Below are 72089 nucleotides of genomic sequence, written 5' to 3'. Positions count from 1 at the left end.
AATGTAGGCAGTTAGTGTTGTGAAATCTGATGACAGACCAACGTTAATGGGTTAAGTTTAAGAAAATAGCTTTATAAATGCATTTGAAAGCTTTTATTTCTTCCTTAGCGGTATACGTGAATGAAGGTCAGGTCTCACGTGAACATTTGACTTATCCAGTAATACTATTAAATGTTTATTATTGGAGGGCAATTTCGGACACTGCGTCATGATGCATAAATGTGAAGCGCCACCCACCGTGACGTTCAATTTCCTAACATTTGGTTTTTACATTTGTGTGTCTGTTGGGCATCACGTAGGGCAATTTTTTGGCACCATCAACATCTACAATCACCCTGATAAAGGATAAATATTGGTAGCCAGTCAATCCAAGTAAACACTTTGACTTCTTTAGATGTGGAAAGCCAGTATTCTGAAGTGGTATTCTCGCTCATCAGATATCATAGGTGCAGAGCTGTTGCCTTTTGCAATGAGATCCTTAGAAATAATGCAAAATATTGCAGCGTGGCCCCATGTGCTCAATACCTTGCACTGTTGCTAAACTAAACATGGCGCACACAAATGGGAATCGAGCCTGCGACTCAAGAGGCCGCGGTGCCCACAGAACATTTAGGCTGTAGGGTAAGCATTGGCCATCAAATAACAAAAGAAAAAAAACAGGATAACTCCCTTAAACTATGCCAAGCAGACACAAGATAGAAAGGTGCTATGTAATCTTTGTGGTTACACAGGACAACCGAGGTCTCACTAATGAACACTGTGTTCTCTAGAAGTTGCGAGCGGTTGCAATTTCCTGTTTTATTCTTTGATCAAAGTGAGATCCCATAACTCATGCTGTTTGGGAACTGGATAGTACTTCATAAGGCATTCAGTGTTATTTTTTTTTCAAAAAGGTCTTCTAAGGAAAGGGTTGCACAATGATCTGCGGAGTGTTCTTAACTGGCTGTGCAAACAGGAACGGAAGTATTTGCAGTAGAGAGAAGGCACACAATTTCGACTTTCTATGAAAGGCACATGGAACGTTTTCAGAAGCATTACACAATGAATTGGGCAGTTCACATACATAATTATGCCGCGCTTAGACACAATTGTTGGTGTACAAATAAGAATATAATAAAATATTATTTACATGTTTTACAGTGTATGAATGAGGCCAATATCTACATCATCATAACCTACTGTCAATTTTTTCTGTATGTTGCACCAGTATCTAGAAACCAAAACCAAGAGTGGATCCTACATAATGGAGGAAATATCACTACTAATTCTCTTTGCAGCTTTGATTTAAAAATCTGTAGTGGTCAGATTTCTAAAATTGCTAAGTGTTTAACCCCTTCAAGACATTTGATGTATGTATAAGTCCAGGGGTGCACATAAAAATCATGGGACCCAATAGTAAAAGTCCAAATTGGGCCCCTCCCCCCAAAAAAGTAATCATAAACATATACAGGTCTGCTACCTCCTTAGTACACATACAGCTCTGCTACCGCCATAGTAGACATATACAGCTTTTCTGCCTCCAAAGTACACATATACAGCTCTGCTACCTCCATAGTACACATATACAGCTCTTCTATCTCCATAGTACACATATACAGCTCTTCTACCTCCATAGTACAAATATACAGCTCTTCTATCTACATAGTACACATATACAGTATGGCTACCTTCAAAGTACACATATACAGCTCCTTCTACCTACATAGTACACATATACAGCTCATCTACCTCCATAGTACACATATACAGCTCATCTACCTCCATAGTACACATATACAGCTCTGCTACCTCCATAGTGCACATATACAGCTCTTCTATCTCCATAGTACACATATACAGCTCTGCTACCTCCATAGTACACAAATACAGCTTGGCTACCTCTATTGTACACATATACAGCTCCTTCTACCTACATAGTACACATATACAGCTCATCTACCTCCATAGTACACATATACAGCTCTTCTACCTCCACAGTATACATATACAGCTCTTCTACCTCCATAGTATACATATACAGCTCATTTACCTTCTTAGTACACATATACAGCTCATCTACCTCCATAGTACACATATACAGCTCCTTCTACCTCCACAGTATACATATACAGCATGGCTACCTCCATAGTACACATATACAGCTCTTCTACCTCCACAGTATACATATACAGCTCTTCTACCTCCATAGTATACATATACAGCTCATTTACCTCCATAGTACACATATACAGCTCATCTACCTCCATAGTACACATATACAGCTCCTTCTACCTACATAGTACACATATACAGCATGGCTACCTCCATAGTACACATATACAGCTCCTTCTACCTACATAGTACACATATACACCTCTTCTACATCAATAGTACACATATACAGCTCTTCTACCTCCATAGTACACATATACAGCATGGCTACCTCCATAGTACACATATACAGCTCCTTCTACCTACATAGTACACATATACACCTCTTCTACATCAATAGTACACATATACAGCTCTTCTACCTCCATAGTACACATATACAGCTCATCTACCTCCATAGTACACATATACAACTGTCTAACTCTGGTGAAGTGATGGAAGAGAGATACGTGTAATTGCGCATGATGGTGTCAGTGATGTAAAACCAGTGTAGTTTCCTCCAGCACACTACGTGTTGAAAGGATGAAATGAGAGTTATGTTATGGGCTGGTTTTAGTGGACCTCCATAGAGCAGGTGGGAGGAACCCTGCTCACAGAAGGACTGTGTTTGTTCTGCCACCATTTTGTTTTGTTTTCCTATTTTGCCCAGAGGGCTGAACTTTCTTTACTACACCTTGGTTTATGCTGCCTACAATAAACCAAAGGAAGTTCTTAAAGCCGCAGTGTATCCGGGTCTACCTCCATGTGCAACCTAGTGAGCCGATCTACCACAGGTGGTTTTAGAAGTGTCGGCACTGTTTCCAGTGGACACTTGGCCACAAGCCAGCGCACAATGTCAGGCAAGAAAGAGGACCTGAAGAAACATCTGCTACAAGCACAGCAACAGCAACTACAGCACCAATTACAGCAGCAACAGATGGTGGAACAAGACAAGTAAGCTACTTATGCAGCAGATGCAGCAGCAGATACAGCAATACCAGAAGCAGATTGACTTGCTTACAGAGGCAGTTCGTGGAAGGCCAGCAGCCCCTCCCCCAAGTACAGGTGACGACACGTACATCCGGAAGACGGTAAGACGAGCGATGTGAAAAAATGACCCCAGGTGATGATGTGGAGTCATTTTTTATTGTATTCGAGTGGGTAGAGGAGCATGGGAAGCTACCACCAGTGCAGTGGGCAGAGGGGCTGGCCCCCTATTTGACTGGTGAGCCCCAGAAGGCCTATTATGACTTGGAATTAAAGGATGCACAAGAATATACCAAGTTAAAACCTGAAATTTTGGAATGCATGGGTGTGACTATGTCAGTGAGAGCACAAAAGGTTCACCACTGGGCATATTATGGGGATAAACCGTCTTGGTCTAAAATGTTTGACCTACTGCATCTGGTGCAAAAATGGCTGCAGCCAGAATACTCTACTCCAGCTCCGATGGTCGAGCGGGTTGTCATGGACAGATTTGTGCACTCCCTTCCTAAGCCGGTGCAGACCTGGGTTGCCCAGGGAGATCCCTGAAATGCAGACGAACTGGTGGGCCTAATGGAACGGTTCCAGGTGGTCAAGAGGTCCCTAAGGAAACCAGGTGGTAGTGCATCCCCATACTGGGGTATCCAGTGGAAACCTGAGCCCCAAAAGAGGGGTAGTAGAGCCACCACTGGGGGTAGTCCTAGATTCCAAGGGTTCGTTGACGGGTTATCAAAGGTCGAGGGGAGACTTGCTTTGATGACGATGTTGCGGTCCAGATCATATAGTCTCCCATTGTCCCTTGTCCCCCGAAGAGGACTGCAGCCTAGTATGCATATCCCGCATGTAGTGTGGACTATCAGCCTGGAGAGAGGCTGCAATCATGTCCTGTGACCATAAATGGAGTGCTGGTGTCATGACTGTTAGACTGAGGGAGCTTGGTGTCCCTGATATGGGCCACACTCCCCCACCAGTTGGTCCCAGGGAAATACGTGGGCGTCCACTGTATCCACAGGGATGCCAAGGACTATCCCGTGGCCAGAGTGACTATAAAAACTAACTGAGGGGTTGAGTCCCATGAAGTCAGAGTGGTTAAGGACTTGCTACACCAGGTAATAATAGGGCATGACTTTAGACTGTTCTGGGACTTGTGAGGGAAATCAAGGATACCAACTGTCCCAGATAGAAGCCAGCTCAACCCTGAGAAAACCCCATCACAGTTGGAGGTAGATGAGTTCTCCTTGTATGTCCTGGCTGATGACAAAGACAAGATGGTAACCAGTGATGCCAAGATTCCTGAACTGGGGGGGTTCTGGTAAAAATTATGGGACTGCTCAAATAAGGGATCTTACCTGCATTTGTTCATGTCTTTGTCAGTGAGAAAATTTACAAAATCAGCAAAGGATCAAATACTTATTTTCCCCACTGTAGATGTTGCAAAGGAGACCTGGGAGGCAGAAATTACACCCCACCATAGCGGTATTGAGCATGTGGCCCAAATGCAGTACAGGATCACAAGGGTGATGCCGATTGTGAAGGAGATCCTCCTTCAAGCACAAGAAGCCCAGGCGAGGAACTACAACCGAGCTGCAAGGCTGAGAAAGTTTAGCCCTGGAGACTGGGTGTCGGTGTTGATTCCCATCATGGAAAGTAAATTCCTGGACAAGTGACAAGGGTCATACGAGGTGGTCGAAAAGTTGAGTTACATCAACTACAAGGTTCACCAACCAGGGAGAGGAAAGCAATACCAATTGTACCACATCAACCTGCTCAAACTGTGGCAAGACTGGGAACGGGGGAAGCTGCGTGCCTTGGAGGCAGTCCTGAAGCCAAGGTCGAGGAATTCACAGTGGCAGAGACACTGTCACCGGCCCAGAAACAACAGTGCCATGATCTGCTTCAAAGGACCCGGGACCTGTGTACGGAGCTACCAGGTTGTACGCATGTTGTGGAGCCCAAGATCCTGACTGAACCACATGTGAGGGCGAATCGGATTCCCAAAGCCCGCCGCGAGGTGATCTCCAAGGAGGTGAGGAGAATGTTGAGCCTGGGCATCATCGAGGAATCAAAGAGTGGTTGGACCAGCCCTATTGTCTTTGTGCCGAAGCCCAATGGAGAGAGATGCTTCTGTAACAAAAAAAATTATGTTTCAAAAATGGTGCTAAAGTAGACACCTGGGAAATGTTATATAGCAACTATTTTGTGCAACATAACGCTCAGGTTTAAGGGATAAAAGTGAAAAGTTGAAAATTTTACAAATAAAACGCAAGTCTGAACAAATTTTACCACTATCATAAAGTACAATATATCACGAAAAAACTCTTTCAGAATTACTGGGATTGTTTGAAATGTTGCAGTTATTACCGCATAAAGTGACCTTTGTCAGAATTGTAAAAATTGGCCTGGTCATGAAGGTGATCGGATCGCCGATAGATGCTACTATGTAGGTGCGGCCAGCGCCATTTTAGTGGTAACAATTTTTTTTTTCTCTAGCAAGATAGGATTGCCAATAGCTGCTATTGCACAGGCGTGGCAGCGCCATTTTCAGACTGATCTTTTTTTTTTTTTATTTATTCTTTACCATCAAAAAAAATAAATCCATATTATAGAAACGATTTGGCTGCTGCTTTTATCACTCAGGTTCCTATTGGGATATAACATACAGTCATAGTAAAAGAGAAAAATGTAGTAAAAAAAAAACAAAAAAACAATAGCGCTATTGAATAGATCACATGATCGATGATGGGCCATTTTATTTCTATAGCGCCAGCATATTCCGCAGCACTTTACATTTCAGAGGGGACATGTACAGATGATAGACATTACAGCATAGCAATAAACACATAGATCATAACAGATACCAAGAGGAATGAGAGCCCTGCTTGCAAGCTTACAATCTATGAGGAAAAAGGTAGACACGAAAGGTGGGTGGTAACAGTTGCCTTCATTGTTCGGACCAGCCATAATATTAAGTGTGTAACAGTACAGACACAGAGGGCTAATGGATGCATAAAGCATGTGGGAACATGATGCGGGGAACCTGGTTATGGTAAAACTTTTGACTGTGCCACACAGGGATAGATTAGGTTAATGTGTTGAGGCGATAGGCCTGTCTGAATAAATGCGTTTTCAGGGCACACTTAAAATTGTGGGGATTGGGGACTAATCGTATTGACCTGGGAAGTGCATTCCAAAGAATTGGCGCAGCACGTGTTATAGTCTTGGGGACGGGAGTGGGAGGTTCTGATTATTGAGGATGCTAACCTCAGGTCATCAGCAGAACGGAGGGTGCGGGTAGGGTGGTATACTGAAACAAGGGAGGAGATGTAGGGTGGTGCTGAGCCATGGAGAGCTTTGTGGGTGAGGGTAATAAGTTTGTACTGAATTCTGGAGTGGATGGGTAGCCAGTGTAATGACTTGCACAAGATAGAGGCATCGGTGTAACGATTGGCGAGGAATATGATCCTGGCTGCAGCATTCAAGACAGATTGGAGGGGGGAGAGTTTGGTAAGAGGGAGACCGATTAGAAGAGAGTTACAATAATCAAGATGAGAATTAATAAGAGAAGCAGAGTTTTTGCGGAGTCAAAAGTAAGAAAAGGTCGAATTCTAGGAATGTTTTTGAGGTGCAGATAATGCAGAATGTGGGGGGCAAAGGAAAGTTCGGAGTCAAGTATGACTTGCAAAAGAGAAGACTGAGAGGAGACTTAATAGCTGTCTACAAATATCTAAAGGGCTGTCACATTGTAGAAGGATCAACTTTATTCTCATTTGCACAAGGAAAGACTAGAAGCAATGGGATGAAACTGAATGGGAGGAGACACAGATTAGATATTAGAAAAAACTTTTTGACAGTTAGAGTGATCAATGAGTGGAACAGGCTGCCACGAGAAGTGGTGAGTTCTCCTTCAATGGAAGTCTTCAAACAGAGGCTGGACAGACATCTGACTGGGATGATTTAGCGAATCCTGCTTTGAGCAGGGGGTTGGACCAGATGGCCCAGGAGGTCCCTTCCAACTCTACGATTCTATGATTCTATGATTCAAGAGAGCAGGCATGATGCTGGTGAGTAATAGTGGAACCACACATGGAAATGGCAATGTTGGGTATAGGTACATTAGTAGCGGGAGGAAACACAAGGAGTTCTGTCTTTGACAGGTTCAGTTTCAGATATAGTGAGGACATGATGTTAGACACAGCGTTTAGACAATCGCTGGTGTTTTCTAGAAAGGCAGGCGTGATGTCAGGAGAAGCATATAATTGGGTGTCATCAGCATAGAGATGGTACTGGAAACCAAATCTACTGATTGTTTGACCAATAGGGGCAGTATACAAAGAGAAGAGGAGGGGGCCTAGGACTGATCCTTGAGGAACCCCAACAGTAAGAGGAAGATGAGAGGATGAACCAGCAAAAGATACAGTAAAGGAGCGGTCAGATAGGACAACCGGGAGAGAATAGTGTCCTTGAGGCCAATGGAACGGAGCATAGTGAGGAGGAGCTGATGATCCACAGTGTCAAATGCTGCAGAGAGATCCAAGAGAATTAGCATGGAGTAATGACCATTTAGCTGTTAGTAGATCATTAGAGACTTTAGTAAGGGCAGTTTCAGTAGAGTGTAAAGAGCGGAAACCGGATTGAAGAGGGTCGAGAAGAGAGTTATCAACGAGATAGCGGATAAGACGGGAGTGGACCAGGAGTTCCAGGAGTTTAGAGATGAAGGGAAAATTAGAGACAGGTCTAGTTAGCGGCACAGTTTTGGTCGAGGGATGGTTTTTTTAAGTAGTGGATGTATGATGGCATGCGTAAATGAGGGAAAGATCCCAGAAGAGAGAGGTTAAATATTTTAGTTAGGTGAGGAGTGACAGCAGGGGAAAGGGACTGGAGAAGATGTGACGGAAATGGGTCACTGGTGCAAGTGGTTGGGCGAGAAGATGCAAGGAGTCTGCTTACTTCTTCTGTGACTGGTTCAAAATCAGAGAGTGAGCTAGATGCAGTGGGGGAGGGAGGACAGTGCATGGTATGAGGTGATTTGGAGATAATTTCCTGTCGGATGTGGTCAATTTTTTCTTTGACGTAATTGGCCAGATCGTCAGCTCAAAGCTCCGTGGTTGGGGCCTGTACTTTTGGGTTGAGTAGAGAATGAAAAGTGTCAGAGACGTTTCGGGTTATTGGACAGTGAGGTGATGAGGGTGTTGAAATAGGTTTGTTTTGAGAGGTGAAGGAGAGTGTTGTATGTTCTAAGCATAAACTTATGATGGATGAAATCTTCGTGTAGATTGGATTTTCTCCACAGATGTTCGGCGCACCTGGAGCACCGCTGCAGGAAATGTGTTTGCAGGGTGTGCCAGGGTTGTCGCCATCCGCACTGTGGTGCTCTATTTATAGGAGGTGCAAATTCATCCAGGGCACTTTAAATTGTTTCATTGCAATGCTTCAATGCAGAATCAGGACAAGAGAGGGAGGAAATAGGGGCCAATGATGGCTCCAAGTTCTTCATAAGTTTCTGGGTGTTAATGGCCTGTATGTTTCTATAAGTATGGACAGTGGGGGTGACCTGAGTGGCCTGGCAGTTCTGGATAGAGAATGAAAGAAGGTTGTGGTCAGAGAGAGGGAAAGGGGAGTTTGCAAAATCATCCACTGCACAAAGCCGAGAGAAGACCAAGTCGAGGGAGTTTCCGTCTTCATGCGTTGGAGAATTAGTAATGTGCGAAAGGCCAAACGAGGAGCTTATATAAAAGGTGAGTAGCAGATGGGGAGAGGGGAAGAGCAATGGGGATGTTGAAATCACCCATGATGAGGGTAGGGATGTCACAGGAGAGAAAATGTGGAAGCCAAGTGGCAAAATGATCCAGGAATTGATGGGAGGGGCCGGGAGAACCATACACCACCGCCACTCGCATGGAGAAGGGGGTGTAGAGCTTGACAGCATGGACCTCAAAAGGAGGGAAGACAAGTGAGGGTAGTTGAGGGATAACCTGAAAGGTATTTTGGTGATAGGAGCAGACCAACGCCTCCACCTGCTCTATTGTCTGATCTTGGAGTATGAGAGAAGTGTAGTACACCATATGAAAGAGCAGCAGCAGCGGTAGTGTCTGACTGCTGGATCCAGATTTCAGTAAGAGCCAGGAGGTTAAGAGAATTAGAAAGGAAAAAGTCATAAATGAGGGAAGGTTTGTTAGACACTCAGCGAGAATTCCAAAGGGCACAATAAAGAGAGACAGATGGCATGCAGGGAATATTAATAAGATTAGAGGGGTTTCTGAGTGTAGCAGTTGGGGGGTTTGACTTTCTATAACATGGGGGACCAGGGTTGGGAGCAATGTCTCCTGCAACTAGGAGGAGGATAGAAAGAGTGAGCAGATGGTTAAGTGATTTGAGAGCGTCTCTGATGTTGAATGGTGGGACTGAATGGATCTGTGCAATTTAGCAATGTGAAAAGAGCGTGAGTGCTATACATCACATGCCGATGATCATATAAAAGAAATGCAAAGTAATCACTGGTAGTTCAGGGGTCATGTCACTGTCACATGACAACGGCAAGTATGGAGCGTCACCTGGTTGGAGAGGACATGTGACCAGGTAGTCACATGGACAACTGCCTCACAGCCACATGACCACAAGAAAACTAGTTCCTGAATGGGGTGGCATGGGTAAAATGATGTGACGGCCATGCGAGAGGCCACGTCACTGTCACATGACCGTGTGTGTGAATTAAGAGTTGGCCAATGACATGGTCAAAAAAACAATGTCACGGTCACATGACAACAAATGTGTGATGCCATGCCAGAGCCATGCAACAAATGACACGCAGCGTCTTAGTCACGTAAACAATTACAAAAAGAAAAAAAATAGGACGATCACAACAGATTTTCTTTGATATGACTTGCGTTTATTTGTGAAAAAAACGGAAATTTGGTGAAAATTTCGCAATTTTCCAAATTTGAATTTTCATGCCCATAAATCACAGAAATGTGTCATACAAAATTCTTAATAAATAACATTTCCCACATCTCTACTTTACATCAGCATAATTTTGGAACAAACATTTTTTTTGTTAGGAAGTTATAAGGGTTAATAGTTGACCAGCGATTTCTCAATTTTACAACACCATTTTTTTTTAGGGACCACATCACATTTGAAGTCACATTAAGGGATCTATATGATAAAAAATACCCAAAAGTGATATCATTCTAAAAACGGCATCCCTCAAGGTGACCAAAACCACAATCAAGAAGTTTATTAACCCTTCAGGTGCTTCACAGGAATTTTTGGAATGTTTAAAAATAATGAACATTTAACTTTTTTTAACAAAAAATTTACTTCAGAACCATTTTTTTAAAATTTTACCAAGGGTAACAGGAGAAATTGGACCTCAAAAGTTGTTGTACAATTTGTCCTGAGTACGCTGATACCCCATATATGCACTGTTAGGGAGCATGGCAGAGCTCAGAAGGGAAGGAGCACCGTTTAACTTTTCAATGCAAAATTGGGTGGAATTGAGATTAGACGCCATGTCATGTTCGGAGAGCCACTGATGTGCCTAAACAGCAGAAACCCCCCCAATTCTAACTCCAACCCTAACCATAATCCCTATCCTTACCCTAATCCAAATGCTAACTCCAACCTTAGCCCCAATCCTAGCCCTAACACTAATGGGAAAATTGAAATACTTTTTTTTATTTTCTTATAATTTCCCTAACTAAGGAGGTGATAAAGGGGGGCTTGATTTTCTATTTATAGCAGGTTTTTATGTTTGGCGGCTGTCACACACTAGAAGACGCTTTTTATTGCAAAAAATAGTTTTTGCATCACCACATTTTGAGAGCTATAATTTTTCCATATTTTGGCCCACAGAGTCATGTGAGGTCTTGTTTTTTGCAAGATGAGTTGACGTTTTTCTTGGTACCGCTTTCGGGAACATGACATTTTTTGATCACTTTTTATTCCAATTTTTGGGAGACAGAATGAGCAAAAACCAGCAATTCATTAATTTCTTTTGAGGGTGGGGGGGGGGCGTTTACACCATTCCGAATGTGGTAAAATTGATAAGGCAGTTTTATTCTTCAGGTCAGTACGATCACAGCGATACCTCATTTATATTTTTATACTTTTTGACGCTTTTATATAATAAAAACTATTTTATAGAAAAAATAATTGTTTTTGCATCGCTTTATTCTGACAGCTATAACGTTTTAATTTTTTCTCTGATGACGATGTATGGCAGCTCGTTTTTTGCGGGACAAGTTAACGTTTTCAGCGGTACCATGTTTATTTACAGTTTTGGCCAAAAGTATTGACACCCCTGCAATTCTGTCAGATAATACTCAGTTTCTTCCTGAAAATTATTGCAAACAAATTCTTTGGTATTATTATCTTCATTTAATTTGTCTTAAATGAAAAAACAAAAAAGAGAATGAAGCAAAAAACAAAACATTGATCATTTCACACAAAACTCCAAAAATGGGCCAGACAAAAGTATTGGCACCCTCAGCCTAATACTTGGTTGCACAACCTTTAGCCAAAATAACTGCGACCGCTTCCGGTAACCATAAATGAGTTTCTTACAATGCTCTGCTGGAATTTTAGACCATTCTTCTTTGGCAAACTGCTCCAGGTCCCTGATATTTGAAGGGTGCCTTCTCCAAACTGCCATTTTTAGATCTCTCCACAGGTGTTCTATGGGATTCATGTCTGGACTCATTGCTGGCCACCTTAGAAGTCTCCAGTGCTTTCTCTCAAACCATTTTCTAGTGCTTTTTGAAGTGTGTTTTGGGTCATTGTCCTGCTGGAAGACCCATGACCTCTGAGGGAGACCCAGCTTTCTCACACTGGGCCCTACATTATGCTGCAAAATTTGTTGGTAGTATTCTGACTTCATAATGCCATGCACACAGTCAAGCAGTCCAGTGCCAGAGGCAGCAAAGCAACCCCAAAACATCAGGGAACCTCCGCCATGTTTGACTGTAGGGACCGTGTTCTTTTCTTTGAATGCCTCTTTTTTTTCTCCTGTAAATTCTATGTTGATGACTTTGCCCAAAAAGCTCTACTTTTGTCTCGTCTGACCAGAGAACATTCTTCCAAAACGTTTTAGGCTTTTTCAGGTAAGTTTTGGCAAACTCCAGCCTGGCTTTTTTATGTCTAGGGGTAAGAAGTGGGGTCTTCCTGGGTCTCCTACCACACAGTCCCTTTTCATTCAGACGCCGACGGATAGTACAGGTTGACACTGTTGTACCCTCGGACTGCAGGGCAGCGTGAACTTGTTGGATGTTAGTCGAGGTTCTTTATCCAACATCCTCACAATCTTGCGTTGAAATCTCTTGTCAATTTTTCTTTTCCATCCACATCTAGGGAGGTTAGCCACAGTGCCATGGGCTTTAAACTTCTTGATGACACTGCGCACGGTAGACACAGGAACATTCAGGTCTTTGGAGATGGACTTGTAGCCTTGAGATTGCTCATGCTTCCTCACAATTTGGTTTCTCAAGTCCTCAGACAGTTCTTTGGTCTTCTTTCTTTTCTCCATGCTCAATGTGGTACACACAAGGACACAGGACAGAGGTTGAGTCAACTTTAATCCATGTCAACTGGCTGCAAGTGTGATTTAGTTATTAACACCTGTTCGGTGCCACAGGTAAGTTACAGGTGCTGTTAATTACACAAATTAGAGAAGCATCACATGATTTTTCGAACAGTGCCAATACTTTTGTCCACCCTCTTTTTTATGTTTGGTGTGGAATTATATCCAATTTGGCTTTAGGACAATTCTTTTTGTGTTTTTTCATTTAAGACAAATTAAATGAAGATGATACCAAAGAATTTGTGCTTGCAATCATTTTCAGGAAGAAACTGAGTATTATCTGACAGAATTGCAGGTGTGTCAATACTTTTGGCCACAACTGTATATCCGTCTATTTGATTGCGCATTATTCCACTTTTTGCTCAGCGGTATGAAGATAAAGCATTGTTTTTTGCTTTTTTTATGGGGCTCACTAAAGGGGTTAACTAGTGAGACAGTTTTATAGGTTGGGTCGTTACAGACGCGGCGATACCAAATATGTGTACTTTTGTTTAGATTTTTTTATTCAAATATTTATTTGATAGAATAAACATATTTTGACATTTAAAAATTATTTTTTATTTAATTTTTACTTTTACACTTTGTCCCACTATGAGACTCATTTTATGCAGACTGATTGCTTCTATAGCATGCAGAGACCACTACGTCATCAGAGGTCTTTTGCGCAAAGCATCCCTGGGAACGGAAGATGCCGCCAGCACCGCTAAGGGCAGGAAGGACTCCAGGGACCGCCAGAAGGTGAGTATATCCATATTTTTTATTTAAATTCTATTTGTTACAGGGATGTGGTACCCAGGGCCTGGAGGAGAGTCTCCTCTCCTCCAGACCCTGGGTACCATCCGCACATGAAGCGTTCACTTCACGCATGGTGAGCATAGCCACATGCGTAAAGTGAGCGTTTCAATGCAATCCTATGGTGGCAGAATCGCCGCGATTCCGCATTAAGAATGGACATGCTGCAGATTTTACCGCTATGCGATTCCTCAGCGGTAAAATCCGCAGCATGGGCACAGCAACTGCTGAATCCCTTACGATTGCATGGGAATGCGTTTTTAAAGCATTTTCGCAGCCACATAAAAAACGCAACGTGGGCACACAGCCTAAGGCTATGTGCGCAAACTGCAGATTTGCCTGGGGAAATTTCTGCACAGATTCTGCTTCTCTTTGTAGAAACGCATTGGAAATTCCACGCGTTTTTGGTCCGGAATTCATGTAGTTTTAAAGCGGATTTGTTATTTGTGATTTGAAACCAGCAAACATTTTTACACCTGCGGATTTGTTGCAGATTTGAGTGCCTCAATGGAAGTCAATGGGAGAAAAACGCTGCAGATCCGCAAAAAGAATTGGAAGGAATTTTCCTCAGCATGTGCACACCAATTCTTGATTCCCATTGATTAACCTTGCTTGTGCAATCATTTGCAGATGTGTTGCAATTCGGATCAGAAAAACCGAATGCGGATCCACAACAAATCCACGTGTGCACATAGCCTAACGTGTTCACTTTATTACACTTGCATGTTTCACTTATTTTAAATCTGTGTGTATGTATATACAACTATGGCAGATGTGGTGGTGTGGTCATCAGTGGCTGCAGCGCTGTACACAATATGATCTGATTTTTGCACTATAGTTTACATTTTTATTCTTAAGGTGTATTTTTTCACTATTTTTTAATCCTTATATTCATGTTGTTTTCAGCACTATGGCCCTCGGTGATTGCATGGCCATGCTCTCACATTTAGGGTTGTATGTGTTTCATATCACTCATATTTATATAGTAGTCAGTTTTGTGGTGTTCACCATATTTATTCTTACATATATATGTCCTCTACATGTGTTTGTTTTAATGTATACTTATTAGGGATGAGCAAATGTGCTTGGTGATACTCGGTTATCACTCGATTTTAACGGTGCTCGGATGTGCTCACTACTCGGCAAGAGACGGGTGGTGCTTGAGTTAAAACTTGAAGCCTTGCCCCAAATCTTTGGCGCCTGTTATGCAGCCATGTGGAGATTGCCTGTGAGCCACTATAATGCCGTAGCCATTTTGGTTATGGCAATACTGTGATTGGATGGCAGTCTGACATTAGGGATAAAAGGGCAGGCGCTGCGCGGCACGACACACTGACGCCATTGCACAGCTCTGTGACACTTTGTATTGGAGGGAGAGAGTGTTTTCTAAGCCTGTGTGTGCACAGTATAACCAATCAGAGTAATGTAGTGTTGATACTGGTGCTGAAGTTGAGCCATCACACTTATAGGCCTTCTAAGGGCTAATTAGAGCTGAGTGACTTTGGTCGGATCGGGTTCCATGAAACAAAATTTGTTTCAGATGAAACTGGTCCGACTTGGGCAAAAAAAGTCGGATTTTCGTCCAAAACCCGACCCCAATGCAAGTCAATGGGAAATAAAAGTCGGCATTGAGCGGATGACACATTCATCCACTCAATGCCGACTTTTATTCCCCATTGACTTGCATTGGGGTCGGGTTTCGCACGAAACTCCCACTTTTTTTAGCCCTAGTCGGACCAGTTTCATCTGAAACAAATTTTGTTTCATGCAACCCGATCCGACCAAAGTCACTCAAGTCTAGGGCTAATTGTTTGCTTTGCTGTTTGTATCACATACAATTTGCATTTAACCTAGGGGGAGAGAGAGAGTCACCTGAGCAGGCAGTGACAGAATCGAGTCTGTAGACAGCTTTTGTGGGGGCTGAAAAAATTGAATATTTTGATTCATGACGTACTACGTCCTTTGAGGTCCCTTTTGTGTTATACAACACACACAAAAATCATTGAAATATTTTCCTGGGTTACATTTCTCAGCCACCTATTCCGTAGCGTGAAGTACATTTCTATGATCTCTAAAACTGAAAAAAAGATTTTAAAAATTTTGTACACTTCCGTTTCTCAGCCATACAGTGTTACGTGGTCTGTGAACATTTGTGATCTTTAAAACTGAGAAAACGCTTTTAAAAATTTTGTAGGCTTCCATTTCTCAGCCATACAGTGTTACATGGTCTGTGAACATTTCTGTGATCTCGAAGACAGAGAAAGTTTTTTAAATTTGTAGGGTTACATTTCTCAAGCATACAGTATTAAGTGGGTCAGGTACATTTATGTGATCTATAAAAGCTGAAAAACATTTTTCTGGATTTAATTTGTCATCCATACACTTTTGTGCTCTGTTATATTACAGTGGAGCAAACTCTCAAAAGCCTCTGATTGCTGCAGGTTACCAATTTTTATCTTTTATTGAAAAATAGAGGTGTGCATTAAGGGACGGGGGAGTGCTGATGATGGTGCATGCAGATGCCGATGATATGGGTCAGGTGTGCAGACGACTGGTGCTGGAGCACAAGAAACATGCCCATCCATGACACATAGGTTCCTGTCCAACTTTTCAGGGCGGCACGGTGCACCAGTTCTGAAGCCAGGGCAGTGCGAACAGGTGGTCGGTTGGATAGCAGATAATGATGCTTCCAGCAAGCTTGACAGCACCACCCAATCTTCTAAACAGGTACAGTCTCACCAGCTTAAAGTTTGGATCACTTAATCCTCACCCTGATCCTCCTTCCTCCCACCATGTTGAGTACCAGGAGACTAGTGATCCCACACTAGGACACTCCAAGGAGCTCTTTACAACATCATTTTTTGATTGTGGCTTCTCAACCTGCATACTCCAAGAGGGACAGTAAAACATGCTGCTTAGTGATGCACAAACCTTGGAGCAGCTACAAGAACATGACAATTGGTAATGGCAAGGTTGAAATAAGGAGGAAGGTAAGTCATAGCGGTAACTGTGTCTTAAGTCGCAAAGTCAGAGTGCAGTGGTGGAATAAGAGCTGGTTAATGACATATTCACTGAGCCAAACTGGGAAGCTGGCATGCAGAGCAAGGCCAGCAGCACTGACAGGGAGAGATCGGCAGCACCAAAATAGAGAGGAATAGGCAGTGGTGCGACCAGAGGGACAAGGCAGGAAACTGTTCAGCAGAGTACTGACACTTGTGCATTTTTCTGTTAAAGAGTTAGGTGTTCCCCAGTTTGGGACTTTTTAAAAAGAGTTCTGAGACAAACAAAATTGCCATTTGCAACCTTTGCCATGCCAAGATCAGCAGGGGCATGACCACCAAGAACCTAACCACCACCAGGATGGTCAGGCACATATCATCTAAGCACCCGACTTGGTGGGCTGAACGCCTGGGTCCACAATTGGTGCCATCTAGTGACACCACTCTGCCACTTCCCCTGTGCTAGGTGCTTCCCAATCCCCTGTCCAAAACACTGGCGTGGATGCCTCCTGCCTTGCTCCTATCCTTGCCCATTCTGACTTGCTATCATCATGCAAATCCTTGACCCAGCACAGCATTCAGCTGTCCCTACCTCAGGCCTTGGAATTAAATAGAAAGTTCTCAGCCACCCACCCCCAGGCCCAAATGCTAAACGGGCACATTTCCAAGCCGCTTGCCGTGGAAATGTTGCCATTTTGTGTGGCAGAGGACTTTCGCCTTCTCATGGCGGCAGCTGTCCCTCTGTGCTCGGTTCCCAGCCGCCATTACTGCCGATGTGACGTTACCAGCATATGTCCAGGAACATCACCCATTCCCTTACCAACGCACTTACTCGCTTTGTATACTTAATGACTGACACGTGGACAAGCATTTGGGGCCAGGGACGCTACATTTCCCTGACAGCACACTGATGAACATTGTGGAGGCTGGGGCCAAGTCACACCCTGGCATGGCACATGTCCTTCCAACACAGAGGATTGCTGGCCCTACTTCGATCAGGGTTTCCTCTACCTCCTACAGCAGTTGCTGCATCCCTCCTGCTCTTCCTCATCCTCCCATCTCCGATGTGGTATCTCAGAACGTGTTGTCCGCAGCACTGTCTCAGTGAAGCAGCAACAGGCTCTGCTGAAGCTAATGTGCCTAGGAGACAAACTGCACACCGCAGCAGTTACTTAAAGGAATAACATACAAGACAGATCCGTGGTTTTTGCCACTGAACCTCCAACCAGGCATGGTCGTGTGTGATAATGGGCATAACCTGGTGGTGGTTGTGAAGCTTGGCAAGATCCCACAAGTACCATGCTTGGCACTTGTGCTCATCTTGGTAGTTTATCGGTTTCTGAAAACATACCCACATTTTGTCAGAGCTTCTGGTCAAGGTACGCTGCGCCACTGCCCATTTCGGCAAGTCGGCTACAGCCTTTCTGGCAGTGCAGCAGCAGCAGCGCATGCACGTGCTAGTTCACCAATTGGTGTATGATGGTGTAGACTGCACATGTTGGCAAGGCTTTGTGAGCAGAAGTGGCCAGTTGTTGATTACCAGCTCCAACACGCCCGTCGGTACTATGGTCAGCTTCTGCAGATAACAACTGAAGAGTGGGCATGGATGTCTGACATTCATGCAGTTCTCCAAGATTGAGGCCTCCACAAAGATAAGCTGCGATGAAGCAATAGTCAGCGCACCTATCCCACTTCTGTGCCTGCTTAAACAGTCGCTGCTCTCAATTAAACATGAAGCTTTGCATACAGACCGGGTGGGGATGGGAGAAGACTTAATAGAGAGATTGTAACCAGCCCAGGCTCATCGCATCTGCTCGGGGAAGATTGGGTATCAATGAGGAGGTGGATGCTGAAGAGCAGGAAGAGGAAGACCAGAAACTGCTGGCTAGCACAAAAGTAGCCACACATTCTTCGTCCCATCTCTCAAACGTGGATGGGTGAAAGATGGCAATGAGGAGGAAGAGATGGAGAGTCATCGTCATGGTGGAAACAGGGAAGTATTGGCTGTACAGAGCTTGGCACATATGGCCGACTATATGTACCACTGCCTTTACCATTACCCTTGCATTACACATTCATATTTGTATCTCTTCTTCCTGAGGTGGAGAGGTCTTCTAATATGATGCAAAACTAGAAGGCCAGTGAAGAAAATATGTTGAAAAAAATTTTCAGACAACACTAGCGGGCAGGGGGGCAAACTTTCTTGCCCAATTAAGGAGAGGCCAAGGCGACAGACAGCAGAGGCAGGGGTACACTGTGAAGGTGTGGGCCAATTTCATGACACCAGCCCAGCGCCTGATGACCAGGTATTTTTGACAAGGAGGGAAAAGTTATTAAAGTTGGTCAAGCAATACCTGCCCGATCAAATCAGTGTATTCCTTATGGAACTGTGTACTCCTTAATTCCTTAAGGAATCTTTAACCACCACAATGTTTTGGTTTCTTCTCACTTTCACCCCCATACTTCTCTATTTTGTTCGATCTCCTGTAATCCCCCCACACCTAGTAAGGTGCCATCACTGAAACCTGGCTCACTCGCTCTGACACAGCCTCTCCAGCTGCGCTTTCCTATGGCGGATTCCATCTCTCTCACACCCCTCGACCCAGCACCAAACGTGGTGGAGGAGTTGGCCTGCTCCTGTCTGATACCTGCTCCTTTACCCCAATTCAACTTCCACCCTCCGCTACTCTTCCCTCGTTTGAGGTGCACTCCGTTCACATCTGTTCCCCCTCCAACTGGCTGTCATCTACCTCCCCCAAGAACTAGCCATCTCCACCTTTCTCGACCACTTCACCACCTGGCTACTCCCTTTCCTCTGCTGACATCCCCACCATCATCATGAGCGATTTCAACATCCCCATTGACACTTCCACCTCAGCTGACTCTAAACTTTTATCACTGACTGCTTCCTTTGGTTTTACTCAATGGTTCTCTGCGGCCACTCACAAAGATGGTCACACGCTGAACCTTATCTTCGCACGTCTGTTCCCTCACTAACTCACCCCTCCCCCTGTCCGACCACAACCTACTGACATTCTCTTCCCTCTCCTCTCCGACGGCACAACCCCCACTCCACAAACTTGCTCACCCTCGCAGAAATCTCAAACACCTCAATTTACAATCATTCTGAGTCCCTTCTCCCTCTCACAGACATAGCTTCCATTCAAGACAAAGATGCTGCTGCCACCTTTTATAACACCACAATAAAAGCAACACTTGATTCAGCCGCCCCCCTCACGCAGAGCAAAACTCGTACAATCAACAGGCAGCCCTGGCTGACCAGCCAGACCAAAGAACTGAGACAGGTTTCCAGGGCCGCTGAGCGGAATGGAAGAGAACCCATTCTACTGAGCACTTAAACGCATACAAGCAGTCCCTCGCCAGCTTCAAGTACACGCTCTCTGCCGCAAAACAAACTTACTTTGCAACCCTCATATCCTCACAACCCTAAACCCTTTTCAACACTTTGAATTCTCTCTGTCCCACAGCACCTCTTCAATCTCCTCATTTCTGCTGAAGACTTTGCCTCCTTCTTTAAGCAGATCGATACGATCAGAGAAAGCTTAGGCCCGCAGCCCCCAATGCCCCTTTTAGCCCTTTTCTTCCAAAACCAGCTTCTCCACCATGACAGAAGATCAGCTCTCCACCCTCCTGTCAAGGTCACACCTCACCACTTGTGCGTTTGACCCGCTCCCATCCCACCTCATCCCTAACTTTGCCACAGTCTTCATCCCAACTCTAACACACCTCTTCAACCTTTCTCTTAGAAATGGTCTTTCCCTCATCCTTCAAACATGCCTCAATCACACCCATCCTCAAAAAGCCCTCCTTCGACCCATCCTCTGTGTCTAACTATAGCCCGATATCTCTTCTCCCTTACGCCTCAAAAGTCCTGGAACAGCATGTATATCTTGAACTGTACTCCCACCTCTCCTCCTGTTCCCTCTTTGACCAGTTACAATTTGGCTTCCGACCGCATCACTCAACTGAAACTGCCCTAACTGAAGTCACTAACATCCTACTAACCGCCAAGAGCAAGCGACACTACTCTGTCCTCCTGGACCTGTCTTCTGCCTTTGACACCGTGGACCATTCCCTCCTGCTACAGATCCTCTCATCTCTTGGCATCACAGAATTGGCCCTATTCAGGATCTCATCATACCTAACATTTAGCGTCTCCCTCTCACACCACCTCCTCACCTCGCCCCGTCTGCCGGTGTTCCTCAAGGCTCAGTCCTCAGACCCCTACTCTTCTCCATCTACTCCTTCTGCCTGGGACAGTTCATAGAATCCCACGGTTGCTGTACCACCTCTACGCCGATGACATGCAGATCTACTTATCTGGACCTGATCTCACCTCCTTACTGACCAAAATCCCACAATGTCTGTCTGCTATTTCAGCCTTCTTTTCTGCTCGCTTTCTCAAACTGAATATGGCCAAAACAGAATTCATCATCTTTCCCCCATCTCACTCTACCCCTCCACCAAACCTATCCATCAATGTCAATGGCTGCTCGCTTTCCCCAGTCCCGCACGCTCGGTGCCTTGGGGTGATCCTCGACTCAGCCCTCTCTTTCAAACCACATATCCAAGCCCTTGCCTCCTCCTGCCGCCAAAAACTCACAAAATATTTCCCAGATCCGTGCATTCCTCAACCATGAAACCACAAAAACACTAGTGCATGCCCTTATCTCCCGCCTCGACTACTGCAACCTCCTACTCTCTGGCCTCCCCTCCAGCACTCTGGCACCACTCCAGTCCATCCTACACTCTGCTGCCCGACTAATCCACCTGTCTCCTCCCTATTCCCCAGCCTCCCCCCTATGCAAGGCCCTTCTCTGGCTTCCTATTGTTCAGAGGCTCCAGTTCAAAATCCTAACCATGACATACAAAGCCATCCACAACCCGTCTCCTCCATACATCTGTGACATGGTCTCCCGGTACCTACCCACACACAACCTTCGATCCTCTCAAGATCTCCTTCTCTACTCCCCACTCATCCACATACAAGACTTCTCCCATGCTTCCCCCATACTCTGGAACTCTCTGCTGCAACACATCAGACTCTCACCAACAACGGAAACTTTCAAGTAGAACCTGAAGACCCACCTGTTCCGACAAGCCTACAGCCTGCAATGATCTTTGGTCTACTGAATCACCACACAACCAGCTCTACTCTCTCCTAGTGTATCCTCACCTATCCCTGTAGACTGTGAGCCATCGCGGGCAGGGTCCTCTCTCCTTCTGTACGTGTGTGTCCCTTGTCTTGCACATGTTTATTGTACTTGTCTATATTTCCCCTTTTCCCATGTAAAGCGCCATGGAATAAATGGTGCTATATAAACGTATAATAATAATTCCTCTGCGACTTTCAATTATTGGGTCTCAAAGCTGGATATCTGGCATGAGCTGTTCCTCTATGCTTTGGAGGTGCTGTGATGCCCTGTCACTGGCATCTTGTCTAAATGTCTTTAGTGCTGCCGCAGGGGTGGGAGGGTAATAACAGACAGGCGCTTTCACCTGTTAACAGTAAAAGCAGACAGGCTCACTGCTTAAAACGAACAAAGAATGGATTAGCCCACAATTTTCCACACCACCAGATGACAGCAGCACATGAAGTGTAATATTCAATATTTTAATGAGGCCTGCCAGTTGTTACGTTTCAGGGATGACCATTCTCATATCTGTCTGGCTTTGCACTTTCTGCAAAGCCTTTGACTGTATATCTACTTCAACTATATTTTCAAAATAATTTTGTAAAAACATTTTTTTCTGTATTCAAATTACTCATCCATACAGTTTAACACTGTTATTGTTGCAATTCAGTGGTATGTAAAACTTAGAAAATGCACAGAAAAATATTTTAAGATTACATTACTCATCCATAGTGTGTAGGTTACTGACTATTACTGGTGAGTAACAACTACCACTGCGTGTTTACACACAGTGACAGTTTAAATGCATGACAGACACAGTCTGTCCTGGTGTGTGAACTGACACAACCATGACGGACTATGTCCGTCATTGGACGTTAAGGGATTAAGCAACCAATAGAGAACCTTAAACATTTGCTCTTTTTATGGAATATATCACATTTTGATCATCTTACAAAAACTATACATTTAACCTCTTTATTCAGGTCACCAGCGTTACAAAAATAACAATTTAACCAGAAACATATGATTTTAACTAAACTACATATGCCTGAACAGCAATCTAGCTGCATGAAATTCTAGTGCGTGAATTTTCAATGAAGCATGTGAACACATTCAGTTTTTAACATCTTTATAAAAAAAAAAAAATTGAAGAACACTGCTGTACTTGGCAACCAGGAACTTACAGAACTTTTACACATGTTCCTTTAAAGGATAAAAATTACATTTTCTTACAGAGGAAAAAAAAATAATGATTAGCTCCAACTGTTGCCATGACTACGCCAAAATATTTGAGCACGTAGCCAATGCAATTGAAGAACTGAAACCCTTATTTGTTTAGGACATTCCTAACTAGAAGCAAGTGGAGAAATGTGCTTTGCATGTTCTTGGTGGGGGAATCTATTCAGTGAACTGGAACTCTCCTGGGGGATGGATTTATGAACGTCAATGTTTTACTTTTGGTACAAACTGCCAGTGCCAATCAGTGAAATAAGACCTTGTTTCCTTCAGTACAGAGGATTGTGTTACACTATGAGGTCATCTGGGAAATTAACTTTCAGAACTGGCAGGTTTTTTAAATTCTCACATTTGCATTTAAAGGGGTTGTACCACAAATAAAGTACATTTTAAATCGATAGAATAATAATAAGTTCCACAGTTGGATGTGTTTAAATAAAATGTCTCTGTGCTTAGATAATCTTATAAATGTGCCCCTGATGTGTACTGTGTAATGTGTCTGACCGTGCAGGGACATGATCTGATCATACCACAGCTCCTAGGCAAGGGAGGAAGCAAAACAAAGTACACAATATGCTGTAATGTCTGTATACTCTCTTATGTGTCCTCCTCTGCCCAGGAGCTGTGGTATGATCAGACCATGTTCCTGCATAGACACAGTCATTACACAGTAGGGGCACATTTATTATCTCAGCAAAGGAACATTTTTTATTTAAACACATCCAATTATGAAACTTATTTTTATTCCTAAACCTATTAACTAAAATGTACTTTGTTCATGGGAAAACCCTTTAAAAGAATCTCAGCTCTAGTTGAACACGAGTGATAGGGTTATAAAAAAAAAAAAACAAAAAACAAAAACAAAATAAAAAAACAAAAAAAAAACAAAACAGTACTTACCTCTTCTTTGCTGATCCAGAGACTCCCAGGTGGTCCTGCTGATCTTTAGTTATAAGGGGATAATCAATAGCTACATGTCAAAATTGCTCACAGCTTAGCTATAATGGCAATTAAGTAGGGCATGTGTCTGCAGTAGTCATGTGCTAGCTGCATGTTGGAAAAAAAAAAAAAAAAACCTTGAAAAGTTCCACCTGGGCGTCAGCGATGGATTGGCAAAGAATAGAAGTACAGGATTTTTTTTTTAGGTTTTGCTGCAGTTTTATTTTTTAGAAGATGGACAACCCACCCTTTTAACTGTGATCAGCGCAACTCACCATGGAATTAGTGAGCACCACCAGCTTTGCTGAAATTTGGTTGTGACTCAGATGGTCTTTAGATGGCCAAGGTCCAACTGTCAAGCTCTAAATGTTACCACGGTGCAGCCCTTGCAGATCGTTCTTTTAAGCTTGACATATGCTCGTTCTGTTGTCATGTGCAGGTTATTAATACTAAATAAGCTTACACAGTTATTACAAGTGATGAGCGAATGTGCTCGGATAAGGTATTATCTGAGCATGCTCGAGTGTCTTTGGCTTGAAAACTATGTTTTGTTCTATGCCTTTCTGTTTTTGAACACGCAGCAGTCACTGTTAGCACGCAAGCATGATCAGATAACACCTTATCCTACATGTTGGCTCAAAACTAATGTGTACCCCATTTCAGATTCTCTCAGATATCGTACAATTCTTTCCAAATCCGTTTTAAGAAACATCACTTAGTAAATTCATTAGCTTCAGAGGATCATCAGTGCTATAAAGGAGAGCCACAGATAGGTGGGTACCTACGGTATATCAAAGACCGAAACTGGAAAAGCTGATGAAGAATCAAAATTCTGGGCGGAGATCAGGGGATTATTAGCAAACTAGGAACATTTGACACTTCACACTTTTCAATGTAAGGTTTGTCCAAACAGATGTTATGTATATTTTTTTGGGGAAACAAAAACAAATAAAAAAAACAAACTTTTAAACACCCAATAAAGGTTCACTGTTTTCCTGCTTGTCGTCCTGGTTTTTTATCTTGACCCCCTCGCCCTCCACCTGGCATGCCTCTACCTCGTCCCCCAAAGACACCTGTGGCAAAAAGACAAGAAAAAAATTAAGTAAAAAGGGATTGAGAAAATAATGAAAGTGGAGTCTTTAGCCCAAAGTGTGATGAGAAGAGGCATCATTATAGATGGAGTGCAAATTATTTACCCAGAGTATAATTTTCTTGGTACAGATGCTGTAATCCAAAAGGGAACACTGAATGTATCCGGCATCTGTCTAATGTGTGTAAAATACTGCCATCTAGTGGTTTAACATTTTGGAATAGGGTACAATTTACATTAACAAATACCTGTAATTATGAGACTGAAAAAAACAAAACAGGTCCATTCTAGAAAACTCACACAATTCAAGCTGTCATTTGTTAATATGTGTTTTCTGGGTCCTGCTTTATTTTCCACTTACAAAGGCCTACAAGTGCTGCTATGCAATATACCAAAAAATGTACCTCTCCCAGATCCACCAGCCCCTCTGCCTTTCATCTGCTTTTGCTGCTGCATCCCACCACGACCTCTGCCCTTTGACATCACTTCTTCTTTCACCATATCAATAATTTCATCTGGGATTCGCAGGTATTTAATGGTGCTGCCACGTATATAGCATTCAGGAATTCTCCAAAATTTGTCACCATCCTGTTAAAAGAAGACAGAGACCATGTTAAGCTTTGTTCTTCATGGCGGCTTGTATATAAAACAAAAGCTACATCGGCAACATTAACCACTTAAAAGGAATCGGTCAGCAGGTTTTTCCTAGCTCATCTGGGAGCAGCATAATGTAGTGGCAGAGATCCTGATTCCAGCAATGCATCACTTAGATTACTGGGTGCATCCGTGGAAACACAAACAGAGCTTTTAGATTTTACATGTAGCAGAGCTGAGAAAGCCAGCCCCCCCCCCCCAACAGCTATCTGTGTAAATTGTCTATTCACTATGGGTTGCTTATTATAGTGGGGGGGGCTTGGTCAGACCAGGGCTCATGTGCACAGTGGTCTTGGCAGTGATAATCTCCTGGTGATAAAACATTCATTCTATGGAAAACCACAGCACACAGCCTAATAAGTGACAAATACCTGAATTCCATGTCTCAGACCCAAGCTCATGCTGTACTCCAGTTACAGAGCAAAAACTTGCTGACAGATTCTCTTTTGAGGACCAGACGATTTTCATTTTTTCTTTCACTCCTTCCAAAAGTTATAACTTTGTGCCGTATAGAAGAGCTTGTTTTTTGCAGGACGAGCAGGGCTGTGAAGTCTGACTTCTCAATTTCCCGGACTCCAACTCCACAGCACTGCCCCCTACTGAACATGGACATAAACTGCAGTATAGATTCATCTCCACTAAAAGCCGAGATCCTTAGATAAGGAACAGAACAGACATTTATAGGACATCTCATAACATTCACAAATTCTTACGAAAACATTTACAGCCCATCCTGCACTGAACTACAACACGCAATTTATTACATATATTTTAGTTGCAGTCTATTTTATACTGACTCCACAGTCCTGAGGATGAGTTGTACTTTTTGAGTACCACCATTTTACTACGACCCCAAGAACGGAGGAAAAAAAAAAAAAAAAAAAAGGACTGCAAAATTTAAACGAAATTCCGCATGTTTTTCTGGTGTTCACTAGCAGAATACCCGCGGCTTCGCTCGCGGAAAATACGTTAAATTGACCAGGGCGTATCTTATCCTTTAGCCATATCAGTGAATGAGCATGTGGAAGACCTCTTTTTTGCCACTCAATTGAATGCATCCAACACTGACTTTCACCAAAAATGTAACACTTTGTAATTACGTCCAAGAGCTTGATCAGTTTTTGTTTAAAAACTCTTGCTGTTAAATCATGTCGATCAGAGGGCCGTGACCATTCAAAAGCTCTTCCATTACCTCTGGCCAATTTGGATTACATGTAACTGCAATAAACAAATCAGGACGCCCATATATCCGAACATATGTCATGGCGTCCTAAGCATATTCATGCATATGTCTGGGACTTCCAGTAAATGTAGACGGTAAAATAAACATACGCCCAATGTCAGCCACGTTGCCATCATAAGCAACAGCATGCCTTAAATGAATGTATTCATCCACTTTCCACCTTGTCATATATACACTGTGTTCCAAATTATTAAGCAAATGATATTTTTCTATGATTTTCCTAAATAGTCGGTACAAATGACAGTCAGTCTAATAAAAGTCATCACCCGTTAGAGTATACATCAAATTTTATTGAAGAAACCTCCCAGTGATAATATAATCTCCAAAATGAATAAAAACTCAAATTGCACTGTTCCAAATTATTAGGCACAGTAGAATTTTTAAACATTTGATATGTTTAAGAACTGAAAATGCTCATTTGTGGAATTTGCAGCATTAGGAGGTCATATTCACTGAACAAAAAGCTATTTAACTCCAAAACATCCTAACAGGCCAAGTTACACGTTAACATAGGAACCCTTCTTTGATATCACCTTCACAATTCTTGCATCCATTGAAATTGTGAGTTTTTGGAGAGTTTCTGCTTGTATTTCTTTGCATGAAGTCAGAATAGCCTCCCAGAGTTGCTATCTTGATGTGAACTGCCTCCCACCCTCATAGATCTTTTGCTTGATGATACTCCAAAGGTTCTCCATAGGGTTGAGGTCAGGGGAAGATGGCGGCCACACCATGAGTTTATCTCCTTTTATGCCCATAGCAGTCAATGACTCAGAGGTATTCTTTGCAGCATGAGATGGTGCATGGTCATGCATGAAGAGGATTTTGCTCCTGAAGGCACGGTTCTGCTTTTTATACCATGGAAGACAGCTGTCAGTCAGAAACTCTATATACTTTGCAGATGTCATTTTCACACCTTCAGGAACCTTAAAGAGCCCTACCAGCTGTTTCCCCATGATTCCGGCCGAAAACATGACTCCCTCCACCTCCTTGCTGACATCGCAGCCTTGTTGGGACATAGTGGCCATCCATCAACCATCCACTACTCCATCCATCTGGACCATCCAGGGTTGCTCGACACTCATCAATAAACAAGACTGTTTGAAAATTAGTCTTCATGTATGTCTGGGCCCACTGCAACCATTTCTGCTTGTGAACACTGTTTAGGGGTGGCCGAATAGTAGGTTTATGCACCACAGCAAGCCTTTGAAGGATCCTACACCTTGAGGCTCGAGGGACTCCAGAGGCACCAGCAGCTTTAAATATCTGTTTGATGGTTTGTAATGGCTTTTTAGCAGCCACTCTCTTAATCCAATGAACTTGTCTGGCAGAAACCTTCCTCATTCTGCCTTTATCCGCACAAACATGTCTGTGCTCAGAATCAACCACAAATCTCTTAACAGTACGATGATCACATTTAAGTTTTTGGGAAATATCTAATGTTTTCATCTCTTGACCAAGGCATTGCACTATTTGATGCTTTTCAGCAGCAGAGATATCCTTTTTCTTTCCTAAATTCCTTGAAACCTCTGCCCTGCTTAATAATGTGGAACATCATTCTTAAGTAGTTTTGCTTTAATTGAGCTCATCTTGTAAACTAATTATCACAGGCGTTTGAGATTGATTTCAGTGATCCAAAGAGCCCTGATACACAATACCATCTGAGTTTATTTGAAAAACAAAAAATTACATCTTTTGGACACTTAAATCCAATTTGCATAACAATTTGGAACACAGTGTATATCAACTATAAATTGATTAAAAAGTTGCCTACATTGTAAGATGTGGTTAGAAGAGCCATGCCTGATCATTATTTGGTAGGCATAAAAGTCCATAGCTGATTTTTTTTTATTGGTTGGCCTAGCAGTCTTGGGATCAGTCTGTGTTAGATTAAAGTGATAATATTTTGGAATGGCCAAGATGGCTATCGGATATTGCAGAGCATCATATGATCTGTCTGTTTCTGCAATACGTTGAAGATTGTCACTTCGTCGCTGAATAATTATATCTTGGATTAGAAAGTCCTCTCCAACCATTACAATTGCTACTTCGTTAACAGTGGGAGAATAAAATCGCCTTTCATGCTCGCCAACCGGTGTCTTGCCTGCTCTTATTACAACTTGATATTCATCACTTGGCTTCCTTACTAAGGCTAATTTTGAAAAGGTTTACTAACAGATTGTGCTGATGGAAAAACCTTTGCAAATTCAACACAATCTCTTTTTTGTCTCAAGTATAGCTTCACAACATCAGCTTAGTCTCCCAAAAAATACATTTGTAAAAACTTTGGATCTTCATTTGCTACAGGAAGCATTGAACCGATTTTAGGATATATTTGGCCCTGGACTTTAAAAGTTGGCATAAACCTGCTTCCTGGAGTCCAGCTGTCTTACCAAAGGATGTCAACTGGAAAGATGAATTGTATCTCCTAATATTTTGCAAAAAATGCTTGGACTCAGGAGTTGTTCCTGACATGTATGAAAGAAGTGGTCCAGGAGGTAGATCTAAAAGGTGGAAAACTGACTTTGCCATTTGAGCAGCACATACCAGGCGATTCCAAGTTAGGCTATGTGCCCACATTGCAGAAATGCTGCGGAATTGTCCGCATTTCCGCAACTCCCCGCCGCGGGTAAAACGCATGTGGAATTTGCATGCGCTTTTCCCACAAAACACAAGCGATCTGCAAGCGTTTTTAGCTTGCAGAATGCTTGCGCTTTTCCAAGCGATTTGAAACATCACTTGGAAAAGTGATTGACAGGTTGGTCACACTCGTCAAGCATAGCGCTTGACAAGTGTGACCACTTTTTACTATTGATACTGCCTATGCAGCATCAATAGTAAAGGATAGAATGTTAAAAAAAACAAAAAAAATAGAGATATACTTACCCCTCTGTCCCGGCCCTCATCGGCGCTGCTGGCAAATTCCGTTCCCAGATGACGTCACGCTTGCGAGACTGCTACGTAATCAAAAGTCATTCGCGCAATGCATCCCCTGGGAACGGAAATTGCCGGCAGCGCCGCTGAGAGCCGGGAGGACTCCGGGGGCCGACAGAGGGCAAGTATATCTCTATTATTAATTTTAATTCTATTTTTTTACAGGAATATGGTACCCAGGGCATGGAGGACAGTCTCCTCTCCTCCAGACCCTGGGTACCATCTGCACATGAAGCGGTCACTTTACACATGGAGGGCATAGCCACATGCATAAAGTGAGCGTTTCAATGCAATCCTACGGCGGTGGAATCGCTGCGATTCCGCAGAATTAACGGACATGCTGCGGATTTTACCGCTATGCGATTCCGCAGCGGAAAAATCTGCAGCATTGGCACAGCAACTGCAGAATCTCATAGGATTGCATGGGAATGCGTTTTGTTTGCGTTTAAGCGTTTCCGCAGTAGGAAAAATGCAGCGGAAACGCTTAAAAACGTGGGCACACAGCCTTAAACTTCTTTGCTTGACAATGTTTGCATATTATGTCGATTTTGCGAATTATGACTTTCTGATGTGACCTATAGTCTTGAATTGGGTTGTAGTGAAAGGCTTCCAAACTCAAATCAGATTGATGTTTTTATTGGTACAATTTTTGGGCACATGACATTTTTTGATCGCTTTCTATTCCAATTTTTGGGAGACAGAATGAGCAAAAACCAGCAATTCAGGAATTTCTTTTTTGTGGGGGGGGGGGGGGGGGGGCTTAAACCGTTCCGTGTGTGATAAAATTGATGAGGCAGTTTTATTCTTTCGGTCAGTACGATTACAGAGATACCTCATTTATATTTTTTTGTGTTTTGGCGCTTTTATGTAATAAAATCTATTTTATAGAAAAAAATTATTTTTGAATCGCTTTATTCTGAGAGCTACAGCTCTGGCAAAAATTAAGAGACCACTGCACAGTTTTATAAAAATCAGCTTCTCTACATGTCTGGCAGCCATTCCATTCCAGTGCGAGTTGAATTCCAACCAGAGTACATCTCATTCTACTTAATGTGCTTCTGATTAGGTGATCACCTGACCCAAATCTTATTTAACAAAGGAAAGTATAAAAAAAAACCCCTGCTGTGGTGTTCATAATCCTCTTGCAATAGGACAAGCTGGATGGCAAAACAAGTGCTAGTAATATCCCAAAAGTAATAGGAATGAAAAAATAACTCTTAACCATGCCAAAGGAGTTGAAAAGAAAAGTCTTGAGTGAGGAAAAGAAGGGCTCAATTCTGGCTTTACTAGCAGAGGGATACAGTGAGCATCATGTTGCTTCCATCCTTAAAGTTTCTAAGACGACAGTCCATTACAACAAGGTCAAGCAGCAGACTTTGGGGATAACAAAGTTACAGACCGGCAGAGGGCGAAAACGACTCTCCACTGACCGGGATATCCGACCATCATCTTGTTTGAATGTCACTCAGCAAACGCAGGATGACATCAAGTGACCTACAAAAGGAATGGCAAATGGCAGCTGGGGTGAAGTGCACGGCAAGAACAGTTCATAACAGGTTCCTAGAGGCATGGCTCAAGTCATGTAAAGCTAGAAAAAAGCCTTTCATCAATGAGAAGCAAAGGAGAGCAAGGCTGAAGCTTTCCAAAGACCATAAAGGATTGTACCATAGAGGTCTGGAGTAAGGTAATCTTCTCTGATGAGTCTAATTTTCAGTTTTTCCCAACACCTGTTCGTCTAATGGTTAGATGGAGACCTGGAGAGGCGTACAAGCCACAGTGTCTTGCACCCACTGCGAAATTTGGTGGAGGATCGGTGATGATCTGGGGATGCTTCAGCAAGGCTGGAATTGGGCAGGTTAATCTTTGTGAAGGACGTATGAATCAAGCCACATACAAGGTTATCCTGGAAAACCAGTTGATTCCTTCTGCTCAGAAAATGTTCCCCCGCTCTGAGGACTGGTTTTTCCAGCAGGACAATGCGCCATACCACACAGCTAGGTCAATCAATGTGTGGATGAAGGACCACCACATCAAATCCCTGTCATGGCCAGCCCAATCTCCAGACCTGAACCCCATTGAAAAACCTATGGAATGTAATCAAGAGAAAGATGGCTAGTCACAAGCCATCAAACAAAGAAGAACTGCTTAAATTTTTGTACCAGGAGTGGCATAAGGTCACCCAAAAGCAGTGTGAAAGACTGGTGGAAAGCATGCCAAGACGCATGAAAGCTGTGATTAACAACCATGGTTATTCCACAAAATATTGATTTCTGAATTCTTCCTGAGATAATACATTAGTATTGTTGTTTCTAAATCACTATGAACTTGTTTTCTTACCATTATTTAAAGTCTGCAAGCACTGCATTTTTTTGTTATTTTGACCATTTCTCATTTTCTGAAAATACAAAATTTAGTGCTTGGAAATTCGGAGACATTGTCAGTATCTTATAGAATAAAAGAGCAATTTACAGTTTACTCAAAAATATACCTAAAAAGAGAAAAATCAGACAAACTGAAAATTTTGCAGTGGTCTCTTAATTTTTGCCAGAGCTGTATAACTTATTTTTCCGCTGATGGAGCTGTATGGAGATTCATTTTTTGGGGGACAAGATGACGTTTTCAGCGGTACCATTTATATCCATCTTTTTGATCGCGTGTTATTCCACTTTTTGTTTGGCGGTATGATAAAGCATTGCTTTTTTCCTTCTATAGTGTTCACTAAAGGGGTTAACTAGTGGGACAGTTTTATAGGTTGGGACGTTGCAGACACGGTAATACCTATGTGCACTTTTATTACTTAGATTTTTTTTTTTAATTCAAATATTTAGTGATAGCATATATAGTTTTTTTATTTTTGATTTAAAAAAATATTTTTACAATTGTTAAATTTTTTTTTTTTTTTTACTTTTTCCTAACTTTTTCTACTTTGGGACAATCATTTTTTTGCAGGCTGATGGCTTCTATAGCGTGCAGATGAAGCAGCAGCATTTGCATGCCATAGAAGCCGTCAGCGCTGAACTGGCAGTGAGACTTGCTGATCATGCACTGCACATGATCAACAAGTTTCCTAGCTCTGGTAACCCGGATGTCGTCATGATGACATCCGCTCACCATGGCAACGATCAGGACCCCGCGTCATGCCGCAGGGTCTCCGATCCAAAGGCAGAGGGATTGGCTGTCAGCCCTGTGCCGGCTTCTGGAATGCTGCGATCTTGTTTGATCGTACAAAACCTACAAAAGAAAAAATGAAAAAAAACCTTGCTATAATTAAGTAAAAAGCAAAAGTGCATTTAAATCATACAGAGTTCTTAGTAATACTGAATTTGATCAAACACAACATAAAATCCGTCCCACCATCGACAAGGTGACTTTTTTTTTTGTAGGTTTTGTATGCTTTTTGGCCATGTGAACATGCATTTATATGCTGCATGTGTACCAACTCAAACCAAGTTCAATTTTTGTGTTTTTCTTTGTATTTTTGCATTCTGTGCAAACTGGGGTGTGGCCTCCCTCTCCTGAGCTGGAAATTGTATTTAAAGACTTCCCCTGACTAGATTAATTAAATAAGAGTACTGCTTTAACTCCTTCAAGAACTTTTGACTTTCTGGTTTTGCACATTTGTCTTTTCCTCCCGTTCTTCCAAGAGCTGTAACTTTTACTTTTCCATCAATATTGCTGTATGATGGCTTGTTTTTTGAGAGATGACTTATACTCTTGAATGACACCATTCATATTATTTGATTGACTGGAAAGCAGGAAAAAAAATTCCAAGTTCGCTGAATTTGCAATTCCACAACTTTTTTTTTTTTATTTTTTTATTTTATTTACCATGTTCATTATATTGTAAAACTGACCTGGCAATAGGAGTCACCAGGTCAGTACGCGTTTGCATATACCAAACAAATATAGGTTTGTTTTGTATTTACGTGGTGAAAAAAAATTCAGAAATTTTGAAAAAAAATTTCTCTTATGTCGCCATTTTCATTTTTTGGGATGTGGGGCTGGGTGTTGGCTTATCTTTTGCATGTTGAGCTGAAGTTTTTCTTGATACCATTCTGGGGTAGATACAATATATAGATGGCCTCATCGTATTTTAATGCAAAGTTGCTTTGGCCAAAAAACAATTCTGGTGTTTTGATTATTTTTCGTTACATCATTTACCAATGGTATTAATTTATTTTATGTTTTGATAGGTCAGACTTTTAGGAGCGCAGACATACTTTTTACTGATTTCTGGAATACCCTTCAGAGACTTGAAGCTGTGATCGTCCAGTCACCTGTGCTACACATAGCAGTGCTGTAGCAGAAATCACGATCTCCTATGAACTCCGGCCACAAGATAGTGTTCACATAACGTTCGTAAAGACAGGCACGGGGGTCAGCAGACCCCCAGATGTCATGACAACCCATCGGCGCCCCGCAATCATGTGACAGGGGCGCCGATGGGCGGGATGAATGACAAGCTTTCCGCCAGTGTATGTTAAATCCCACTGTCAGTGTTTGATATTGGGATTTAATAGATTAACAGCTGCAGGTGGAGCAACGTTCCACCCATGGCTATTAAAGGTACATGATGACTAATTAAATTTGTCATATGCGGGAAAACATGTTGGCTTGATGTGCAAGAAATATCAAAGGCCAGGACATGACTTTTTATGTAATTATATGTCAAAAGTCATGAAGTAGTTTAAGCACCACTACAGCGGTTTTTTTTTATGTTATGGGTGGAGTGGTGCAACTAAGTTCCTGCACTCATCAGCCGCCATCTTCATCTGTTATCGGGGCTGCCCCAGTCGTATCCTTAAGAATGTGACCAGTGTTTACTGGGCCATCTAGAAGTCACTAGTCAATTTCATTCCTTCACGACCTTAGACGAATCCATGCGTCCTAGTTGGTAAGTACTTACCGACTTTGGACATATGCTGCTCCATAAAGGTTGATGGCCCCATAAGATGCTCCATATAATGCTGCATAAAGGTTATGGCCCCATAAGATGGTTCATAGATATATTAGATATATATGCCCCATATGCTGCTGCGATTAAAAAAATAAAAAATAAAAATGACACTCACCTCTCGTCGCTGGGTGTCACGTGCAGGTGTCCTGAGCAGGCGAGGACACCGCGGCGCTATGGGGGCCAGGAGCCGGTGTCACCACTGGCTCAAGCCCCTGGCACCGGCGATATTCAACTGTCTCCGTTCCACCGCCGTGCGCCGCTGTCTTCTGTGTCTCTGTAGTGACTGTTCAGGCACTAACCACGTCATCGCGCCCTCTGACCTGAACGTCATAGCCAGAGGACACGGAAGACAGCGGCGCACAGCGACAGGTGAATATCGCATGGCTCCCCCCGTCCTCCTCTCCCCCTCCTGGCGCGTCTCTGCACTTGCGATGGTCTCCGGCGCCGGCAGCTCCTTCCAGTGTTCAGCGGTCACATGGTACCGCTCATTAAAGTGATGAATATGCTCTCCACGCCTATGGGAGTAGTGGCGTGCACATTCATGACTTTAACGAGCGGTACCACATGACTGCTGAACACAGGAAGAGCTGTGGTGCCAGAGACCATATGAGAAGCAGGGACGTGCAGAGACCACGTCAGGAGGGGGTATGATGTGACAGCCACGCTCCCCCTCCCCCGCCAACCCCGAGACAAATGACTCGAGTATACGCAGAGAGGGGCACTTTCAGCCTAAAACAATGGGCTGAAAATCTCGGCTTATACTCAAGTATATACGGTATACATATATATATATATATATATATATATATATATATATATATATATATATATATATATATATATATATATATATACACACACATACATACATACACACACACCCACATAATATATACACACACACAGAAGTACACATATTTGGTATTGCTGCATTCAGAACGACCCGCCCTATAAAAATGTCACTAGTCAACCCCTCCTCAGCGAACATCGTTAAAATAAAAAAAAACCAAAAAAACAATGCTTTATCAGCATACAGTTGAAGATGAATATAAATAGAAATGGTTTAGCTGAAATCGTCATCTTGTCCCGCAAAAAAGAAGCTGTAATTCATCTCAATAAGCGGAAAACTAAAAAGTTATAGCTCTCGGAATAAAGTGGGCAAAAACAATTTTTCTATAAAATAGCTTTTATTGTGTAAAAGCCCTAAAACATATAAAAAAACTAAAGTGTGACATCATTGTAATTGTACTGACCCTTAGAATAAAGCTGCCTTATATAACAAAAAAAACAATCCCTGAATTGTTGGTTTATGTTCATTCTGGCTACCAAAAATTGGAATAGAAAATGATCAAAAAATCAGGTGCCTAAAAATGGTACCCATAAAAACGTCAACTCGTCCCGCAAGAAATGAGCTCTAGTATGACTCAATTGGCAGAAATATGGATAAATTATAGTTAGAATAATATAGCGATGCATAAACTAAGTTTTGCAAAAAAAAAAAACAAAGCGTTTAGTGTGTCAGTCAAGCAGAAAAAAACCAATATAAATCTGGTATCGCTATATTCGCAACGACCCGAAGAATAGAGTCGTCTAATCAATTACACTGTTCGAGAAATGGCAAAAAAAAAATAAATAAAAATAAAACCAATTCTTCCCTGCTGTTGATTTGTTCATTCTGCTTCACAGATAACACAGTAAGGCTCAGTGCATTTACCAGCGAAATGGCCCTCGCCCCCCAAAAGAAATTCAGCAAATCCTGTGCTCCCAAATCCCCCTCTCCCTTCTCAGCTCCAGTGTGCCTAAATCACATTTAGCGTACACAAGTTTGGCATTTCTGTAGCTATGAGAGCCCGCCTAACTTATGGGTGCATGTCTCCAGAAGCATGAGCTGGTCACCACAACGGCAGTTTGCAATTTTCACTCAGCAACATCCACTGCTGATTGTTTCTGGAAAACACTCATGGAGTCAAAATAGTCACTACCCCTGTAGATAAATTTCAAAAGGGGCATAATTTCCAAAATTGGGTCACTTAAGGGGAGATTCTAGCACTTAGGGGCTCTGTATATGGAGCCAAACTATTCTAGGAAAATCTGCGCTCCAGAAAACAAATAGCGCTCCATCCCTCCAGAGTCTTGCCGTATGGCTAAGCATTACCGTACAACCACATATGGGGTATTTCCACATTCAAATTGTGGGACAAATGTTGTTGCCATTTTTACCCACTTCAATATTTTAAAATGTAAAATCTCGGGCTAAAACAAAATTTTGGTGGTAAAAAAGGAATTTTTTCTTCACTGCCCAATGGTAAGAAAAAAAAATCGTGACCCACCTGTGATGTCAATATGATCACTGCAACCCTAGATGAATTTAATAATAATAATCTTTATTTTTATATAGCGCTAACATATTCCGCAGCGCTTTACAGTTTTGCACACATTATCATCGCTGTCCCCGATGAGGCTCACAATCAGTATGTCTTTGGAGTGTGGGAGGAAACCGGAGTACCCGGAGGAAACCCACGCAAACACAGGGAGAACATACAAACTCCTTGCAGATGAGACTGTCAGCTACACGATTACTACATTGTATAGCTGAGTTCCCTACTATTAAAAAGTCATCAAGGTAAGGTATTAAGGTGTCTTTCTGACGTACGAAGGCCATCACCTCCAACAACACCTTTGTGAAGATTCTGGGTGCCATAGAGGCCGAATCACATTGCTGTAAACTGGAAACCATGTATCTCGCCGGAGAAGGAGACTACCACTCTGAGGTACAGTGCCTCGTAAACTATTCTTTCCCCTGGAACTTTTCCACCTTTTCCCACATATCATGCGTCAAACATAAAGATACCAAATGTAAATTTTTGGTGAAGAAGGGAAGGGAATCTCTTGTAGGGATTCTTCCTGCAGTTCCCATAGGTTTCTGTAGGTTTCCTGTTCCTATGAGCGGATCCCTCCAGTGGGTGCTGTCGTACCGAAGGTTAAAAGTGATTTTTTATTTTCACGGCTCTACATTATAAACTTCTGTGAAGCACTTAGGGGTTCATCAAAGTGCTCACCACACACCTAGATAAGTTACTTGAAGGGTCTAGCTTCCAAAATGGTGTCACTTGATGGGGGTTTCCACTGTTTAGGCACATCAAGGGCTCACCAAATGTGACATGGCGTCCGATCTCAATTCCAGCCAATTCTGCATTGAAAAAGTCAAATGGCGCTTCTTCCTTTCCAAGCCCTGCCTTGCACCCAAACAGTGGTTTACCCCCACATATGGGGTATCGGCGTATTCAGGAGAAATTGCACAACAAATTTTGTGGTTCATTTTCTCTTTTTACACTTGCAAAAATAAAAAAAAATTGGTTCTGAAGTAAAATGTTTGGGAAAAAAAAAAAAAAAAAAAAAGTTAAATGTTAATTTTTTCCTTCCACATGGCTTCAATTCCTGTGAAGCACGTAAAGGGTTAATAAACTTCTTGAATGTGGTTTTGAGCACCTTTTTAGAATGGTGTCACTTTTGGGTATTTTCTGTCATATTGAGCCCTTAAAATGACTTCAAATGTGATGTGGTCCCTAAAAAAATGGTTTTGTAAATTTTGTTGTAAAAATTTGAAATCACTGGTCAACTTTTAACCCTTATAACTTCCTAACAAAAAAAAAAATTTTGGTTCCAAAATTGTGCTGATGTAAAGTAGACATGTGTGAAATGTTATTTATTAAGTATTTTGTGTGACATCTCTCTGATTTAAGGGCATAAAAATTAAGTTTGAAAATTGCAAAATTTTCGCCATATTTCCCTTTTTTTCATAAATAAACAAGTCATATCGAAGAAATTTTACCACTAACATGAAGTAAAATACCGTATATAGTCGCGTATAAGCCGAGATTTTCAGCCCATTTTTTTGGGCTGAAAGTCCACCTCTCGGCTTATACGAGAGTCATATACGCCAGGTAGTCGGCGGGGGGTTTCAGATCATACATACCCCCTCTGGCACGGTCTCTGCAGCTCCCCTGCTCTTCCATAGTCTCAGGCTCCTTCTTTCAGCGGTCACGTGGTACCGCTCATTAAAGTCACAAATATGCGCATATTCATGACTTTAATGAGCGGTACCACGTGACCGCTGAAGGAATAGCCGCCAAAGACCGCGCCAGGACGGGCTGCAGAGACTGCGCCAGGAGGGAGTAAGTATATGCGATATTCACCTGTCCCTGGTCCACCGCTGCGCACCGCTCTGTCCTCCACGTCCTCTGTCTGATGGTGACGTGGTTAGTGCGCTGCGCCCTCTGCCTGAACAGTCACTGACAGAGGGACCCAGAAGACAGAGCGGCACCCTGTGATGGACTGGGGACAGGTGAGTATCTCAGGTGCCGGGGCCCTGAGCCAGCGGTGACACCGGCACCTGTCCCCGCCTGCTCAGGACACCGACACCTGGCCCCCAGCGACGAAGTGTGTGTGTATGTCATTTTTTCTTTTATTTGCAGCAGCAGCACATGGGGACTATTCTATGGAGCATCTTATGGGGCAGCATATGGGGCATAATCTATGGAGCATCTTATGGTGCCATAACCTTTATGAAGCAGCATGTAGGGGCAGCACAGTGGCTCAGTGGATAGCACAGAAGGACAACATCTGCAAAGAGTTTGCGTGGGTTTCCTCCGGATACTCGGGTTTCCTTCCACACTCCAAATATACAAAACAAAAAAAAAAACATACCGATAGGGGACAGCAATGATAATGTGTGCAAACTGTAAAACACTAGGGAATATGTTAGCGCTATATAAAAATAATTATTATTATTATTATTATTATATGGGGCATCTCATGGGATCATAACCTTTATGGAGCAGCTTATAGGGCATATTCTATTGAGCATCTTATAGGGCCATTATTAACCTTTGTGCAGCATTATATGGGGCGTATTTTGTATGGAGCATCTTATGGGGCCATCATGAACTGTATGGAGCATTATATGGGTGGGGCTCCTGATTCAATATGGATATTCAAAAACATTTTAACCTATTGATGTCTCAATTAATTTTATTTTTGAAATTTACCAGTAGCTGCTGCATTTTCCACCCTAGGCTTATACGCAAATCAATAAGTTTTCCCAGTTTTTTTGTGGCAAAATTAGGGGGGGGGGGGGGGGGGTTGGCTTATACTCGAGTATATATGGTATGTCACGAAAAAAAACAATCTTAGAATCAGCGGGATCCGTTAAAGCGTTCCAGAGTTATAACCTCATAACTGACAGTGGTCAGAATTGTAAAAATTGGCCTGGTCATTAAGCAGCAAAATGGCTCTGTCACTAAGAGGTTAATATTTAGGTTGGCTACATCTACAGCAATGCCAGATTTATATCTTTTTTCTGTTTGGCAGTGGTCACACACTAAAAAACGCTTTTTATTGCAACAAGTTTTTACATCCCCATATTTAGATGGCTATAATTTTTCCATATTTCTGCTGACAGTCATGTGACAGCATGTTTTTTGCGGGACGAGTTGACGTTTTTATTGGTACTACAATATTTTGCATACTATAAGACGCACCCAAAATTTTGATAAAAATAGGTAAAAACTTTAATAAAATGGTGGTGCCAGGGGTGGTGGCTGAGGTGAAGTGGGGTCCCAGGGTGGCTGCTGGAGGAGTAAAGAGTGGTGCATTGCTGCAGGTTGGGATGAGGGGGTGTCTGATGCGGTGAAAATGGCTGCTTGCACTCTGGTGTGGGGTGCTCTGCTGACATTTTGTGAAAGCCCGGTGCCCCCCACATAATTCGGGCTATCACAAATTGCTGGCAGAGTCCCCCCGCAGGCCCGCACCACAGAGCACCGCAGCCATTTTCACCTGCAGCGACGTACAACGGAACACCCCCTCATCCCAAACTGCCACCTGCAGCAGCACGCCACTCCTGCCTCCTATAGAAGTGACCCTAGGACTCCGCTCCACCGCAGCCGGTAAGGTATATCCGCATTATAAGACGCACCCCTATTTTCCCCCAAAATTTTGGGGAAAACTGCGTCTTATCCGAAAAATACAGTATTTTCGGGCACATAACATTTTTTTGATCGCTTTTTATTCCAATTTTTGGGAGGCAGAAATTAACAAAAACTACCAATTCAGGAATTTTTTTTTTTTTTTTATGCCATTCTGTGCGTGGTAAAATTGATAAGGCAGCTTTATTCTTTTGGTCAGTACGATTACAGCGATACCACATTTATATAGTTTTCTTAGGTTTTGGAACCTTTAAGCAATAAACTATTTTATTGAAAAAAATTATTTTTGCATCACTGCATTTGGAGAGCTATAACTTTATTTTTCCGCAGACGGAGCTGAACGTATTTTTCTTTCCATTAGTCTTTTTGATTGTTTTATTCTACTTTTTGTTTGGAGACATGATGTGAATAGTTTTTTGCCTCGTTTTGTATTTATTTTTTTTTAACGGAGTTCACTGAAGGCTGAAGGGGTTAACTAGTGGGCCAATTCTATAGGGCACGTCCTTCCAGACACAGCAATTCCAAATGTTTTTTATTTACATAAATAGATTTATTGGCTTAATATTTTACTTGTGATTTTTTTTAGAAATATTTTAACAATTTTTATTAACTTTTTTACATTGTCATAGGATGGTGCATCAACGTCCCACTGACACATCGCTGATTTAATTATTCTGCAATGCTTCTGCATTGTAGGGCATTGAATCGGTGTCTCACCGGTATGGAGGAGGCGTGGCAGATTCTGCTCTGAGCAGGAGCTTACAGGCCACAGTCCCTGCAGTCATCTTTTGGTCACCATGGAGACAACCAGGGATGGAAGCACATAAGGAGCTCCATCCATCTGATTCCCCGCGATATTGCTGTCGCTATTGACAGCGGCATCAGAGAGGCTTAACACCCAAAATTAATTAACGTTTTCATGTAGAATTGACTCCTGCATTTCATTGCTGCGGAACTAAGTGTGAACCTGCTTGATTATCACGCCATATACAGCTATGGCAAAAATTAACAGGCCACTGCCAAATTTTCATTTTCTCTGATTTTCTCTTTATAGGTATATTTGAGTAAAATGTAAATTGCTTTTATTCCATAAACTACTGACATGTCTTCGAATTTCCAAGCACTAAATTTTGTATTTATTTTCAGAAAATGAGAAATGGTCAAAATAACAAAAAATGCAGTGCTTGCAGACCTCGAATAATGCTAAGAAAACAAGTTCATAATCATTTAGAAACAAGATACTAATGCTTTAACTCAGGAAGAATTCAGAAATCAATATTTTGTGGAATAACCATGATTGTTAATCACAGCTTTCATGCCTCTTGGCATGCTTTCCACCAGTATTTCACACTGCTTTTGGGTGACCTTATGCCACTCCGTGTACAAAAATGTAAGCAGTTCTTTGTGTGATGGCTTGTGACTATCCATCTTCCTCTTGATAACATTCCACAGGTTTTCAATGGGGTTCAGGTCTGGAGATTGGGCTGGCCATGACAGGGATTTGAGGTGGTGGTCCTTCATCCACACATTGATTGACCTGTGTGGCATGGCGTATTGTCCTGCTGGGAAAAACAGTCCTCAGAGTTGGGGAACATTGCATGAGCAGAAGGAATCACCTGTTTTTCCAGGATAACCTTGTATGTGGCTTGATTCATACATCCTTTGCAGAGATTAACATGCCCAATTCCAGCCTTGCTGAAGCATCCCCAGATCACCACCGATCCTCCACCAAATTTCACAGTGGGTGCAAGACACTGTGGCTTGTACACCTCTCCAGGTCTCCGTCTAACCATTAGATGACCAGGTGTTGGGCAAAGCTGAAAATTAGACTCTTCAGAGAAGATTACCATACTCCGGTCCTCCATCGTCCAATCCTTATGGCCTTTGGCAAACTTCAGCCTGGCTCTCCTTAGCTTCTCATTGATGAAAGGCTTTTTTCTAGCTTTAGATGACATGAGCCCTGCCTCTAGGAGCCTGTTACGAACTGTTCTTGCCTTGCACTTCACCCCAGCTGCCATTTGCCATTCCTTTTGTAGGTCACTGGATGTCATCCTGCGGTTGCTGAGCGATATTCAAATAAGATGACGTTCATCCCGGTCAGTGGAGAGTCGTTTACGCCCTCTGTCGGTCTGTAGCTTTGCTGTCCCCAATGTCTGCTGCTTGACCTTGTTGTAATGGACTGCTGTCTTAGAAATTTTAAGGAGACAACATGATGGTCACTGTATGCCTTTGCTAGTGAAGCCAGAATTGAGCCCTTCTTTTCTTCAGTCAAGACTTTTCTTTTCAACTCCTTTGGCATGGTTAAGAGTTATTTTTTCATTCCTATTACTTTTGAAATATTACTAGAACTTGTTTGCCATCCACCTTATCCTATTGCAAGAGGATTGTGAACACCACAGCAGGGTTTTTTATACTTTCAGGTGATCACCTAATCATGACATTAACCCCTTAATGACCGGAGCATTTTTCGGTTTTGCTTTTTCGTTTCTTTCCAGAGTCATATCTTTATTTTTCCATCAATATGGCCATGTGAGGACTTATTTTTTATGAGACGAGTTGTACTTTTGAACTACCCCATTGGTTTTACCATGTCTTGTACTCGAAAAAAGGAAAAAAAATTTCAAGTGCGGTGAAATTGCAAAAAAAAGTGCAATTCCACACTTATTTTTTAATTGGCTTTTTTGCTAGGTTCACTAAATGCTAAAACTGATCTGCCATTATAATTCTCCAGGTCATTACGAGTTCATTGACACCAAACATGTCTAGGTTCTTTTTTATCTATGTGGTGAAAAAAAATTCCAAAGTTTGCTATAAAAAAAAAAAAAAAAAAAAAAAAGCGCAATTTTCCAAGACCCATAGCGTCTCCATTTTTAGTGATCTTGGGTTGGGTGAGGGCTTATTTTTTGCGCACCGAGCTGATGTTTTTAATGATACCACTGTTGTGTAGATACATTCTTTTGATCGCCCTTTATTGCATTTCAAAGCAATGTCATGGCGACCTAAAACAAAAAAAAAAACGTAATTCTGGAGTTTCGATTTTTTTTCTGGCTACACCGGTTAGCGATCAGGTTAATCCTTTTTATTTTTTTATTGATCAATCGGGCTATTCTGAAAGCGGCGATACCAAATATGTGTATGTTTGATTTGTTTTATTTTGAATGGGGCGAAAGGGGGGTGATTTGAACTTATGCTTAAATTTTTTTCATATTTTTTACAAACTTTTGTTTTTAAACTTTTGGCATGCTTCAATAGCTTCCATGGGAGGCTAGAAGCTTCCACTACTTTATCGCCTCTGCTACATAGAAGTGATGCACAGATCACCTCTATGTAGTGGAATGACAGCATTGCTATGAGCACAGGGTGGCGCTCATAGCAATCCGTCATCAACTATAGTTTTGAGGAGACCTCTGGTTGTTACGACAACGCACCGATGACCCCCGATCACGTGACAGGGGTCAGCGGTGCGCGTATTTCTGGCCCGATGGCCGGAAGCTCCATTTAAATGCCGCTGTCAGCGCTTGATAGCGGCATTTAACTAGTTAATAGGCGCGGGCAGATCACGATTCCGCTCGCGCCTATTGCAGGCACATGTCAGCTGTTCAAAACAGCTGACATGTCTAGGCTGAGGTGGGCTCACCGCTGAAGCCTACCTCAAAGCGGGGGATACTGCCAGCTGATGTACTATTCCGTCAGCTGGCAGTAAGGGGTTAAGTAGAATGCGGTGTACTCTGGTTGGAATTCAACTGACACTGGAATGGAATGGCTGCCAGACATGGAGAGAAGTTGATTTTTATAAAACTGTGCAGTGGTCTCTTAATTTTTTGCCAGAACTGTATACGGCGATTTACGGGAATGCAGCTACCGCGGCACATGTTGGGAAGGTATTAAGGGCATAAAAAGAAAAAAGTTTGAAAATTGCTAAATTTTCGCCAAATTTCCAACTTTTTTCAAAATAAACGCGAGTCATATAGAACAAATTTTATCACTATTATAAAGTATGACGTGTCACGAAAAACAATCTCGGAATCAGTGGGATCAAGTGGAGCGTTCCAAAGTTATTACCACAAAGTGACAGTGGTCAGAATTGTAAAATTTAGACTGGTCAGGAAGGTAAAAACAGGGTTGGGTGTGAAGGAGTTAATTCTATGAAAGCCAGAATGAGGCTCTCGTAGACTTACATGGAGAGATTGTGACCTTCATCTCTTGTTTCTGGTTAGTCAGAAGTTGCGGTCACAAGAGTAAGAGCAAAAAACGACAGCTGGTGAGTATAATACTTGGGTAATGTAACTTAGATTAGTGGCCCCATTCCAGCACTAAAATAAACACGCTGACATTTTCCTTTAACGATGGCAATGTAACACTACAATTCAGATGCTTTGCAGGTGATTAGTATGGGATCCATTATTGTTTTGTAATTTTTTTTTACTTGAATAAGCGAGCCTCACGCATGCTGCAATTTTTTTGGCATGCGGACATTCAGTCCGTGTGAAAATACAGTTGTCTGAACAGCCCAAGGTCAGTTTTTGTCACGGACCACACTTGGATGGAAAATACGATTGTGTGAACTTTACAAAATGTGACCAACCTGACAGCAGACTCAATTTACTTTTCTTTGAATCAGGAGGAAATCTTTGTGGGTGGATTTACATGCTGGAGACTATGTTTCAGAAATATAATGGTAATTGTTACATTAAAATCTGTAAGTGCAGCCCTTCAGCTCGGATTGCATTAACCCCTTCACCCCCAAGGGTGGTTTGCACGTTCATGACCGGGCCAATTTTTACAATTCTGACCACTGTACCTTTATGAGGTCATAACTCTGGAACGCTTCCATTGATCCCGGTGATTCTGACATTGTTTTCTCGTGACATATTGTACTTCATGTTAGTGGTAAAATTTCATTCAAATAACTTGCGTTTATTTGTGAAAAAAATGGAAATTTGGCAAAAATTTTGAAAATTTTCACAATTTTCCAACTTTGAATTTTTATGCCCTTAAATCACAGAGATACTGCGCACAAAAAACTTGATAAGTAACATTTCCCACATGTTTACTTTACATCAGCACAATTTTGGAACCAAAATTTTTTTTTGTTAGGAAGTTATAAGGGTTAAAAGTTGACCAGCGATTTCTCATTTTTACAACACCATTTTATTTTTAGGACCACATCACATTTGAAGCCACTTTGAGGGGTCTATATGATAGAAAATACCCAAAAGTGACACCATTCTAAAAACTAAACCCCTTAAGGTGCTCAAAACCACATTCAAGAAGTTTATTAACCCATTAGGTGCGTCACAGGAATTTTTTTGAATATTTAAAAAGAAATGAACATCTAACTTTTTTTCACAAAAAAAATACTTCAGGTTCAATTTTTTTTATTTTACCAAGGGTAACAGGAGAAATTGGACTGCAAAAGTTATTGCGCAATTTGTCCTGAGTACGCTGATACCTGTTTTGGGGGGGGGAACGACTGTTTGGGCGCATGGCAGAGCTCAGAATGGAAGGAGCGCCGTTTGACTTTTTCAATGCAAAATTGGCTGGAATTCAGATCGGACGCCATGTCACGTTTGGAGAGTCCCTGATGTACCTAAACAGTGGAAACCCCCTACAAGTGACCCCATTTTGGAAACTAGACCCCCCAAGGAACTTATCTAGATATGTGGTGAGAACTTTGAACCCACAAGGGCTTTACAGAAGTTTATAACGTACAGCGGTACAATTAAAAAATCATATTTTTTCCACAAAAATGATCTTTTCACCCCAATTTTTATTTTCCCAAGGGTAACAGGACCCTAAAAGTTATTGTGCAATTTGTCCTGAGTACGCTGATACCCCACATGTGGGGGTAAACCACTATTTGGGCGCATGGCAGAGCTCGGAAGGGAAGCAATGCCATTTGACGTTTTTGGCTGGAATTGAGATCGGACACCATGTCGCGTTTGGAAAACCCCTGATGTACCAAAACAGTGGAAACCCCTCACAAATGACACCAATTTGGAAACTAGACCCCCTAAGGAACTTATCTAGATGTGTGGTGAGAACTTTGAACCCCCATGGACTTCACAGAAGTTTATAACATACAGCCATACAATTAAAAAATCATATTTTTTCCAAAAAAATGATCTTTTCACCCTCAATTCTTATTTTTCCAAGGGTAACAGGACCCTAAAAGTTATTGTGCAATTTGTCCTGAATACGCTGATACCCCACATGTGGGGGTAAACCACTATTTGGGCGCATGGCAGAGCTCGGAAGGGAAGCAGCGCCATTTGACGTTTTTGGCTGGAATTGAGATCGGACACCATGTCGCGTTTGGAAAACTCCTGATGTACCAAAACAGTGGAAACCCCCCACAAATGACACCATTTTGGAAACTAGACCCCCTAAGGAACTTATCTAGATGTGTGGTGAGCACTTTGACCCCCCCAGTGCTTCACAGAAGTTTATAATGCCCGGGCGTGAAAGTAAATAATTCGTATTTTTTCCACAAACATGATCTTTTAGTCACCATTTTTTTATTTTCCCAAGGGTACCAGAAGAAATTGGACCCCAAAAGTTGTTGTCCAATTTGTCCTGAGTATGCGGATACCCCATATGTGGGTGAAAACTACTGTATGGGCACACGTCGGGGCTCGGAAGGGAAGTAGTGACGTTTTGGTATGCAGACTTTGATGGAATGGTCTGCGGGTGTCATGTTGCCTTTGGAGAGCCCCTAATGTACCTAAACAGTGGAAACCCCCCACAAATGACCCCATTTTGAAAACTAGACCCACTAAGGAACTTATCTAGATGTGAGGTGAGCACTTTGAACCCCCAAGGGCTTCACAGAAGTTTATAATGCCAGGGCATGAAAATAAAAAAATCGTATTTTTTCCAGAAACATGATCAATTAGTCCCCAATTTTTTCATTTTCCCAAGGGTAACAGGAGAAATTGGACCCCAAAAGTTGTTGTCCAATTTGGCCTGAGTACGCTGACACCCCATATGTGGGAGAAAACTACTGTATGGACACACGTCGGGGCTCGGAAGGGAAGCAGTGACGTTTTGGAATGCAGACTTTGATGGAATGGTCTGCGGGTGTCATGTGCGTTTGGAGAGCCCCTGATGTACCTAAACTATTGAAACTCCCCACAAGTGACCCCATTTTGGACACTAGACCCCCCACGGAACTTATCTAGATGTGTGGTGAGCACTTTGAACCCCCAAGTGCTTCACAGAAGTTTATAACACTCGGACGTGAAAATAAAAAAATCATTTTTTTCCACAAAAATGATATTTTTGCCCCCAATTTTTTATTTTCCTAAGGGTAACAGGAGAAATTGGACCCCAAAAATTGTTTTTCAATTTGTCCTGAGTAGGCTGATACCCTACATGTGGGGGTAAAACACTGTTTGGGCGCATGGCAGAGCTTGGAAGGGAAGGAGCACCATTTGACTTTTTCAACTCAGAATTGGCTGGAATTGAGATCAGACGCCATGTTGCATTTGGAGAGCCCCTGATGTGCCCAAACAGTGGAAACCCCCAATTATAACTCCAACCCTAACCCCAACACACCCCTAACCCTAATCTGAGCCCTAACCCTAGCCCTAGCCCTAACCCTAAGGCTGTGTGCACACGCTGCGGATTTTGCTGCGGTTCCACAGCGGTTTTGGCTGCTGCGGACCCCAGTACCATGATTCCCTATGGGAATCAAAAACCGCAGTGCAGACGGTGCGGAATTTTCCGCGCGGATTATCTGCGGTTTTCAATCCGCAGAAAGAATTGACATGTCAATTCTTTCTGCGGATTCTCCTGCGGTTTGCCATCTCCTCTATTGAGGAGATGAAAAACCGCAGGACAAAACCGCAGAGCAATCTGCAGGTAAAACCGCAGGTCTTTTGACCTGCGGTTTCACCTGCGGATTTTACAAAATCCGCGCGGATGAATCCGCACCTAATCCGCAGCGTGGCAACACAGCCTTACCCTAACGGGAAAATGGAGATAAATACTTTTTTTTTAGCTTTATTATTTTTCCCTAAGGGGGTGATAACGGGGGGTTTGATTTACTATTTATGGCGGTTTTTATTTTTGGCAGCTGTCACACGCTAAAAGACGCTTTTTATTGTAAAATAGTTTTTGCATCACCACATTTTGAGAGCTATAATTTTTCCGTATTTTGACCCACTGAGTCATGTGAGGTCTTATTTTTTGCGGGACGAGTTGACGTTTTTATTGGTACCATTTTCGGGCACGTGACATTTTTTGATCGCTTTTTATTCCTATTTTTGGGACGCAGAATGAACAAAAACCAGCGTTTCATGAATTTCTTTTGGGGGGGTGCGTTTACACCGTTCCGCGTGCGGTAAAATTGATAAAGCGGTTTTATTCTTCGGGTCAGTACGGTTACAGCGATACCTCATTTAGGTCGTTTTTTTTATGTTTTTGTCGGTTTTATGCAATGAAAACTATTTTATATAAAAAATAATTATTTTTGCATCGCTTTATTCTGTGAGCTATAACTTTTTTATTTTTTCGCTGATGATGCTGTGTGGTGGCTCGTTTTTTGCGGGACAAGATGACGTTTTCAGCGGTACCATGGATATTTATATGCGTCTTTTTGATCGCGCGTTATTACACTTTTTGTTTGGCGGTATGATAAATCATTTTTTGCTTCGTTTTTTATTTTTATTTTTTAAGGGGTTCGCTAAAAGGGTTAACTAATGGGACAGTTTTATAGGGCGGGTTATTACGGACGCGGCGATACCTAATATGTGTACTTTTATTGTTTTTTTTTTTATTATTTTCAAAAAATGAATTTATTGGGGAATATTTTTTTTTTTTTTACTAATTTATTTGGCGATTTTTTTTTAATTTATTTTTACATTTTTTTTTTATTTTTTTTTTTACTTTATTACATAGTCCCAGGTGGGACATCACTGTCCTGTGACAGATCGCTGATCTGTCACATCACAGATCACTGTGACAGATCAGCAATCTGTCACAGGCATTGAAGCAGACTTCCTCTTGCCTGCGCTTTGCAGGCACTGAGGAAGCCAGCTTCCTCAGGTCCCCGAAGGCCCCCGTCGCCATCTTGGATTCGGGGGCCTGGAGGATAGGAGCTCCCCGCAGTAGCGCTGCACATTGCGCTGCCGTGGGGGGCTCAGGGAAGTACGGAGGGAGCCCCCTCCCTGCCGATGCTTCCCTTTAACTCCCGGTACACTGCGATCATGTTTGATCGCGGTGTGCAAGGGGTTAACGTGTCGGGGGCGCCGCTGATCGCGGTAGACGTACTATCCCGTCCACGGTCACACGGGCCCGGGTACCGTGGACGGGATAGTACGTCGGATGTCAGGAAGGGGTTAAACAACTGATAATCCGCAGCTTGTTTTCTGATCAAAGTTAGATTAATAGCCCGTTTCTACAGGCAGATCGCATGGAGGATCCATCACATACATGTTGTCATAGTTCAGAAAAGATCTTTTCACCCGACAAACGAGTTTGGTTGTTTCGTCGGCTGGATCAACAGACTGTTGAGACTGCAAGATTATTATGCAATGAGTGTTTCTGAGACCTTTAGTTAAAGCGAACCTGTCACCTGTTTTGGCTGTTATCAGATACGGCAGCTGCCTTTCAGGGCTTATCTACAGCATTCTATCATGCTGTAAATAAGCCCCCGATCCAACCTGAAAGATGAGAAAAATACGTTTTTATACTCACCTGGGGGGACGATCCGGTCCGAGGGGTGTCGCAGGTCTGGAACCAGCGCATCCCATCTTCTTGCGATGCCGCCCTCCTGCTTGCTTCATTGCTCCCCGGCATCACGCTCCTGCACAGGTGTACTTATTTGAGGGCAGACCAAAGTACTGCAGTGCGCAGACGCCGGGAAATGTGAGCGAGGCCCAGCACCTGCGCACTGCATTACTTTGTTCTTCCCTCAACAGGGCAGATAAGTACGCCTGCGCAGGAGTGCGATGCCAGGGAGCGATGGCAAGCAGGAGGGCGGCATCGCAAGAAGACGGGAGGCACCAGACCCACAACACCCATCGGACCGGACTGCTCCCCCCGGGTGAGTATAATAAAACCTATTTTTCTTACTTTGCAGGTCGGATTGGAGGATTATCTACAATTTAGAATGAAGTAGATAAGCCCTAAAAGGCAGCGGCCGCATCTTATGGCGGCCAAAACATGTAACAGGTGCAATTTAAATTTAGAAAAGAATAGATTTGAAAAAAAAAAAAAAAAAAAAAAAAAACTGTGCTACCCCATGTTGTCAGCTATTGATAGGAACAGGACATACCCTAGATGTGCAAATGACCTCACGAAGATTGATGTTCATCCAATTGTCACAGCTCACCAAGTGCCCGTTGTAGGTCTCGCCATTCTTTAATTCAACCAACTATTTCAAAGTAAAAGAAACATTTAGTACATAGCAATCTTTACAGAAGTTAAAGGGGTTGTCCGGGCCTTTCACATAATCTCAGTACATATCTGGGCTGCAGAATTATGACAATAAGTAATTTACTTTCTGTCACTAGTTTGCACGGTTTTCTAGATATTCTGAACAGAACGTCCAAGGGGGGGGTTGTTATGGCATTGAAATGAGAACTAGTCGTAACCTCCTACTCTACTCCAAACATGCCCTCTATAGCAACAACCCCACCCTCCATAGCTACAGGCCCTCCCCGTCCCCATGAGACAGCCCTCATCACACAGTAACGAATTCTTCCCCTCCAGCAGCCTCAGTGCAGAGAGCTGCTCCTCCCCCAGACACACACTGAACAGTGATCTATGGAAAGTGAACCTAGTGAGGAGGGAAAAGTCTTAGTTACTCACCGGTTAACGGTATTTTTCGGAGTCCATGACAGCACCACCTGAGAGAGGGGATCCGCCCTTCTTAGGAACAGGAAAACCTACAGATACAAAAGGGCGGCACCTCTCCCACGCATCAGTTGGATTACAGAGTATAAAAAGAGGACCTCCAAGGTTAATGCATGATTATATGTACAACAATATTAATACTTAAATGTTTATCACCCGTGGATATGTACAAAGGGAAGACGTGCACACCCAAATTAACTAAGGGAAGGGAATCTATGGGTGCTGTCATGGACTCCGAAAAATACCGTTAACCGGTGAGTAAGACTTTATTCGGTCGTCCATGACAGCACCACCTGAGAGAATTACAGAGAGTAATCACTACTTTAGGGGGGGACCACAGCCTGCAGAACCCTGATACCAAAGGAGAGGTCTGCAGAGGCACCCAAGTCTAGTCTATAATGACTATAAAAAGTGCTCGGAGAGGACCAAGTGGCCGCCTTACAAATCTGGTCGATGGAGACTTCCGATCTCTCGGCCCACGAGGTTGCCACGGCTCTGGTGGAATGCGCCTTCAATTTCTCCGGAGCTACTCTACCTTTTGAGGCATAAGCTAACGAGATTGCTTCTCTAATCCACCTGGCTAGTGTACTTTTGGACACCCTAAGACCTTTCCTAGGGCCTTGGTAGGAGACAAAGAGGGCATTGTCTTTCTTCCAGGGATCGGTAGCTGCTAGATCCTCCAAGAGGCATCTCCTAACATCTAAAGTGTGTAGCTTCTCCTCTTTCTCATTAGTTGGTTTAGGGAGGAAGGATGGAAGGACTATTTCCTGCGACCTATGAAAGCTGGAGGCTACTTTTGGTAAATACGCTGGGTCGGGTCTAAGTATTACCCTATCCTCTTTTACCTGAAGAAAAGGTGGGCGCCTAGACAATGCCTGAATGTCGCTTACCCTACGGGCTGACGTTATGGCTATTAGGAAAGCTATTTTGAGGGACAGGCTCCTAATAGAGGCTGACGAGATGGGTTCAAATGGCGCTTCTGTCATAGCTGTGAGGACTAGGTTCAAATCCCATGGCGTGAGTCTATTCTTTACTATTGGTCTGGATCTACTCGCTGCTTTGATAAATCTTTTGACCCAATAATTAGCCGCGATGTTGCAGCTAAAGAGGGCCCCTAAGGCGGATACCTGTACTTTAAGGGTACTGGTGGAGAGACCAAAGTCCAGCCCTTTTTGTAAAAATTCCAAGATCTGGCCTATGGGGACGGAATCATCAGTATTTATATTTGAGCTTTCGAGGAACCTTTTCCAAATCCTGACGTAAATCTTAGTTGTCACCACTTTCCTACTTTTTAGTAGAGTGTCAATTAGGTCTGGGGAGAAGCCTTTACTTTCTAGCAGTGACCACTCAAATTCCACGCCGTGAGATGTAGGCCAGCCACCTGAGGGTGGAAGACCGGGCCCTGGGACAGAAGGTCCGGGATGTCCGGGAGAACCCAAGGATCGTCTACCGACATGATCCTGAGGTTCGAGAACCATGCTCTTCTGGGCCAGAACGGGGCGATGACTATGACCCTTGCCCTGTCTTTCCTGATCTTCCTCAACACCAGAGGAAGTAGAGATAGGGGAGGAAAGGCGTAGGCTAGCCTGAAGTCCCATTTTATCAGTAGCGCATCTACTGCCAGAGGAGTCTCCCTGGGATTTAGGGAGCAAAACTGTGTCGTTTTCGAGTTCTCCTTGGTGGCGAATAGATCCACCTCTGGCTGACCCCATCTCTGCACAATCTGAACGAAAATGGAGGTGTTTAAGGCCCACTCTCCTTGTTTTAACAGATTGCGGCTTAGGAAATCTGCCGCGATGTTCTCTTTCCCTCTTATGTGAAGAGCCGTGAGAGATAAAAAATGACGCTCTGCTAGCTGGAACAACTGTCCTGCCACATTCATCAGAGTTCTGGATCGAGTTCCGCCTTGGTGGTTGATATAGGCCACGGCCACTCGATTGTCCGAGAGAACTCGTACGTGATGGCCCTGTAGATACATAAGGAGCTCTTTAGCTGCGAGTACTACCGCTGTTAATTCTTTCAAATTAGAAGACATTTGTATCTGATCTCGTTCCCATAGGCCCTGGACCAGAATTTCCTCCATATGCGCCCCCCAACCAGAAGGACTTGCATCCGTGGTGACCACGCGGGTAATGTTATACTCCCAAGGGACCCCTCTAGACAAGTTATTTCTTTCTAGCCACCACTCCAGGGACTCTATTGTGTTTCTGGATAAGGTCAGTCGACCTTCTAAGTTACCCCCCAGGATTCTCTGATACCATAAAACTTCGCCCTGTAGAGTTCTCGTATGAACTTGGGCCCACTGGACTGCGGGAATGCAGGATGAGAGGGAACCCAACAGGGACATGGCTTTCCTGAGGGACATGGAGGGGTTGTTGGAAGCGTTCAGGACCCGGCCATGCAGGTGCAGCAGCTTCTCTGGGGGCAGACGGCATTCCTGCTTTTTAGAATCTAGGGTTAGGCCTAGAAATTGTTGAATTTTTAATGGCTGCAAACGGGATTTTTTGATATTAAGTAGCCATCCCAACCGCTCTAGAGCCGCCGTTGTTTTCTGTAATTGTTCTAAACACTGCTCGGCTGAACTGCCTATTATAAGGAGGTCATCTAAATAGGGGACGACTAGAATGTTTAGCTCGCGCAGATGGGCCATCACCTCTGCCATCACTTTGGTGAATACTCGGGGCGCAACCGCCACCCCGAAGGGTAGGGCCGTGTACTGGAAGTGCTGGATTGACCCATCCAACTGAACCGCCAGTCTAAGGAAAGATTGGTGTGCTAGACAAATTGGTATATGGTAGTAAGCGTCATTCAGATCTAGGACCACCATGAAGCAGTTTTGAAACAGCATTTTTATTGCGGTGTTAATTGTTTCCATTTTAAACGGAGGTACAACCAGGAATTTATTGAGGGCTTTGAGGTTAAATATAGCCCTAAATGAGTCGTCCGGTTTACGGACCAAGAACAGGGGGGAATAGAAGCCTTTCCCCCTCTCTTCCTCTGGAACTCTCGTCAGGACTTTTTTGTCCAGTAGCTCGAGGACCTCGGTCTCCAGGGCAGCTTGTTCTAGCGGGGAAGATTTGAGTGGAGTTACCTTGAACCGATCTTGGGGAACGCAGGAGAACTCTAGGTGCAGTCCTGTAGCTATCACCCCCAGTATCCAGCTGCTATTCGAGATTCTGGCCCAGGCCGGGTAGAAGGCAGATAATCTTCCTCCTACCGGAGCCACTAGTCATTGGGACGGCTTCTTATTATCCCGTGATGGACCTTCTTGGCGCCCCCCTCCTCCATACATGAAGCCCGTACCTCTGGTTTTTTTGTTGTCCCATCTGTTCTGATCTCTGGTCTGTCTCCTGCGGGAATACCCTTTCCTAGAAAAGGGACGTCTCCAGGATGTATTCGGCAGACTCGGAAATTTCTTTTTCTCATCCCCGGCCTTCTCTAACAGTTCGTCTAGGACGGAGCCGAACAAGTATTCACCCTCACAGGGGATAGAACAGAGACGGGACCTGGCTTGGATATCTCCCGGCCAGCACTTTAACCAGAGGGCTCTTCGGGCCGAATTAGACAAACTTGCAGACCTGGCCGCCATTCTTACTGAGTCCGCCGAGGCATCTGCCAGAAAGGCAGCAGCATTCTGGATAATTGGAAGAGACTTACGGATGGAGGCTCGCGAGGTTCCATCCTTTAGCTGAGAGTCCAATTGATCCAGCCAGACCATCATGGATCTGGCTGCGCACGTGGCTGCTATTGCTGGCCTTAGGGCGCCTGCTAACATCTCCCATGTGCCCTTTAAAAAGGAATCTGCCTTTTTATCTAGGGGGTCTTTAAGGGAGGCCATATCGTCGAAGGGTATAGATGACTTTTTTGAGGCCTTAGCTACCGCTGCATCCAGCTTGGGGGCCTTATCCCATCGACTTACTATTGGGTCCTCAAAGGGGTATCTACGCTTGAAAGCAGGCGGCATAGAACCCCTTTTTTCCGTTTTTTTCCACTCCCTGTCTATCAGGCTCTGGACTCTTTCGTTTAGTGGAAAAGTCCTTTGTTTTCTGGGGTCTAGACCCCCGAACATAATGTCCTGAGCAGACAGTTCTGTCTTTTTTTCTTCTACCCCCATGGTTGACCTTATGGTTTTAATTAATTTATCCATTTGGTCCAAGGGAAAACAGAACCGGCTGGAATCCTCTTCGGAAGAAGAAGAGGAGGCCGAGGACTCTGAGGAGATATCTTCCTTCCTAGGGCCGACTGAAGACTCTGAGCCTGAAACACTAGCTCGTCTTCTTTTAGAAGAATCTTCTTTTGATAGGGCTTTTATTTCAGTCCTGATTAATTGCCTCAGGTCTGTAGCGAAGCTTGGAGCTTCTTCCGCTACCTGCATAAATAGGGAAGAGTGTAAGAGTCTGATACTCCACTCACGTTCTACCCCTCATCTCCGTCCCTACCGTCTGTCTCACGCAAGACTGACGCAATCTCTTGGGGTGGCCATCTGGTAAGGGGCAACTACAGAGGGCACATTCCTTGTGCTTCTGCTTCCCTGTGGCCTTCTTCCCCTGAGAATCAAACACATAAGGGGACACTGCATCAGGGTACATTCTCGCAGATCTCTTACCCTTGCAGATGAGGACAGGTACCGGATCATGGGGGGCTGCAGGAGGATCCTTTGACCTAGAGGAACTGCTGTGGCTCTGTCCACTCGAACGTCCCTCCTTCCGCCTCTTAGGTTGGTCACTGGGGCACTTTGCCATGGGCTGCACCTCTTGTGGGTCCATGGGGGCTTCTGTTGTGTCCATCGCTGGGCCTCCAGAAGCACCTCAGCAGCAATGCCTTCTGTCTTAAGAAGGTTCCCCCTCCGGATTAGCAGGAACTCTGTCCGGTGTTCGGGCCCCCCATTGGACCGCTCCTCGCGATCCTCCCCCTCCCCTTCAGGTGCCCGGCCCCCTCAGGTGGCGGGCGCGCATCGGCGCGCGTCCACCACAACCGGAAGCCGCCGGCATCCGACTTCCGGTTTCGGCGCTAGGCCCCGCCCCCTTCGCCACGTCACTTCCACCGTGCGATAGAGGCCGCGGGGACGCGCGGCAAGGGGCTAGCACTGCGCCGCCGGCTCGGAACCGCCGCTCCCTTTGTGGGACACCGCCGGCGGCGCCCGCCCGAACGGACCGCACCCCCGGGGGAAGGAGACACAGGGGGGCACCGCTTACCTCACCAGCCCCGTGGAGAGGGCGACCGCCGGACCCTGTCTCCGCCTGCTCTTACCACTGCCGTGGAAATCCTACCCGGACCCACCGTTGCGCATCCAGGGCCCCCAGCGAGACCGAGGTAGGAGAACCCCCCGCTACCTGAGTCGGTACGCTGGCCTGGGATTCGGTTATCCATGACGGACGATCTGTAGGGAGTTCTGTCCTTGTTAGGAACAGGAAACCAACTGATGCGTGGGAGAGGTGCCGCCCTTTTGTATCTGTAGGTTTTCCTGTTCCTAAGAAGGGCGGATCCCCTCTCTCAGGTGGTGCTGTCATGGACGACCGAATAAATCATCCTGTATTCTGGGCCACTCCATGATTACAATACATAACTCATTATCAGTAATTCCTTCCCTCACTGTCCCAGGCTGCTGGCAGCAGTGAGAACAGACTGTGTGATGGCCAGTGATGGGGGTCTGCAGCTTCTAGTCTGCACAGGGGATGGCAGTCACTGATGTAATCTGTTCTGTGACAAAGCCTCTGCTGTGTGAATGAGACAGCTGTGTCACTGATGTCTTCACACAGCAGCAGATTTGGTGCAGTGTATGTGCGAAGCTCCACCAAACTCCCAGCAAACTCCAGTGACCAGCACCACCCACTGCCCACTCATTGGCTGGCAGTAAACTGCACCAGCACTCATCTTTATCATCATTCCAGCATTGGAAAGAACACAGCAGTGATCCTGTATTTGTGAAAGCAGCACAATACATACATACACTCTCCAACACTTCACACTGTTACAGCTGCTGATTGGACAGGCTGCTCCCATCAGTATTTGTCATTAGAGACACAGTGCTCACACATACACTGCACCAAATCTGCTGCTGTGTGAAGACATCAGTGACACAGAGCTGTCTCATTCACACAGCAGAGGCTTTGTCACACAACAGATTACATCAGTGACTGCCATCCCCTGTGCAGATTAGAATACAAGATGATTTTCGCTCCTCCTCACTGATTTCACTTTCCATAGATAACTGTTCAGTGTGTGTCTGGGGGAGGAGCAGCTGGGTGGTCTGCTCTCTGCAGTGAGGCTGCTGGAGGGGGAAGAATTCGTTACTGTGTGATGAGGGCTGCTTCATGTGGACGGGGAGGGCCTGTAGCTATGAAGGATGGGGTTGTTGCTATAGAGGGCATGTTTGGAGTAGAGTAGGTGGTTACGACTAGTTCTCATTTCAACACCCCCCCCTTGGACGTTCTGTTCAGAATATCTAGAAAACCGTGCAAACTGGTGACATAAAGTAAATTACTTATTGTCATAATTCTGCAGCCCAGATATGTACTGAGATTATGTGAAAAGCCCGGACAACCCCTTTAAAAAAATAAATAAATAAAAAAAAAAGATTGCGAATTATTAAAACCCATACACAACATGACATTTAAGAAGGTGAAGATATAGCAGCTCTGCTCAGAATAAGCCATCAGGTGCCATTGCATTACATTTTCCAATTCTAAAAGCCTATTCTTGATGCAGAACATTTTGATACCATGCTAAAAATCAAATTACTTATTAAAAAAAGACGTGATCCAAGATTCATAAAACATTTTACACCAGAAATCGAGTGTAAAAAGCTTGGAAAACTTGTGCACAAGGCTGTGCTAAAATGTTATGACTTTTGCAGTTTTCACACCATTTTGTTAGAGCCGAGGCGAGCTGTGGTATTGACCTCCACACATCACATTCATGAGGAGAGGTGGTGGTCCTCATACCACATATCTTACTCCAGTCTCTGCGCACGCAGGCACACATCACTTTGCGCTTCTAAATGAATCAGACACCTTGTACTCTACCTCGCCCCCTCCAAAACCAGTGTAAGAGTCAGGGCCTTCATGTCTCCCCAGAATGCAGCAGTTGGTACAAAACCATGTGACTCCATGAGAACTTACCATAGGGTGGTTCTGGGCAGTCTTCAATAAAGATAAAGGAAGCTGCAAAAAATAAGGAATAAGGTGTTAGCTAGGCTGAAAATGGACAGCATGCATGCAGAAGAGTTCTATCAGGTACTGAGAACGTTATCACTATATGCTGTGCCTTACTCCCTAGAGCAGCCATTCTTCTTACCTCTTGTAGTGGTGCCCTGGAAGCAAGTACAATATACAGTCAGATACACACAAGGCTTTAAGGAAACTGCCTGCTTTCTCCTCTAAGGTTTCTATCCTTTAAAAGGTAATCCATCAGCAAAAAATGACTGTTCAAACCAAGCACATGCACTCAGTACACCCTGGAGGTGACCAATTGATTGTTTGCACCTTTCCAACTGCTTGTTTCCCATCTATCTGTACCCTCCCTGGCTCCTGTAATGTCAAAGTTGTCAATCAAGGAAGAGGAGGGTAGAGAGAGATTTAGGCTATATGCACACGTAGTTTTTTGGGCGTGCGGATTTTGGAGAGAAAACCCGCAGGAGAAAAGTCCTGCGGTTTAGCACCTCAATGGATGAGGTGTAAAACTGCAGCGTTTCTGCACCAAACAATTCACATGCTGCGGATTGTAAACCGCGGAAAAATCTGCAGCATGTGCACAGTGTTTTTTTTTTCCATTGGAAATAAAGATACTGTACAACGCAGCAAAATCTGCTGCGTTTCCACAGAGCCAAAACCGCTGCAGAAACGCAACAGATTTCACTGCGTGTGCACATACCCTAAGTGATTGGGAGGGAAGGTGTAGTCAACTGCTCACCACACCAAGGGTGCAACAAGCACCTGTGCTTTGTTTGAGCTGACAGACTACTTTCAAAGGGAACCTATTAGCAAGTTCTTGCTGTGTAATCTGACAGCATTGTGATGTAGAGAAAGAGACCCTGATTCCAGTCACTTAGTTTCCTGGGTGCAGCAGTTATGATAGAGCCACAGTTTTCTCTCCTGCACATCTACCAGAGTTTACATAACCTGCCTACACCACAGCTTTCTGTGTACAAGGTATAGATATAGAGCGCTGCTAATCAGTGCTGGGGGCGTGGTAGGACTAGGAGGCACAAGGACAGTGGTCCTCAAGTGATAATCTATTGACACAGTAAAACACAGTCCAGTAAGTGACACATCGCTGTAATCAGGTTCTCGTCCCCTATCACATTGGGGTGCTCTCATATGATAGCAAAAACCTGCTGACAGTCATTTTAAAAGATGAATTCAAGGCAATTAGAAGCTAGCTTTTTTCTTTTTTTCTAACACATCGAGGGGCTTATTTACTAAGTTAAAGTGCCCCTGTCAGCAGGATTGTGCACATTCATCTGTATGGCTTCTGACAGGTCACAGATCCCTCACTGACCTGCCTATTTTACATACTGAATATGTAAAAAAAGAAAAAAAAAAAAAAAAAAAAATCACATTCAGCAGGCGCCTGCGCTGTAACATGATCGCATCTATGATGTCCATTTAATTAGTGTATTTGGTGATATAAATTTACTCAGGAAAAATCTCTCAAAATGGGGCCGGCCGCACCTGCGCAGTAACATCTATAGGCGATCCGATAGATGCTACTGCGCAGGCAGCACCATTTTGCTAGAAGAAAAAAAAAAAATTGTCTCCAAGCCGGTGCCAGCGGCACCTGTGCAATAGCATCCATCTAGGATCTGATAGATGCTACTGCGCAGGCGCCGCCATGCTGGTGTGGACATTTTTATTCCTCTATCAAAATGGCATCGGCAGCGCATGTGCAGCAGCATATATTGGCGATCTGACAGATGCTACTGTGCAGAAGCCGCCGACACCATCTTGGTGGAGACAACTTATTTCTCCACTAGCTAAAATGGCGCCGACGGCGCCTGCACAGTAGCATTTATCGGACTGTCAATACATACTACAACGCTGGCGTGGCCGGCACCATTTTACGAATATATTTTTTTCCTGAATTAATGTATACCACCAAACAGACTAATTAAAGAGACATTAAGCATGGAATCATGCTACAGCGACTGCCTAATGTGAATTTTTATTTTCTTTCCAAAACATACTAGATTCAATATGTAAAAGAAGGAGCAGGTCAGTGAGGGAACCTGTTTCTCCCGAAAAAAAATGAAATAACGGGCATAGAAAACTGGAATAATCCTGAATAAAAAAAAAAAAAAAAAAAGGAAATACTTTTACTTTTAATAGGATTACTGCTGTTTTTGCTCATTGGGTTAGCAGGAACCTTGGCTGCAAACGACATATTTAGGACCCCCGACGGAAAGCCTTAGGCTAGGTTCACATTAGCGTTTGGGTCCGCAGCGTATCATCCGCATGCGCCAACACATGCAAAATGCATGTTTACGCAGCGGTTTTTATGCGCATCATCTTACACGTGAAGGGAAAATGCTGCGCGTGCATGCGCTTTCACTGTTTATGCGCATGCGTTCGATACGACATCAGACACCCAATGGGCACGTCGCATGGGATTTCTGTATGTATTTTGAATAACGCATGCGTACGCATGTCCTTGCATACCAATATGTTCGATGCATATATTTAGAGAGAGTGGAAGTTCCATGCGGGCGCCTCTTATGTGGCAGAAGACTACACTCATCAGAACAAAGCGGACGTCGGGCCTATCGCAGCCTCACAGGACACAACTCTGATAAACACGGGGGAAGCACAAAACCGAACTGGTCTGTTTCCAATGTACAAGGTATTGCGTCCACGTTGTGCCACTACATCGGTTACCCAACATGTGTCGCCCCCTAAAGCGCATATTCGGTTACTTACTCTTCACCCCTGAAAGAATCATACACAGCTTTACTGCAGTTGCATATAAATGCAGTTTTTCGCCTGCATGTTAGGGGGACTCGGTGCACAGGTCTCTGATATTGAGGACTAGCCCTAATCTTGATTGGCAGCGCTCGCCTACAATTCAGCCTCTTGACTACAAAGTTCTCCATCATGCTGCACCTCACCTGCCTACTTACCCTACCCGTGTCACCTACAAATAATTCCCCCTAAGACTTTCCTCCTGCTGCACCTGATGACTGGGAGTGCGCTATCCTGGAGAATCACATAAAGTCCCGACATCCAGCTGGAATCAGTCAGTAATCCATCTCTAGGCACGGCAGAATGCTGCCCCTCTGCCCACACACTGGCAGCTTTCCCTCTCTGCATGAAGTGGTTTTCCATGGCGCCATATCTGCACGGTCAGTGGCGGCCGATCTATATCTGATGGAGCCCTCAGCACAGACACAGGTAGGCTACGGCTGGAGCTGCTCGGCCTCACCATTTTCCCCGCGCTTCCGTTCCTTGGACGGCGACAACCGTGCACTACACCGGCAGCGCTGACTGTACCAATGAGGAAGCACGCCGCCACATAAGGAGCGTGAACTCCTAGGCTTCTTACACACGTGCCTGTAGCCATTTACACTGGCCGCCATTTTCCCAGAGCCAAATTGTATGTAAAGCTTTTAGGAAGCTACCCAAAATGGCCGCGGTACTGAGGACAAGCTGTAACTCTACGTCTGCTGCTGGTGTAGAGAGCTGTCTCTTCCTGTTGGACCAAACTATCCCGCTGTGCCCTCTAGTGGTCAAAACAGATATAGGAAAAGACCAGTAATGCGATCTAAAACTTTTCCACTAGTTCTCTGCGCCCTCTAATGGTGAAATGAGGTATCAGGCTATAGAACCAGCCGAGTCATGCAGGAAACAGCCTTCCATAGAGGATCTCCATGCTCTCTAGTGGCCGGCTCTGGTACTGGTTCATATAGCAGACAGTTATTTCCCATGGAGTTAAATAGCCCGTGTTCACACACAATAAAAGCTACCCTTTTGAAATCCTGAAAGAAAAGCGGATCAGCTCACAGTCATCTGTACATTGTATGTCTCTGTGGTGCTCCGCGCTCTACTGTTTACAGAGGCGTAGCTAGGGTTTCAGTTCAGGGGGGGTGAAACTTCTGAGTGGGCCCCTAACCAGGTAACTGTGATTACAACTCGGTGACGCCCCCTAATAGTGGATGTAGGAGATGACTGCGCTGTTACTGAAAATAATCCCTATATAAAGACCAACACTTATATTACCGCCATATGGTCAGTGGTAAATACCAGTCCTACAAAACATATGTGATTACTGCACAGTTATAGATGGTGTCTTACCGCCGACATTCTTTCTGATGGAATGGGTCACTTTTCACGTCTTTTCCATCTGGCCCAGACCAACATGACAACTCCTCCAGCCACGACTCTGCTACAGAGAATACAACAAAGACACATTTCACTTCTCATATTCCAGCCCCATCACCATCTATCTCCAGCCTACACAAACCACTCATCCTGCTGATACCCCAATGCTGAGCCGCTGCTGCCGTATGTGTCCCTATTACTGCACTTGATACCCCAATGCTGATCCGCCGCTGCCGTATGTGTCCCTATTACTGCACCTAATACCCCAATACTGAGCCACTGCTGCCGTATGTGTCCCTATTACTGCACCTGATACCCCAATACTGAGCCTCTGCTGCCGTATGTGTCCCTATTACTGCACCTGATACCCCAATGCTGAGCCGCTGCTGCCGTATGTGTCCCTATTACTGCACCTAATACCCCAATACTGAGCCACTGCTGCCGTATGTGTCCCTATTACTGCACCTGATACCCAAATACTGAGCCTCTGCTGCCGTATGTGTCCCTATTACTGCACCTGATACCCAATGCTGAGCCGCTGCTGCCGTATGTGTCCCTATTACTGCACCTGATACCCCAATGCTGATCCGCCGCTGCCGTATGTGTCCCTATTACTGCACCTAATACCCCAATACTGAGCCACTGCTGCCGTATGTGTCCCTATTACTGCACCTGATACCCCAATACTGAGCCTCTGCTGCCGTATGTGTCCCTATTACTGCACCTGATACCCCAATGCTGAGCCGCTGCTGCCGTATGTGTCCCTATTACTGCACCTAATACCCCAATACTGAGCCACTGCTGCCGTATGTGTCCCTATTACTGCACCTGATACCCAAATACTGAGCCTCTGCTGCCGTATGTGTCCCTATTACTGCACCTGATACCCAATGCTGAGCCGCTGCTGCCGTATGTGTCCCTATTACTGCACCTGATACCCCAATGCTGATCCGCCGCTGCCGTATGTGTCCCTATTACTGCACCTGATACCCCAATGCTGAGCCGCTGCTGCCGTATATGTCCCTATTACAGCACCTGATACTCCAATGCTGAGCTGCTGCTGCCGTATGTGTCCCTATTACAGCACCTGATACCCCAATGCTGAGCCGCTGCTGCAGTATGTGTCCCTATTACAACACCTGATACCCCAATGCTGAGCCGTTGCTGCCATATGTGTCCCTATTACTGCACCTGATACCCCAATGATGAGCCGCTGCTGCCGTATATGTCCCTATTACTGCACCTGATACTCCAATACTGAGCCGCTGCTGCCGTATGTGTCCCTATTACTGCACTTGATACCCCAATGATGAGCCGTTGCTGCCGTATGTGTCCCTATTACTGCACCTGATACCCCAATACTGACCCTCTGCTGCCGTTTGTGTCCCTATTACAGCACCTGATACCCCAATGCTGAGCCGCTGCTGCCATATGTGTCCCTATTAGTGCACCTGATACCCCAATACTGAGCCGCTGCTGCCGTATATGTCCCTATTACTGCACTTGATACCCCAATACTAAGCCGCTGCTGCCGTATGTGTTCCTATTACTGCACTTGATACCCCAATACTGAGCCTCTGCTGCCGTATGTGTCCCTATTACTGCACCTGATACCCCAATGCTGAGCCGCTGCTGCCATATGTGTCCCTATTACTGCACCTGATACCCCAATGCTAAGCCACTGCTACCGTATGTGTCCATATTACTGCACCTGATACCCCAATGCTGAGTCGCTGCTGCCATATGTGTCCCTATTACTGCACCTGATACCCCAATACTGAGCCGCTGCTGCCGTATGTGTCCTTATTACTGCACCTGATACCCCAATACTGAGCCTCTGCTGCCGTATGTGTCCCTATTACTACACCTCACACCCCAATACTGAGCTGCTGCTGCCGTATGTGTCCCTATTACTGCACCTGATACCCAATGATGAGCCGCTGCTGCCGTATGTGTCCCTATTACTGCACCTGATTCCCCAATGATGAGCCGCTACTGCCGTATGTGTCCCTATTACTGCACCTGATACCCCAATACTGAGCCTCTGCTGCAGTATGTGTCCCTATTACAGCACCTGATACCCCAATGCTGAGCCGTTGCTGCCATATGTGTCCCTATTACTGCACCTGATACCCCAATGATGAGCCGCTGCTGCCGTATGTGTCCCATTACTGCACCTGATACTCCAATACTGAGCCGCTGCTGCCGTATGTGTCCCTATTACTGCACTTGATACCCCAATGATGAGCCGTTGCTGCCGTATGTGTCCCTATTACTGCACCTGATACCCCAATACTGAGCCTCTGCTGCCGTATGTGTCCCTATTACAGCACCTGATACCCCAATGCTGAGCCGCTGCTGCCATATGTGTCCCTATTAGTGCACCTGATACCCCAATACTGAGCCGCTGCTGCCGTATATGTCCCTATTACTGCACTTGATACCCCAATACTAAGCCGCTGCTGCCGTATGTGTTCCTATTACTGCACTTGATACCCCAATACTGAGCCTCTGCTGCCGTATGTGTCCCTATTACTGCAGCTGATACCCCAATACTTAGCCGCTGCTGTCTTATGTGTCCCTATTACTGCACCTAATACCCCAATGCTGAGCCACTGCAGCCATATGTTTCCCCATTACTGCACTTGATACCCCAATACTGAGCCGCTGCTGCCGTATGTGTCCCTATTACTGCACCTGATACCCCAATACTGAGCCGCTGCTGCCGTATGTGCCCCTATTACTGCACCTGATACCCCAATACTGAGCCACTGCTGCCGTATGTGTCCTTATTACTGCACCTGATACCCCAATACTGAGCCGCTGCTGCTGTATGTGTCCCTATTACTGCACCTGATACCCCCTATACACACACGGCTCTGCTCCACACCCCCTATACACACACGGCTCTGCTCCGTACACCTTGTACACACGCGTCTCTGCTCCCTACACCCCGTACACACGTGGCTCTGCTCCATACACGCTGTACACATGCGGCTCCGCTCCGTACACCTTGTACACACCTGGATCCGCTCTGTACACCTTGTACATACACGGCTCTGCTCCGCACACACGCGGCTCCGCACCATACACCTCGTACACATACGGCTCAAATCCGTACGCCTTGCACACACGGCTCCACTCCGTACACACACGGCTCTGCTCCGTACACACACGGCTCTGCTCTGTACACCCCGACTCGTACACACACGGCTCTGCTCCGTACACCCCGTACACATACGGCTCTGCTCTGTGCACCCCGACCCATACACACTTGGCTCCGCTCCGTACACAAACGGCTCTGCTCACCCCATACACACGCGACTCCGCTCCTCTGTACACCTCATACATGCATATCTCTGCTCCGTACACCTTCTACACACACTGCTCCGCTCTGTACACCTCATACACACACAGCTCTGCTACATTCACCCTGTAAACCAATCCTGACCCCACACAGAAAGTTACTTCACCTCATCCAGCACCATGACATTGACAACCAGCACAGCAGAGCCCTGTGCTGAAGCCCCTGATCATGTGACCCCCTGACTCCACCCCTCCTGTGACCTCATCACAGGTCCTGTGCGCACAGAAAAGCTCAGGACGACGTTGCTGGCTGTGAGGTGGGGGGCGCACTGCTGGCACCGGCGCCCCCCACCGCCTTCTCAGGGGCCCATAGCGACTGGGCGGCAGAGTAGGGAGATCGATTCTCCCTGCTCTGCCGCAGAATGTAACTGTATGGGCACGCTGTGCACGCCGATACAGTTACAGTAGTGTAGCTCCGGTGGGCCCCTCAGAGCTCGGGTCCCGGGGCGACCGCCCCCTCTGCCACCCTGGTAGCTATGCTACTGACTGTTTACATTCTGCAGCTGGCAGAGCTGGGAACAGCACTGATCACCTATCCTAACCGGGTCAGACTGGGGTGTCTGGGGCCCACAAGTGAATGAACCCTAGGGGCCCACCCTACAGCTATATGCAAATATCTGCTAGCCATCATCCCCAATATAGTGGAACGTCTGCTGTAAAACACAGGAGTCTCCTGCACATCTATGCGCACAACATAACTGGGTTGTACAATTACGGTAGGGTTGTTTGGTGAAAACAAGTGATCACTGATCCACAGGTTAGGTAGGAGATAACTTATTGATTGGTGGGATCCAACCATTGGAAACCGCACCAATCTGAAGAACGGGGAACTTTTATCCCCATTTTAAAATGGCGTGGCAGATGGGATGTCTGACCACAGCTCCATTCATCCTCTTTGGGAGCTTCCAGAAAAAGCCAAGTGCAGCCCCTTAGGGAATGAATGGATCAGTGGTCGAGTCGTACATGCCACTCCATACAAATGGGGATAAAAGTTGCACTTTCTGCAGATTGGTGCAGGTCCCAGCAGTCTGACCCCACCAATTTATAACTTATCCTTTAGCCAGTATTTGTAAGCCCAAACCAGGAGTGGAACAGAGGAAAAGTATAATAGAGACATGTCACCACTTCTGGATTTATCACCCACTACTGACATGGGCTTATAAATACTGACCAGATACTGAACGTGTGACCATGGCCATAGGCTAGGTGATTAAGCCCTGTAAGTACATATTTTCTACTGTGTAACAGTCACAGGACGGGGAGGGGTTAAATATCCAAATATTTTATCTCTATTGGAAATCAAGAATCTTCCCCTTATTGATATTGGAGAACAAGTGACCTCCATACACAACACAATCTGTATATCAAGACCAATAATACCACATAAAAACATACCACCACACTGTGACCAAATAATACCACATACAAGGAACAAATACCACCACACCATGACCAGATTACATATTATCAGTACATAGTGACCAAATAATGCCACATACAGGTGATAAATACCACTACATCAAGGTCAGCCACATATTACCACCACATAGTAACTGAATAATGCCATATACAGGGGACAAATACAGTCACATCATGACCAAGCCACATATTACCACCTAATATTGACCAAATACTACAATAATGATCATTAATACAAACCACAATACTATGAGCAGCAGACCTGGCAGTTTGATCCCGTGTTGTCGTCACAACAGCAAACTTCGTGAAGTGGTCCACCATTACAAAGCAATGCTCATAGCCTCGATGCACTGCCCTGATTGTCAGATAGTCTATTTCCAACAGATCCAAAGGTCCAGAAGCCTTACCGTTTGCGTGGGGGCTCGCTGCTCGGTGGATTTACCAGTTCACAACTCCGGCACTGTTGGCAGACTCTTTCCACGACACTCCTCAGATTATGCAAATTGTCTCTTCAGAGAGGAAGAGGACTAGAACTCTAGTGCCACCTATTGGAAGTAGCAATCCTAAAAGTCAATGTCCACCCTTTAACGAGCCTTGTTACATGACTTAGGATAAAAGCCAAGCCAGAATCTCAATTTGCAGACACTGTTTCGGGGTACTGCCCCTCGTCAGTGCAAAGTGTGAGATCTGGCTTGGCTGTGAGAGAGGCGTCTGTACGATATCCAAGAAGTATCATTTCTACTTGCGCCTCTCTCAGATAAAAAGTGATCAAAGTAAAAAAAAATAGTAAATCACCCCCCCCCCCCGTTTCTCACCCCCTTAGTTAGGCAAACATAATGAAATAAAGAAAATTTTTATTTTTCATTTTTCCATTAGGGTTAGGGCTATGGTTAGGGCTAGGGCTAGGGTTAGGGCTAGGGTTAGAGCTAGGGTTAGGGCTAGGGTTAAGGTTAGGGTTAGGGCTAGGTTTAGGGCTAGGGCTAGGGTTAGGGCTAGGGTTAGGACTAGGGCTAGGGTTAGGGCTAGGGTTAGGGCTAGGGTTAGGGTTAGAATTAGGGTTAGGGCGAATTAGGATTAGGGATTAGGGTTGGGATTAGGGTTAGGGTTGGGATTAGGGTTAGGGGTGTGTTGGGGTTAGGGTTGAAGCAAGAATTGAGGGGTTTCCACTATTTACCAACTTTGGGGGTCTAAAAATTGGGAGCTAAAAATCACTTTTGTGGAAATAAAAAATACTTTTTATTTTCCCGGCTCTGCGTTATAAACTTCTGTGAATCACTTGGGGGTTTAAAGTGCTCCTTGGGGGGTCTAGTTTCCAAAATTGGGTCACTTGTGGGGGATTTCCACTGTTTAGGTACATCAGTGGCTTTGCAAATGCAACATGACGCCCACAGAAAATTCCATCAAAGTCTGCATTCCAAAATGGCGCTCCTTCCCTTCCGAGCTCTCCCATGTGCCCAAACAGTGATTCCCCCCACATATGGGATATCAGCATACTTAGGACAAATTGCACAGCAACATTTGTGGTCCAATTTCTCCTGTTACCCTTAGGAAAATAAAAAATAGCGGGCTAAAAAATCATTTTTGAGAAAAAAAAAGATTTTTAATTTTCACGGCTCTGCGTCTTTAAACTTCTGTGAAGCACTTGGGGGTTTAAACTGCTCACCACATATCTAGATAAGCTCCTTCTGGGGTCTAGTTTTCAAAATGGGGTCACTTGTGGGGGGTTTATACTGTTTAAGCACATCAGTGGCTCTGCAAACGAAACATGACGCCCGCAGACTATTCCATCAAAGTCTGCATTCCAAAATGGCGCTCCTTCCCTTTCGAGCTCTCCCATGCGCCCAAACAGTGGTTCCCCCCCACATATGGGGTAGCATCGTACTCAGGACAAATTGCAAAACAACTTTTTTGGTCCAATTTCTCCTGTTACCCTTGATCAAATAAAAATAGCGGGCTAAAAAATAATTTTTGAGGAAAAAAAAGATTTTTAATTTTCACGGCTCTGTGAAGCACTTGGGGGATTAAAGTGCTCACCACATATCTAGATAAGCTCCTTCAGGGGTCTAGTTTCCAAAATGGTGTCACTTGTGGTTTTTTTTTCACTGTTTAGACACATCAGGGGCTCTCCAAAAGCGACATGGCGTCCAATTTCAATTCCAGCCAATTCTGCATTGAAAAAGTCAAACGGTACTTCTTCCCTTCTGAGCTCTGCCGTGCGCCTAAACAGTGGTTTACCCCCACATATGGGGTATCAGCGTACTCAGGACAAATCGCACAACAACTGTGGGGGTATGAATTCTCCTGTTACCCTTGAAAAATAAAAGTTTGGGGGCAAAAATATCATTTTTGTGGGAAAAAACGATTTTTTATTTTCACGGCTCTACGTTATAAACTTCTGTGAAGCACTTGAAGGTTCAAAGTGCTCACCACACATCTAGATAAGTTCCTTAAGGGGTCTAGTTTCCAAAATAGAGTCACTTGTTGGGGGTTTCCACTGTTTAGGAACATTAGGGGCTCTCCAAACGCAACATGGTATTCCCTCTCAATTGCAGCCAATTCTGCGTTGAAAAAGTCAAACGGCACTCCTTCCCTTGTGAGCTCAGCCGTGCGCTGAAAAAGTGGTTTATCCCCACATATTGGGTATTGGCGTATTCAGGAGTAATTGCACAACAAATTTTGTGGTTTATTTTCTCTTTTACCACTTGTAAAAATAAAAAAAATTGGTTCTGAAGTAAATTTTTTGCAAAAAAAAGTTAAATGTTAATTTTTTCCTTCCACATTGCTTTAGTCTCTGTGAAGCACTTAAAGGGTTAATAAACTTCTTGAATGTGGTTTTGAGCACCTTGAGGGGTCTAGTTTTTAGAATGGTGCCACTTTTGGGTATTTTCTGTCATGTACACCCCTCAAAATGACTTTACATATGATGCGGTCCTTAAAAAAAATGGTCTTGTAAATTTTGTTGTAAAAATGAGAAATTGCTTGTCAATTTTAACCCTTATAACTTCCTAACAAAAAAAATTTTGTTTCCAAAATTGTGCTGATGTAAAGTAGACATGTGGAAAATGTTATTTATTAAGAAATTTATGTGACACATCTCTCTGATTTAAGGGCATAAAAATGTAAAGTTTTAAAATTGCAAAATTTTCAAAATTTTCGCCATATTTCCATTTTTTTTCATAAATAAACACAAGACATATCGAAGAAATTTTACCACTAGCATGAAGTCCAATATGTCATGAAAAAACATTCTCAGAATCAGTGGGATCCGTTAAAGCGTTCCAGAGTTATAACCTCATAAAGTGACAGTGGTCAGAATTGTGAAAATTGGCCTGGTCATTTAGCTGTAAAATGGCTCTGTCATTAAGGGGTTAAAAGCACTCTTTAAATCCTCAGGGTCATCACTAATCATCCAACCACCTGCATTTAAGCTTAAGCTCTGATAACACAAACACAACTTGGATACCGTAATAACATAGATTCACACTGGGCCCAGAGACTCCTTTAAAAAAATATATATATTTTTGGTTTTTGTTTAACGCTGGTGATGAACACCAGGTTGTTGATGTTTGAAGGAGTCTGGCATCAGACATTGGAGAATTTATCCTGTTCACAGCATTGTAGTACAGTTCACCTTTGTTGTGGGGCAGTTGCGTTATTGCATCAAGAATTTCTGGTTTCCCCTTGGGCTAGTATTGTGATACAACAAAATTATGGCTCTATTGTTCTGTCAAGGGAGGCAACATCAATGTTTAATAACTTTATTAAATTTTTTCAATAATCTGTTTAAACGTAAAAGATAATGTTTGTTGTTTGGTACCTTTAATATCTAGATTCCTACAAATGGATCTCAAGACCTTGATATTCCACTAAATGGGGGGAGGAATTAATAAGTGTCCACCGACTGTGTTGTAGAGAAATAATTTTGTTTAGGACTAATTATTGTTTGACACTGTAAAAATGACATCCAGAACTGTTCTATCGTAGGCCGTACTCGTTTCCCTGCGGCTGAAGCAGGTTGTTATATCTGTGATCTGAAGACCAAGAAATGTTAAAGGGAAATCGATCATGCTAATAGTGATCAAAATACTGAGATGTGTACAGAGGAATACTGGGAGGACATAGATTGTGGTTTTAAATCAATTTCATCTTCATTTTAAAATTTTTATGCAATGCTGGTAATTAAAAAAAGGTACTCTAGTGTTGACAGGGTGCAGTGCCATACCACGACTATCTATTTGCTCTTCCTGTAGAACCCTATAATTTGATAATAATTGATATTTAGTTGTACTCCTCATTGGGAGGGGGATGGGGACACACAAGAAACAATAGGTTGAACTCTGTTGTGACCACAAACATCCCTTTGCAAACAATAACGAGGCTGTTGTATCACAGAACACGTTCACCCTGGTGTTCTAGTGGTGGTGTCTGAAGAGATGTGGAGGATGTTTAGTATCCCACTAAGA

At 44.0% G+C, this 72089-nt stretch overlaps 1 protein-coding gene across 1 annotated transcript; it reads right to left on the bottom strand.

The window, feature by feature from the left end:
- Positions 1 to 22596: 22596 nt before the first annotated feature.
- Positions 22597 to 62083, bottom strand: LSM4 (LSM4 homolog, U6 small nuclear RNA and mRNA degradation associated). Its single transcript, XM_073544820.1, has 5 exons — positions 61946 to 62083; positions 58651 to 58692; positions 50949 to 51047; positions 25305 to 25488; positions 22597 to 24883 (listed from the first exon to the last, which is right to left on the bottom strand). Exons 1-5 carry the CDS (start codon positions 62081 to 62083, stop codon positions 24795 to 24797), a joined length of 552 nt encoding a protein of 183 aa, XP_073400921.1. The 3' UTR covers positions 22597 to 24794.
- Between the last annotated feature and the right edge of the window lie 10006 nt (positions 62084 to 72089).

Source organism: Dendrobates tinctorius, unplaced genomic scaffold, assembly GCF_039654945.1.
Source record: "Dendrobates tinctorius isolate UK_male_01 unplaced genomic scaffold, ASM3965494v1 ptg000011l, whole genome shotgun sequence".
Classification (NCBI taxonomy): domain Eukaryota; kingdom Metazoa; phylum Chordata; class Amphibia; order Anura; family Dendrobatidae; genus Dendrobates; species Dendrobates tinctorius.
The sequence above is the reverse complement of the archived record's forward strand: the minus strand, read 5'-3'. Positions and strand labels throughout refer to the sequence as shown.

Coding starts and splice junctions, on each gene's coding strand:
- LSM4 (XM_073544820.1), bottom strand. CDS start 62,083: ATGGCTACAGGCACGTGTGTAAGAAGCCTAGGAGTTCACGCTCCTTAT. Junction 58,693..61,945: donor ACGGAAGCGCGGGGAAAATG/GTGAGGCCGAGC, acceptor TATTTTTTGCAG/CTTCCTTTATCTTTATTGAA. Junction 25,489..50,948: donor AGGTCATTTGCACATCTAGG/GTATGTCCTGTT, acceptor TTCTTTTAACAG/GATGGTGACAAATTTTGGAG.